The 60948-nt window shown below is 35.2% G+C and overlaps 4 protein-coding genes across 4 annotated transcripts in view; 3 read left to right on the top strand and 1 right to left on the bottom strand.

Moving 5' to 3' along the window:
* Nucleotides 1-20311: 20311 nt before the first annotated feature.
* Nucleotides 20312-27651, top strand: LOC132271266 (WD repeat-containing protein WDS homolog). Its single transcript, XM_059772592.1, has 4 exons — nt 20312-21592; nt 24348-24449; nt 25811-26443; nt 27296-27651. The coding sequence occupies exons 1-4, from the start codon at nt 20912-20914 to the stop codon at nt 27467-27469; spliced, it is 1590 nt and encodes a 529-aa protein (XP_059628575.1). The 5' UTR covers nt 20312-20911; the 3' UTR covers nt 27470-27651.
* Nucleotides 27652-28944: 1293 nt separating this feature from the next.
* On the top strand, nt 28945-33088 carry LOC132271265 (uncharacterized). Its single transcript, XM_059772591.1, has 2 exons — nt 28945-29386; nt 32339-33088. The coding sequence occupies exons 1-2, from the start codon at nt 29021-29023 to the stop codon at nt 32867-32869; spliced, it is 897 nt and encodes a 298-aa protein (XP_059628574.1). The 5' UTR covers nt 28945-29020; the 3' UTR covers nt 32870-33088.
* Nucleotides 33089-40065: 6977 nt separating this feature from the next.
* On the bottom strand, nt 40066-41764 carry LOC132268591 (ammonium transporter 1 member 2-like). Its single transcript, XM_059769420.1, has one exon. The coding sequence runs from the start codon at nt 41723-41725 to the stop codon at nt 40187-40189; it is 1539 nt and encodes a 512-aa protein (XP_059625403.1). The 5' UTR covers nt 41726-41764; the 3' UTR covers nt 40066-40186.
* Nucleotides 41765-60516: 18752 nt separating this feature from the next.
* LOC132271264 (uncharacterized) overlaps nt 60517-60948 on the top strand; it is a 1596-nt gene continuing 1164 nt past the window's right edge. Inside the window, exon 1 of the mRNA XM_059772590.1 lies at nt 60517-60948. This exon is cut by the window's right edge and continues 1164 nt beyond it. Within this exon, the coding sequence (XP_059628573.1) occupies nt 60649-60948 (300 nt within the window). The 5' untranslated portion in view covers nt 60517-60648.

Raw genomic sequence — 60948 nt, 5'->3', positions numbered from 1 at the left:
TTGGGATGCTAGCGCGAAAATGCTCTGCAAGATGAATGATTTGCCTGATGATTTGGCTGATGAGACCAGGAGTGAAGCCATGTTCACGGTTCTCAGAATGTGGATGTTAGAGTGCTTGAGCGATGGTGACCATTCTTCGCTAATGGAGGTCATTTGGAAGAACGATTATGTGTTCACAATGAACAAAAATGACATAGAAAATTTGGCTTATTTTGTCACTCATTAGGATGAAAATTATCTAATGGACTACAATTTTGATGTGAGTTTAATTCCACCATTACGACAATTGTTGGTGGAGCAATTGGAAAATTTGCTTCCTCCTGAGATAAAACGAGTGAAAGAAGGTTAGAAAGTCTGGTTGAGACAACAATTCGAGCTCAGACAAATTCTTGTACCTACCACTGTACCACAACTCGGCAGATCCAATTTCACTGTTGGAGGTATTGGGAAACGTGCAAGTTTTAAAAACTTTTCGAGGGATTTTGATTCATAGATCTTGATTCATCACATAGAGACAAGTTTTGTGCAAAAATAAAAATATGATGTATCATTCAATTAATGGATTGAATACTTACATCAAAGGTCTGAGTAAACCTTTAAAACTTTCCTCTAAAGTGAATGTTCTCACTTATTGTAGATCCCTTAGCAAGATGCCTTCTCCTTGGATCTCTATCTTCTTGGTAATTATTTTGCCTTTAGAAATCACTCATAAGCCTCCATGAATTACCTTGGAAAACTAGGCTTGTGGGAGCCTCTATTAGATGAGACCATAAACCCTAATTTTCTAGAGAGAGAAAATTTATTCCTTTTTCCTTCTCATAAAAATCACCCACTAAAATATACATAGACCATGTATATTTATAGGCAACATAAAAATAAAGAAAAGGAAATAACAAATCTTTCTCCATCTCTAATTCATATGTCTCAAATCTAATATGATTCCAATATCAAGTTGGGCTATGAGTGAGAATCCATTGGGCCTATTATTTTATTGGCTACAATGAATTAATAATTGGCCCGGTCCATGGACCCAATTCAATTAATTCATAAATTAATTTCTACTCCACTAAAAGAAATTAATTGAACTCCAATTAAATAATAAATAACCTCTAAGTCAATATTGCACTTTGACCTCTCTATGCATAATTAGTTATCAGATAAATATAGCCATCAATCCGACTACTTAATTAATATATTTATTTTGGTACCTTTGATTATTTCTGACTCGATCACAATAAAACATTTGTTTGACAAAAATAATAATTTAAATAAATAAATATATAATAAATCATTTTGTCTAAAAACACACGAAGGCCTTCGAATTTACTTTGTGATCAACCATAATCAATACAAAATAAATACAAGTAGCAATGATGCAAATATTGAAAATATAACCCTCTAACTATTAATTACATAACTACCCGAAGTGTCGGTCTAAGGATCCCGAAGAATCCGCCGAACAAATCAAAGTAATTATTAATTAATAAAAGAGTCTATACTTTTCTCATGCTTAAGAGTCAAATGCCATGACGGTGATAGGGAGTAATTGCATACGACGGCTCTCGCAATATATCTCAACCTAACGCGGATCCAGTTCAAGTCTTAATTAATTATGAGTCCATCCATAATTACCGACTATGAACAATTTATAATTACTATTTATATATCATGCATTGATTGCCATCACATACATATACATAAATATTTCTTGTAATTACATGGACACTATCAATTTCATAGTGAATCGAAATATAATACATTGAATTCACCAATTGTATAAAACATAAATATTTCAGAAACGTCAGGAACATATGTCAATTAATCCAAACAGGAATTTGTTATGCCAGGGCATATAAATCCCAACAGCTCCCACTTGCCCTCATAGCCAATTCAAATTGCACCTAATTCCAATGTTATCCAGATGATGACCAAAATTATTGATCAATGACACCTTTGATAATGGATCAACAAAGTTGTGTTCCAATGCAATGTTCTAGCTACAAGTACATTTTCTTGCCGAATAATATCATGTAGAACATGATACTTCCTATCAGTGTATTTTGTTCATCTATGGAACCTTGGGTCATTGGTTTGGACTACTTCTGCACTATTGTCGCAATATAGCTCGATAGGCAGGCTAGTATGCTCCACAACCTCTAAATCAGTGAGATCAAATCAATAGGCTTATATTGCCACCTTTAAGGCTGCAATATATTCCACCTGCAGGTTTGAGTCAACAGTTGAAATCTGCTTGACAATCTACCAACTGATTTCCCTTCCATTAAGTGAACATACACTAAGTCATGAACCTCATAGTATCTACTTCTGATTAAAAATCAGAACTAGTATACCTGACTAGGACCATATCATCATATCCATAAATGAGTATGATATCATTGATTCTCCTTAGGTACTTAATGATATTTTTCACAATAGACCAGTTGTCAAGTCCAGTATTGGACTGATCTCTACTGACTATCCCTACTATGTAGCGGATGTCCTGTTTGGTATAGACCATGGCATATATGAGATTCTCATATGCCGAAACATATTGTTCCAGTCTCATTTGTTCAATCTCCTCTGCTAGTCTTGAAAAACTACTTACTAGAGAGAGCGATCCATATCAATAAAGCAAGAACTCATTCTTTGAGTTATGCATACCAAACCTGGTCAAAACTTTATCAATGTAGGATTATTAAGATAAGCCTATTTTCCTTTTAACCTGATCTTGCAAAAGCTTGATCCTAGGAATATAGCTTACATCTTGAAAATCCTTCATTTAAAAGTAATTGAACAACTACCTTTTAATTGATGACAAAACTTCCACGTCATTATAAATGAGTAGGATGTCATCAATATATAGAATTAAGAAAAATAATGACATTCCCTTGTACACTCATGATTTATTCACTAAGAAATCTTCTGGTATCTTTTTGTAGATTAACTTGCCTTCCATAGGAATCACCCTACTAGAAAGTTCTACAAGATCCCAGAATTTATTAGAATACATAGATTCCAACTCTGATTTCATAGTAACTCACCAAAACGATCTGTATCCACATCGGTTCACGCTTCCGTGTAGCTTACTGGGTCCAACTCATGTTTAACAGGGATGTCCATAATGGTCTCACCTAAAAACATGATTCTGTCGAATTGGATGATAATCCTCCCACTACATCAATGTACCGATGCAAGAATCTGTGTAGTAGATGATGCTAACGCATCAATAGGGAATTCATATATTATTCTCAATCTCTATAATAAGTGTGTTCACATGTGGTACATCTGGTACTCATACCAAATTCTCTAACATTATGCTACTAGGTATGTGATTCATAATATGATTCTCCTATAGATAAACAGTGAGTGAAAACAATCAACTTTTATCTTTGAGATTATAAAATAATCCATCCTAGTGACATTTAGAGTAGCTATCAAATCTAGCATGCCTATGATCTGATTCCAACTTACTTGTCCATATCAAACGCACATGTGCAAGACTACCCCATATGTGCATATGATTCAAACTAATATTTAGTCAAAAACACAGCTCAACGGTATCCTTGAGACAGACTAAGATGGAATGCAGTTCATAATGCGCATCGATGTCATTAACACTAAACTCTTAAATGAAAGAGATAACGTGGCATTCCTGATCATAGATCTAACCATGTTAAGTGGAATTCTGTTATTCCTATTTGACACCTAAATTAATTTAGCGTCAATTGCGGAAAACTGGTACACAACACCCTCATTGACCATATAGTCTTTGCACTATCCCAAGAAATACTCAAATACTCGATCAGATCGAAGTGTCTTGATAAGTTTACTTAATCTGTGCTCCACATCAGTCTTGACCCTCTCGGAATATACCAAAAGTATAAGACTTGTGTCGCAACAGGTAAATTTATCCAAAACGTGAGTAATCTTGATTGGATGTTCATAAGACTACACGTGTACGTGTGTACCGACTCCAATTGTTCTTTATGTCTATTTCATTTGGCTGATTAAGCCCTTAGAGTTATCTATCCTTCAAAACAAGATTCACAAGTTTGGTTTAGGCTCCTCTGCCTCACTAGGTAATAAACCTTCTTTAACCAATCTTTAAATCTCATTTTGATTGATTACAACCCAAAAATAGACACCAAAAATACAATGAGTCAGGAATAACAAATTTTCTCTTAACATTCAATCTAGAAGATGCAACATTAGTTTCTACATCCTGCAAATCTTAAGAGCTTGTGATTATAGTATATTAACCATTTTTCAATGCACCAGAAGCAATCGCATATCTATTCAATTTTATAAAACCAGTTTTACAAAATAACGATCTAGTTTTTATAAGCCAAAAATGAAATAAGAATGAGATTGCGTTTCACTTCTGTGCATAAAGATAGTTCTCTAATACTAATATCCTCATACTCTCTAATTTCAGATGTAATACTCCCACTGACTTAACTACAACCTTGGCATCAGATCAAAAGATAAATATATATCCATATCATCAAGGCTTCTGGATTCCTGAAATCCTTACAATAAATTGCAAACATGTTTAGTGGCTCCAGAATCTATCCATCAGGAATCAATAGATACAACCACATAACATGGCTCAATGATTAAATATATATTTTCCTATGCCACGTCATTGCTTAGACAGTTTGTCCTTTAGTGTCTTAGTTAACGGTAAAAGAAACAGTTTCATTCGCCCTCAACATACACTGCCTTATTCCCTTTAACCTTTTAGATACCTATGTTTTGTGCTAGCCTAGTCCTATTATCATCCTTCTTCTTTGCTTTGCCCGTCCACTTGGGCCTAGAAGAAGATGGTATAGACTAGGTTAGATTGATAGGAACGCCCATACTCTTGATTATCCCTTCATCTGTTACCAATTCTATAAGAATATCAGCGAGTGTGAACTCAAACTAATTCCTTATTTAGTTCACTATAACAGAATCGAACGAGTTTGGTAACAAGACAATAATCATGTCAACTTGAAACTTACCACCCAAGTCAGCCCTATTGATCTCCAGCTAATTTTAAATAATAAACAATCATTTTCCAAAATTTGATTTCAAACTGGAGTTCATGAGGTTATCTTGATGGTATTTAAATTTGACACAGTACTTAGGCATATGCTCTATCTAATCTCACCAAAATATCTCATTGACATTTAATATGATGCTTGAAGAAAATAAAATAATACAAATGTTAGCTTTGGAGTATATTCGAGTTAAACTCTAGAATATTGCACCAAGTCATATCATTTGTCTTATCTAATTTATTAAAAGCATTAATGTCAAATTTGGTATCTCAAAGTAAAAGAGATAGGTATAGGAGTAATAAACACATTTTGTACCCTTACGTTGTGAATAAAATATCTAAGTTCATTTTCCAGTCATTATAAATAAGGTCCAATATCATAGAATATGTAAGCAAGCAGATAAACTGGATTAGACATAATTAATCTGAATATAAATGCATTCATACAATATGCAAGGTGAACTATTAATAATGTCATGCATATTTAAAATTAAAATGAGCTTGTTAACCACATAATACAATAAATCTCAATCGAACAAGAGATCATTATCATTATTGGTGAACAATCCCTTTTAATTAATGCGGGTCCCTCAACTCTGTAGCATGATAAATCAACTAATCAATATGTCAATAACTTATCCTGTTGGAGGAGTTCATTATTACTATTATTGAGATTCATTTGCTATTAAGCGAGCACTTCCATTAAAATAATAATATGTGGGTCCCTTAACCACTGCATGAAAAATCGAATAACCAATACGCCAATAACTTATTCGGTTGGCGAAGTTCATTATTGCTATTGGCGGTCAAATCCCATCACTTCCATATCTCTTAAGACAATGCCTTGTCTATCATATGAAATGATTCCCGATTTAATTTAGCCTTTCTAAAATCACCTAGTATAGACCACTTCGTTGGGAAGCTAACACTATTGATTTTAGATTGAGTGTATAACGTTATTAAAACTCTAACGAAAAATTAAACATTAAATATGTTGTCATTATAATCTAGACTCTTTAAATCATGCGTAGGGCCTTATTTTTAAAGATCTAATTACAATGAACATTTAATATTTGTATTTTCATGAGACAACCATTCTTGTAATATTAAGACTCTTCAAATCATGCGTGGGGCCTTATTTTTGAAGATCTAATTACAATGGTGTTAATAACGAAGGCCATGGGGCAATGTATAAAAATCCCCGCTCCCACTCAATTTTTAATCATTCATAATTAGGGTTTTCATTTTATTCATTTACATGATATAATGCATGCAAAACGTCTTGATTTTAATCCAATTAAATTTAGAAAATATTTGGACTTTAAACGATTCACTAATATTTAATTTGAAGCACACTTTAAAAATAATTTACAAAAAAAATAATTTTGCGTTTCCCAATAAGTGCCCTCAAATTAATTAGTAATCAAATCCAATTAATTTTCATAACTTAATTAATATAAATCAAGCCATTTAAATAAATATCATGGATCCAATGCATGAATAATAATTAATTAACAATTATATATTTCATGCATTTCATACATCGCATAAATAAACAAATAACAGATAAAGCAAATAAAATGGCCAATGGAATCAGCTTTTAACATTTAACCACTCTAAGTATTGCGCGAGGATCATCCATCGGCTTGCAAACACTCACATAAGGCTGGTACGCACCGGGAGAAGCAAAACACCGCTTGGAACGCGCCTGGAGGGCCCCACACGCGCTTACACGCGCCTGGGGCATGCTGCAGGTGAAGGCACGCGCCCCCACAAGCCCACGCGCGTGGGACGCGCCTCCACGCGCCTGCACGCGCGTGGAGGCCATACCACCTTGGCTGGCGCGTGCAATGCACGCGCCAGCATATGTCTCCTCCTGACGCGTGTTCCTTACGCGCCAGGCTCACCCCACCTGCACCACATCTGATCCCAGCCTTCTCCGACGCTTCTTCTCGCCGCCGGCGATATTCCGGCCACCGGAAAAACGCCGAAAAATTTCAGAAAAATCAGAAAAATTCCCAGAAAATTAGATTAAGCCTCAAAAAATTCCAGAAAAATTCCAAAAAATTCGGAAAAATTCCAGAAAATTACTGAAGCATAATTTAACCCTTTTGGACCTTCTTGAAGCTTCATAGCATCCTTTGACGAAGATTACATGGCTTTAAAAATATTTACAATTTGAAATACAATGGAAAAAAAAATTAAATTACATCATTGAACTTTCAAACGGCTAAATCAAAGCCTTAATTACATTCATCCAAAGATAAAATTACATCAATTTAATCTATAAGCTTCATCCATGGCCCAACCATACATCATCATTCATTCACAATCATTCATACATCATTATGTATCAATATATATCAACATATTAAATCATACATCAACATACATCAATAAAAATATATATGAATATAATTTTGGATCCATGAATGATGATTTTCATAAAATCATGATCTCTAGTAATGAATCAAACCATGCTCTGATACCACTATTGGGAAACGTGCAAGTTTTAAAAACTTTTCGAGGGATTTTGATTCATAGATCTTGATTCATCACATAGAGACAAGTTTTGTGCAAAAATAAAAATATGATGTATCATTCAATTAATGGATTGAATACTTACATCAAAGGTCTGAGTAAACCTTTAAAACTTTCCTCTAAAGTGAATGTTCTCACTTATTGTAGATCCCTTAGCAAGATGCCTTCTCCTTGGATCTCTATCTTCTTGGTAATTATTTTGCCTTTAGAAATCACTCATAAGCCTCCATGAATTACCTTGGAAAACTAGGCTTGTGGGAGCCTCTATTAGATGAGACCATAAACCCTAATTTTCTAGAGAGAGAAAATTTATTCCTTTTTCCTTCTCATAAAAATCACCCACTAAAATATACATAGACCATGTATATTTATAGGCAACATAAAAATAAAGAAAAGGAAATAACAAATCTTTCTCCATCTCTAATTCATATGTCTCAAATCTAATATGATTCCAATATCAAGTTGGGCTATGAGTGAGAATCCATTGGGCCTATTATTTTATTGGCTACAATGAATTAATAATTGGCCCGGTCCATGGACCCAATTCAATTAATTCATAAATTAATTTCTACTCCACTAAAAGAAATTAATTGAACTCCAATTAAATAATAAATAACCTCTAAGTCAATATTGCACTTTGACCTCTCTATGCATAATTAGTTATCAGATAAATATAGCCATCAATCCGACTACTTAATTAATATATTTATTTTGGTACCTTTGATTATTTCTGACTCGATCACAATAAAACATTTGTTTGACAAAAATAATAATTTAAATAAATAAATATATAATAAATCATTTTGTCTAAAAACACACGAAGGCCTTCGAATTTACTTTGTGATCAACCATAATCAATACAAAATAAATACAAGTAGCAATGATGCAAATATTGAAAATATAACCCTCTAACTATTAATTACATAACTACCCGAAGTGTCGGTCTAAGGATCCCGAAGAATCCGCCGAACAAATCAAAGTAATTATTAATTAATAAAAGAGTCTATACTTTTCTCATGCTTAAGAGTCAAATGCCATGACGGTGATAGGGAGTAATTGCATACGACGGCTCTCGCAATATATCTCAACCTAACGCGGATCCAGTTCAAGTCTTAATTAATTATGAGTCCATCCATAATTACCGACTATGAACAATTTATAATTACTATTTATATATCATGCATTGATTGCCATCACATACATATACATAAATATTTCTTGTAATTACATGGACACTATCAATTTCATAGTGAATCGAAATATAATACATTGAATTCACCAATTGTATAAAACATAAATATTTCAGAAACGTCAGGAACATATGTCAATTAATCCAAACAGGAATTTGCTATGCCAGGGCATATAAATCCCAACAGGAGGACCATTGCTGCTGCAGAGATCAGTTCCCTACTGAGACAGTGCAGGTAGATTTCTTGTCTCATTGTACTTTATAAATGTGCATAACTTCTAGTTGAATTTTTTGGGCCTTACAGTCATAGATAATGTTTATCTTCGTCACAGACAATGTGTGTATTTTTGCTATAAATTGGGTGTATGCTATAATTTGTATGTTGTATAACTGATTGTGTTAATATGTTATTTATGTTTTCAGTGTCTGTACTCTTTACACAGTATGGCTGAATATGTATATATATGGTGTAGTATGTTCTCTATGAATTTGTGATCAAATTTGTCTTCGAAAAATGGATTTGAAACTTCAAATATGCGATTGTGACAGCTTTTATTCCTTTTTTTGGAGAAAACAAATTGGAAAAGAGAAGCAGAGAGCAAAGTAACTCTCTGTCCTTGATTGTATATCCACACTATTTCCAAAGCATTAGAAGTCAAAAGAAAAAAATATATATATATATACATAGTTTTTTGAGAGATTTTCTCCTACCCAGGGACTGTTTTAAGTGAGCTGAACAGAGATGGATATGATACATATAGGTGCAGAATAGGTACTTACACCATGCTTCCAAGTTATCTGTTTATGCTTCATTTGCTGCGAAAGCGCCTAAAAGCTTAATATATGTTCGTGTGTGTCTTTCGACTTGGATTGTTATAAACTTCCTTTTTTGTAAGCTTAGTCTGTATTCTTTGCAATCAAATAGGAATCATATATGGTTCCATAGCGTCATTATTTGGAGTTGTCTTCTTCAGTGTCATTTTGCTTGTTATTTGCTATTCATCTGAGCAAACGTAAGGAAATAATGACGATGACATAATAAATAAAATAAAAAATAAAGAGGAAGAAGAAGAAGATTAAAAATCATTGCAGTTCTTTTTAAAATTTATTTAGGAGTCTCAGTCAGAATGTGAGTATGGCTTAAATTTTAAGAATCACATGATAGCTTACAATTCATAACTATTTCTAAGTTGTACTGAATAAAATCTACATAAGAATGTTCTGGAACTTCCCTTTGTTTTGGATCATTGAAGACTTGTTATGTATCAGCATAGAGAACCGACTTTTTCTCCTTCAATTGGATATATACTTTTTACTCCTAACAGGTTTCTACTGGCACACTAAGAGGAGGATTAGTGTATATGTTGAACATTTAGAAAAAAATCTAGAATTCAAACACATGACTGGCATGTTTTGTACTCGGACATTTGCTAACATTTCTTTTAGCATGGAAAAAGAAATTATAGTAAATAAAAATTAAATATTTATGTAAGTTCTGATCATATTGAAGAAAAAAATAAAGAAAATGTAGAAAGGTTTTCCTTAAGATGTGGGTAACAGAGGAGGAGAGAAATCATCAATACATAACTACAAACATGTACAAAAGATGCATGCACATATATGCGATGTTCTTTTTATAAATTAATCTATATGGCATGGGTGATTGTGATTGTATATTTTATAAGTTCTGAATTTCATGTAGTCGTAGATTATTAGAATCACAAATTAAAAAACCCTGTTTGTATCTTCCCTTTAATTCGCCACAAGCTTTATTTAATTAATTTTTTGCTTTTATTTACACAAAAGGAGTAAGGAATCATGAATAATTTGATATGATTTTCCTATTTTGCATCTGTTGTGAAGAACAGTGAGGCATCTGATATTTTTCATCTCTCTTTATTCTGGAGTAATATTTTTTTGATAGATCTGTAAAATCTTTAATTTAAAACTTACATTTGATGCTCAATTGAACATATTTGTGCATGGATATTAGTACTTTATGATCACATTTATATGGCAGGAGAGAATTTTGAATTTTGTTTTTAATAAAACTTTATGGTATTGGTAAACCTTAGTCATTGTATGCCCCATTCAATTGCCAAAGCATGGTTGGCCTTTAAAATTATCATTAAACTAACATGTCAACAGCTGAAGGACAATTTTTATAGTCCCATATGCCTGCAAACATGTAATCCTTTGGGTGACACTTTCTTACAAGTCTATCTACTGAACTCCACTAACTCTTGCTATTGTGGTTTTCTTCCCTTTTATTCCTAGTATTATTGTTTTGGCCCAAGTTTGTTCTATTATTTTTCATCTTTGTATCTTTTGTTTACTGGGAGACTTTTGTCCTAAATCTTCGGTTTTAGGCGTCCAATGTGCTACTTAGCACTGAAATTCTTAGGGGATTTTACACAGCAATACGCAAATTTGTTATCTGGTTAACATAAGCTAAATATACAAAAAGTAATGTTTTTTTATGTGCATGACAGAATTGAAACATAATGTTCCAGTGCAAGTCACTTCTTTTTTCTATAAATCGATTGTGATGTGCTGCTGCTTGTGCTCATAAATGTTCTGCTCAATGCTACAGGTTTTACAAGGGCACAACAATGAAGTGTGGTTTGTGAAGTTGTCAAATAATGGGAAGTACTTAGCCTCATCATCAAAAGACCGCAGAGCTATGATATGGAAGGTACTATAGATTTCTCGTCTTTTATAAGTTGTATAAAGGTTCTTGTATTCATCTTTTTTATTTATTTTATTTTATTTTATTTTTTGTTTTTCTATAAAGGGATTATGGGGGTTGGGATGAAGCGTAACTCATCTATACTGTAATTAACTCAGCTGAAATGTTGTTTGCTGAAATGCTGATGTATGTTCTAGTTTTTTGTTTTTATCATTCTTTTTGTTTTCTAATCCACTGGAGTTTTTCCTACGGAGGTGTGTATTCAAAAGTTCACTTCTATCTTGTGTTTCCTAGTCAGTAAGTTATTTCTGGTAATGGTTGTGGTGCATGTCCTTGTCAGACACTCAGACCTATAATGTAATGCCAAGGTGTTTCCTCTACATATGCAACTCCCAATATAAAAGAATCATGCTGGCAATTACACACACTGTTAAACTTGTTTAGAACAATTATATTCTGTCATTGCAAACTACCCAATTTTGTAAACTGAATACAGAAATAAAAAACCGGCCTGGGGTAGGGGGTGAAGTCTTTTAACCGTAGTCCTGTAGCGTTTGTCTCCATATTTTGTTTTTAGTTAATCCTGTGATCGTGACAATTTAGATATGAGATGAAGCTCCTATTGTTTTTGTGATCTGATCTAGCAATATCTAGTAATTTATTTATTTATTTATCATTAGTCTCCCCGAGGATATTAATATAAAAGTTATACATATTCTTCTGCCTTGTTACTCTCTTGGTTTTGATGAAATAGATAAGGGTGTAGTGACTTTTTAAAATGATCTTGAATATAGCTCTCACCTAAATAGGCTTTTGTTATTCAACATGCTACCATCAATATAGTTTCACAAAGCCAAACATGTGTTTAGAGAGCAGGCTCATGATTTTACCCTCACTGGGTCGACAACGTAAGAAATTGTCTATCAGAAAACAAAATTTATCTACTTTAGGGCTTATAGAATGAAAAGAAAATAATGATGGATTGGAAAAGCATTTTCCCCCCCTTGATTTAGCATAAGCATAATGATGGAGATTTGAATGTAGCATGAGCATAATGATTCCAGTTTTTCTTTAGCAAAGGCTAGTAAGATATACTAAAATCTGTAACTAGAATGTAGCTTTAACTTTTGGATTGTCACGAGCTCTTCTATAATTTGTTATGCATTGTATTTCCTTCATGCGGGAGCTTTCACTTTTATTTGTTTGTTTGTTTCTTAATCATTGAGCTTCTGCAGAACCCACAGTCCAAAAATAATTATGAGATTTAGATCCCTTACTGATTAGTTAATCCCTTGACTATTCAAATTTAAGATTCTAATACTTTGTTTTTTTTGTTTTTTTGTTTTTTTTTTTGTGTGTCACTATTGCGGCATTTAATTGAAGATCATCTGGAATTGATGCACATTCTTAAAGGTCACGAAAAACCTGTCTCCTTTGTGTCGTGGTGCCCGAGTGACAGTATGTTACTCACATTCATGTGGACAGGGTCTCAGGAAGAAGCTATCAGGTTATGGAATGTTGATACAGGATTCTGCATGTGTATATTCAACAAATTTGGCCCCAGTTTGAGCTGGTGTGCTTGGTTACCTGATGAGGAAGGGATATTCTATGGAAATTCCAGGCCAAGAAGTACATTTTCATGCTCAAATTCGATGATAATAGGATTAAGTCATTCTCAGGGGGAAGGAGTCACATGATTCGCGATTTTGCTTTGACGCCAAATGGGAGTCATCATTTCTTCTGTGAAAGATATTCTAATAAGGAACCGGAAAAATGAGAAGCCGCTGGAAGTTTTGGCTGGCCAGGACTGTGAACTGTGTGAGCTGGAACCCAAAAATGCCTGAAATGTTAGCATCAGCTAGTGATGATCTTACAGTCCGCATATGGGGTCCTAAGAAGCAAAAGAGAGAGAGTTCATGAGGTGTTTGGTATGAACAATGCAAATTTTGATAACACTGTTGTTGTATTTTAAAATCCGAAAGATCCCAACTCATAAGATATCAATTGTTTTTATTTATTTATTTATTTTTTAAAAAAAAAAAATGAGTATATGCATTTGTATGACATCTCAAAATGTGATTTTTTTTTTCTTTTTCTTTTAGGTTACTCGAGGTCTATTTAGAGAGGAGTATCATTAATCAGTGTGAAACATATACATGATGACTTGTGAACAAATCAATATAATAAATAGAAGACTGATTTGTATGAAGGCTAAGTGTGGGAGAGGGTGATCGAAATTAATTCACATGGGATAGAGTTATTGAAAATAATTTTTAAAAGTTAAATATTATAGGAGATATGGCTCGTAATAGAAATAAATAAAAAAGAAAATTCATGAGTTTGAGGACAAAAATTAGGTAAAAATTGATTGGAGAACACGGACCATGATTTCAGGTTATCTCAGAACCTTTTGAATTTGCTGATTTATCTTGATTTGGGCAACCTCCTTCTATGTAAGGAATCTTGAAACTCGAGGGCACCAGATTCTAAGAGAGGAGTCTAAATCAAATATGTTTTATACACAACTTTTGTTTCCTCTAAATCAAATAAAAGCTTATGTTTTATTTTTTCCCTTTAATTTTTAATTTTTAATTTTTTAATTTTAATTTTTTTGGGTTACTTTCACTTTCCAACAATGTTTTCTTTGATACCAAACCATAACTCTTTATTTTAAATTGTATCAAAAATGAGGGAAATGGTGAAAGAAACCAAATCACATGTCAAACCAATCCAATTCATACAACATAAACCCAAAGTATAATGCCCACGTAAACTCGAATCCATCTGATCACCCCCTGATAGTAGGAGGAATTTATATTATTATTCACATATCCCCTTGCTTCACTTCCTTTTCCCCCTCACTAGACCATATATCCTCCCCACTCAAACCCTAGAATTCCGAAACAATCCTTTGTATATAATAGCTCAAGCTATCTTGGATATAGCACAAAAATTTGTTGGAAAAAAAAAAAAAAAAAATCTTATAAATATATAAATTGATTTGAAAAACAGATTAACAAACTCATCATGATCCAATTCTAATGTAATCATATTTTGAATTTTTGAGTTTTAATTTTAATAAATTTAATTATTCAATTAACAAACTCTAATGCTATGTTTGGTTGGAGGGGTGGATGAGAATAGGGATGGATGAGGCTTTTCGTGTTTGGTTGGAGGGAAGGGAAGAGAGAGAGAGAGGAAGTAAGGAGAGATGAAGCATCACTCATTTCTTTATGTTTTTTTATTCATTTTGGGGGAAGGGAGGAGAGAGAAAATGAATAACTACCTACCATATGCAATTTCCAGTTTTAACCTTAGAGAAAATGAATAACTACCTACAATATGAATAACTATCTACTTTTTATTATTTTATACAGTTAAGATATATTGGTAAAAAAATATAAAAAATCTCTTTCCATTCCTTCCAACCAAACAAAAAAAAGTATTACCGCATTCATCCTTTCTACTATCCATTCCATTCAACCAAACAAAAAATGGAGTAGACACCTTCCGTTCCCTAGGCATTCCTCATCCATCCATCCCCCTATTGCTTCCATCCATTTTTCCATCCCTCCAACCAAGCGAAGCATAAGTGACTTTTTTGAATATAAATTTATTCAAAAAAATTAGTCTTCAAAATGTTTGGAGAAAGGTTGGAGATTTTGTTATATAGAATGTTTTCAATAAAAAGGATCTTTTGTACTGTGGGTTTTTCAACCACACCGCATTTGCTTTGCGCATTTACGATCACCCTTAAAGTTTTTCACTCACCCTCTATTGTAGATTCTTTCTTACATCCTTAAAATTCTCACTCACTCTCTATTGAAGATTCTTACTCACATTCTTAGAGTGTTAGGTGCAAATTATTCACCTATTTATATGCATTTCCCTCCTCCTACTCCATGGTTATGATGCATTATAATCCATGATTCACATTTATCGTATAGAACTTTCTACTTAAACAACATCTAGAATCTTTACACTCTACAAATATATTCACAAGCTTCTCACATTGTAGAATCTTTCCAACTCTCTCAACACTCCATAATTTTCACAAAAATCTAGAAAACGTTACAATTTCACTTTCCCCATACCTATGTAGAGTCCTCCTTAATGCTCACGGCTCACGTGTTGAGGTTGCGCGACTTCCCATCAAATAGGTGGGGGCGTTATCAATAACCTTGGAATTCCGGCTTCTTTTCGAACGAGTTGCAAAATACAAAAAATTTGAAAACAACAACAAATAAAATACCTCCACCAAAACGAGTTGCAAATTTGGTTCCAATGTTTCTTGGTCAGGAGTGGTCTTCTTCAGCATCACTTTGTTAAGTTTCATGGTTAGGAGTGATCTTAAAATGTCACTTTGTTTATAATTCACAAATTATGTTATAAGGTCTTAATCAATCACTAATTGACACACAAACAAAAATAAAATAAAATCGACACAAAATTGATACATTTATTTACGTGTAATTATTCCTGGACCAATGTGAATGAATTCATGTCTAGGGAACTTTTTGTGTTTACAAATTTAAGACAATTTTTTTTTTTCGAATGGCTCAAATTTAAGACAGTTGCCCGAGCAAAGATTCAAAACTCAATTTTTGTGGTGATTAATCAATTACCCAAAATCTTGTTTACACTCTAATAAAGCACATTGCATAAACAATCAGACATTCAATCGAAATGAAATAACGTAAGGTACTAAAGAGAAAAAATCAAATCAGAAACATGCTAAAATTCATGAGAAATACTTATAATAAATAAATAAATAAAAAGAAGAAGAAATAAATAAATAAACAAACACACACACAAGCTAATAATCCACAATTAAAAAAAAAAAAAAGAAAAAAAGAGGTCAACTCTATGTTTCAAATCTTTACCCCTCAAAACAAATTTGTTTTGCACAATTCAATTTTTTTTTTTTTTTTTAAACTTTTAGTGATTGTCGGTGATAAAGAAAAATAAACCTAACTTACCTTGACCTAATAACAGAGATAACTAAATGTTCACCAGTCGCCAAACCTTTTCGACTTTCAAACGATGATATTTCCATTGGATAAGAATGATAATATTTCATTATCAATGATAATGAAATATGAAGGGTAAAGATAACCTCGGCACAATTTGAGGAAGTCAAAAGGGTAAATCATATCCCCAATAAATCTGGCAACAAACGGATCTCCTCTGATCTTGCACAAGCGGGTCTCCTCTGATCCCACAAATGAACTGAGGGAGAGCGACTATAAGAAGGAGATCCTACCAGTCAATAAAGGGACGACAAAAAATGATTATTAAATCCCTGCATTTCTTTTAGACCTCTGATGACTGACTTGATCGTTGGAGAGCTCTTGGCAGGCACCACACCGGTGCCATCAAGATTCATCGATCTTCTACTTTCTTCTTTGCAGGAAAACGGTGTCGTATCGGACAGCGTGGATTTCTCCCCCAACAGTTGGCGCCGTCTGTGAGAAACAATGATTCCCTTAAATCAATTACTCGGTTGGGTATATGTATTTGCGGTTCGGTATGGTAACTGGAACAGAAATATCGTTGCGAGGATCCAGTCAAAGAGAAGGGTCGAGTGAACACCCAAACGTCCCGAATGACCAAGAATGGCTTGCAGCGTTAGAACTACAGGTCCAAACTTTGAATCAGGGTATGGACCAAAATCCAACAAAATGCAGAGATCCTACAACATCTTGTCCCAGCAGAACCTCCACCTCAACAAGAATTGTCCAAACCATATCCTTCCAATCTGAATGATGGGGGACAACATGAGGAGGACCGAGAAAAAGATCCTCCTCACAAGTTCGAGGCAGAACAAAGTCAAGTTGGAAACCGACACGGAGAACCTTCTTCCTCGCCTCCACGGAATCCCCAGCCTCAAACAGGCACAACCATCTGTGTTAAGAAAATGACAGAGAAAATTACCTATTTCAACCTACAAATCGAGGATCTCAAGGCGAAAATGGAAGATATAATGCAGGCTATGAAAGGAAAGGGTCCTGCCGCCATAGATGACCTGGTGCAGAAGACCAACTTGTCGTTCAGCTATGCCGTTATGAAATGTCCACTACCTAGCAAGTTCAGGATGCCCTCGTTCGAAAGCTTCGATGGAAAAATAAACCTAACCTACCTTGACCTAACGACAGAAGCAACTAAGTGTTGACCAGTCACCAAACCTCTTCGACTTTCGAATGATGATATTTCTATTGGATAACAATAATAATATTTCATTATCAAAGATAATGAAATATGACGTGGTTCAACAAGTTAAGGATAACCTTGGCACAATTTGAGGAAATCAAAGGGATAAATCATGTCTCTGACAAATCTAGCAACAAACGGATCTCCTCTGATCTTGCACAAGCGGATCTCCTCTGATCCCGCAAATGAACTGAAGGAGAACGACTATAAGAATGAGATCGTACCAGTCAATAAAGGGGATAAAAAACGATTATTAAATCCCTACCTTTCTTTTAGGCCTTCAGTGACTGATTTGATCGTTGGAGAGCTCTTGGCAGACACCACACTGGTGCCGTCAAGATTCATCGATCTTCTACTCTCTTCTTTCCAAGAAAACGGTGTCGTATTGGACCGCGTGAATTTCTCCCCCAACAGTTGGTATTGTTCTTCCATGATAATATATAGTGATAAAGTCGTAATCCACTTGATTTGATTTACGGAGTATTTGAATATAGACTCATTGTTACACGACACTACATGTTAACACGACTTGAATGTTTTAGCTCATCAATTTTTTTCTTTCTTCTTTTTCAATGCATGTCAGCATGTATTTAGTGTTTACCATTTATAAAAAAATAAAACACATATCTTTGAATTTCTTATGAACTTGTATTTTTTTTATTTAATCCACTTATAATCTTATAATATAGGAGTACACTTGTCACCACCACTTCATCTAATTAATGCCACTTATAGTGTAGGAGTATCTTCAATGCCACTTTTTATCTATTTCATTTTTGGGAAAGAAAAAAAAAAAAATCTATTTCATTAATTATTTATGCACATTGCTCTAAATACCCTCTCTCGCAGTCTCTCCATTGACATCAACATGTTGTAAATGGTAACCGTAACATTTTGGCGTTTGCCTATTTATTCACAAACTTAAGTTATTACCCATTTATATTCATTTTACATTCCATCCAGATCTGATGTGGGAGAAGTACCATTTGTAACATTCTCTCCCCACCCGAACTCGAAACGTCCTCATTGTTATTGGATCATCCAACCTACCCAGGTGACTCACCCGGGCGCCTCCGTGTTGGACACTTGACGTGATATTGGATTAAGAATTGGATCTGAATTTGATACCAACTGTAACGGGTAGGCGCTTACCCATTTGCCCAAAAGCTTAAGGTATTGGATAGTATTGTATACTCACTCATTTATACTCATTTCACTTCCTATCTGAATCCGATGTGAGAGAAGTACCCTTTATAACAATAACCATATAGCAAGATATTTATGTTATTATTATTATTATTAATAATATGTGTGATTTGTACAAATCAACAGTAGAATTGCAATTTCTCAAGTTTCATCATTTGGTGTCAATCAGTATGACATTACCATCCTTATTCGGAAGGTTCATTTAAGTTTTTATTTTTTATTTTTTATTTTTTTGTTTTTTTTTTTTTTTTTCTTCAATATTAAGTTGTGCTAAGCAATATAACGACTTTGCAAGCACAATCCTTTGATCTTGTGGGTCCCACAGAGAGGGTCACTGATTCAAAAATTTTAATTATGCAGTCGCGATTATACTTAACATTCCTCTCTAGGATTTATCGTGGTGACAGTTACATTTATCTTAATGTGGATTCGAAGTTGGGAAATTGGTGGACGGGCTTCGAAAATAACGCATTAATCGGTCATTGGCCGGCAGAGCTTTTCACGCATTTGGCGACCATGGTGGAGTGGGGACTGGGTAGGTGAGGTGGCGAATTCAAGGGTCAATGGTGAGCACACCTCCACCCAAATGGGCTCTGGCCAATTTGCCGAAGACAGGTTTGGGAAGGCGAGCTACTTTCGGAACATAGAGGTTGTGGACTCGAATAACAGACTCACCTCGGCCCAAGACATATCAACAACTACCCTTGCAGAGAACACCAATTGTTACAACATCAAGGCCTCCTACAACAAGGAATGGGGCACACATTTTTACTATGGTGGGCCTTGGAACAGCCCACAGTTATGCTATTTATGGCTTCATTATATATTTGATTTTTTTCCATGTATTAAAAAAGCAAAAAAACAAAAATTAATATAAAATTTTCCTTTTCTTTTTCTTTATTTTTTATTTTTATTTTTAAGTATACTGTTTTTCTGAAATTTATTGTGATGTTGAAAAATTCGAGAAAATGGAAGGAATTTGAAGTGTTTTTTTTTTTTTATTAATTTTTTAAATTCTTTTTCACAAATTTAAGTTTATTTCAAACAGAAAATGAAATCCCATTTTAATTTTTAATTTAATTATTTTTCTAATTCCAAATCGAATAAGAATTTGGTTAAAGCAATACAATCGAGAATTGATTTATTTGGGTTCTTAAGCTCTTGAAACGATTCATTTTTATAATGGTTGGCGTGGGAACAATTGACAGGCCCAACAATCTCTCTCATTTGATTCTCCCGCCAAAATTTAGAATTTAATGAAAATATAAAAAATATATTTATACATACTCCGTATATATATAAAATAAAATAATATTATAACATTTCCTTCCCATTTTCCCTATTTTCTCTAGAGAGGGTTTGTTGCTCTGGTCGATGCTTCAAATTCAGCAACAGCTTTCTGTTTAAACCGCTTATACTCACACACACAACACACACAACACACACACATATTTGTTTGTATATATATATGGGTTTGTTGAACATTACATGCTCAATGATTCGAACGTCCTATTCCGTTTATATTTTGAGAACCTTCTCTGCAAACCCTAATTTTTTTGTGCTTTATTTCAGCTTCTTCTTCATTCACTTCCTGCCATTTTTCTGCAACTATTTACTATCCAAGAATCCAATTTCAGGGTTTCCTTCTTTCTCACTTTCTTTCTCTGCAACTACTTTCAGGGTTTCCTTCATTTTCTACTTCTTCTTCTTCTTCTTCTTCTTCTTCTTTTTGTTTTTTGTTTGTTTTTCTTTCTCGCTCTTTTTCTCTCACAGCCTTTGATACCCTTTTCTTACTCTGCAAATACTTTCAAGGTTTTCTTCTTCTTCTTCTTTTTGCTTTTTGTTTTCTTGTTTCTTTTTTTCTCTCACAGCTTTTTGAGACCATTTTCTTACAAGGGTTTTAACGATTTCTTGGTTCTTTGCCTTGATTAGCTCAATTCCGTAAAAATCATTGGTTTATCTTTTCTGGGTCTTGGAAAATCTCTCTGAATCACTGGTTTGACGAATTTCAATCTATCAAGAAATCCAAGAACACATGGAGGATGATCAAAGAATGTTGTTGGGTCCCAAAGGCCTAATTAAGCGACCTGAACTTGTAAGAGTGATGATACAAGCTCTCCATTGTTTAGGCTACAGTAGAACTGCAAGCAAATTCGAATCAGAGTCTGGTATTTCATTAGAAATCCCGAAAGATCCCGAATCTTTGGCGTTCGATTCTCTGAAATCACACATTCTTAACGGGAATTGGGAAGCTAGTGCCAAAATGCTCTGGAAGGCGAATGATTTGACTGATGAGGCAAGGAGTAAAGCTATGTTCTTGGTCCTCAGATCGTGGATGATAGAGTGCGTGAGCGAAGGTGACCTTTCTTCACTAACGGAGATCGTTCACCTTCAGAAGAACGATTATCAATTCACAATGAGCAAAAGTGACATGGAAAATCTGGATTATTTTGTCACTCGTTTCGAAGATTATGATATGATGGACTACAGTGTCGATGTGATTTCTATTCCACTATGTCGGAAAGAGTTGGTGGAGTACTTGAAATATGTGCTTCCTCCTGAGATAAAAATGACTGAAAGAAGGTTAGAAAGTCTGGTTGAGACGACAATTCGAGCTCAGATAAATTCTTGTAGCTACCACAACTCGGCAGATCCAATTTCGCTGTTGGAGGACCATTGCTGCTGTAGAGATCAGTTTCCTACCGAGACAGTGCAGGTAGATTTCTTTTCTCATTGTACTTTATAAGTGTGCATGGCTTCTAATTGAATTTTTTGGGCCTTACAGTCATAGTTAGTGTATCTCTGTCACACACAATGTGTGTATTTTTGCTATAATTTGTTTGTTGTATAACTGCTTGTGTTAATCTGTTATTTATGTTTACAGTGTCTTTACTCTTTACACAGTATGGCTGAATAGATTTAGATATGTTTATACATGTCATGTAGTATGGGTTCTCTATGAATTTGTGATCAAACTTGTCTTACAAAATTGGATTTGAAACTTCAAATACAAGACTTTGACAGGTTTTGTTACCTTTTCTTGGAGAAAATAAACTGGAAAAGAGTTCAAAGAGCAGAGGAACTCTCTGTTCTTGATTGTATATCCACAATCTTTCCAAAGCATTGCAAGTCAACATATACACTGTACTCTAGAAGAAATATATTATGTACATAGTTTTTCGAGAGATTTTCTCCTATTCTAATGCCTAGGGACTGTTTTACGTGAGCTGAAAAGCGATGAAGAATATGGTACATATACCATGTTCCCAAATTATCTATTTATGCTCCATTTGCTGCAAATGTGTCTAAAAGTTTAATAGATGTTTGCACGTGTCTCTCTGTGTGTTCTTACACTGGTTCGATTTGGATTGTTAAGAACTTTCTGTTTTGTAAGCTTAATTTCTATATTTTTTGCAATCAAACAGGAACCGTATATGGTTCTGAAGTTTCATCGTTAGGAGTTGTCTTCTTCAGTGTCATTATGTATGTGATTTGCTATTCTTGCTATTCATTTGAGCAAACATAGGAAAATAACAAGGCAAAAAAAGAGAAGGAAAAAAAAAAAAAAAGATTAACCACCATTCCAGTTCTTTTTAAAATATATTTCATCTTTTTCTATTCTTGCTATTCATTTGAGCAAACATAGGAAAATAACTAGGCAAAAAAAAAAAAAAAAAATGATATACTATCATTCCAGTTCTTTTTAAAATTTATTTCATCTTTTTTTTATTTATTATTTTTTTAGGAGTTGTAGTGAGAATGTAAGTACACTTGCCACATCAAAAGAAATCTTTATGCCCCATGTATTGTAAAAGCTCCTATTTTTTTAGATAAGCCTTTCTCTTATATTAGCACACTCAGTACTCTTAGTGGAGTTAAAAGAAACATTTATTCCCCATCAGGAAACTTGCATAGTTGCATGTTATGGCTTAAATTTTAGGAATTTTTTTTTGTCACTATGCAGTTTGCTCACATAAAGAATCACATGATAGCTTACAATTCCTAAATATTTGTAAGTTGCACTGAATAAAATCTACCCAAGTATGTTCTAGAACTTCCCTTTGTTTTTGATCATTGAAGACTTGTTTACATATCAGCAATGTAGAGAAACAAGTTTTTCTCCTTCAATAGGATATCTAGTTTTTACTCCTAACAGGTTTTTTCTGGCACACTAAGAAGCATGGACACTGGTAAGGAGGATTAGTGTATATGTTGAACATTTAGAAAAATTCTTGAATTCAAACACACGACTGACAAGTTTGGTATTTGGACATTTGTTAATATTTCTTTTAGCATAAAAAAAGAAATTATAGTAAATAAAAATTAAATTAAAGATTTATGAAAAATTTATATAAGTTCTGACCATATTGAATAAAAAAAGAAAAGAAAATATAGAAAGGTTTTCCTTAAGATGTGGGTAACAGAGAAGGAGAGAAATCATCAATACATATCTACAAACATAACAAAAGATGCATGCACATATATGTGGTGTTCTTTTTATAAATTAATCTATATGGCAAGGGTGTTTGTGATTGTATATTTTATAAGTTTTTGAATTTCATGTAGTCATAGATTATTAGAATCGCGAATTGCAAACCCTGTTTGTCCCTTCCCTTTAATTGCCCATAAGTTTTATTTGATTATTTATATATTTTTTATTTTTCCCTTTATTTCCGCAATAGGAGTAAGCAATCATGAATAATTTGATATGATTTTTCTATTTTGCATCTGTTGTGAAGAACAGCGGAGGCATCTGATATTTTTCATCTCTCTTTATTCTGAAGTAATTTTTTCCAGTAGATCTGTAAAATCTTTAATTTAAAACTTACATTTGATGCTCAATTGAACATATTTGTGCATGGATATTACTAATTTATGATTACATTTATATGGCAGGAGAGAATTTTGAATTTTGTTTTTAATAAAACTTTATGTTATTGTTAAACCTTAGTCATTGTATACCCCATTCAACTGCCAAAGCATGGTTAGCCTTCAAAATTACCATTAAATTAACATGTCAACAGCTGAAGGACCATTTTTATAGTCCCATATGCCTGCAAACATGTAATCCTTTGGGTGACACTTTCTTACAAGTCTATCTACTGAACTCCACTAACTCGAGATATTGTGGTTTTTCTTCCCTTTTATTCCTAGTATTATTGTTTTGGCTCAATTTTATTCTATTATTTTTCATCTTTGTATCTTTTGTTTACTGGGAGACTTTTGTCCTAAATCTTCGGTTTTAGGTGTCCAATGTGCTACTCAGCACTGAAATTCTTAGGGGATTTTACATAGCTATACGCAAATTTGTTATCTGATTAACATAAGCTAAATATACAAAAAGTAATGTTTTTTTTATCTGCATGACAGAATTGAAACATAATGTTCCAGTGCAAATCACTTCTTTTTTCTATAAATTGATTGTGATGTGCTGCTGCTTGTGCTCATTAATGTGCTGCTCAATGCGACAGGTTTTACAAGGGCACAGCGATGAAGTGTGGTTTGTGAAGTTCTCAAATAATGGGAAGTACTTAGCCTCATCATCAAAAGACTGCAGAGCTATGATATGGAAGGTACTGTAGATTTCTCGTCTTTTATAAGTTGTATAAAGGTTCTTGTATTCATTTTTTTTTTTTTTTTTTTTTTTTTTTTTTTTTTATAAAGGGATTATGGGGGTTGGAATGAAGCACAACTCATCTATACTGTAATTCACTCAGCTGAAATGTTGTTTGCTGATGTATGTTCTAGTTTTCTGTTTTTATCATTCCTTTTGTTTTGTAATCCACTGGAGTTTTTTTATTCTAGTTCCAATATGCTTGATGTGTATTCTATCTCGTGTTTCATAGTCAGTTACTTATTTCTGGTAATGGTTGTGGTTCATGTCCTTGTCAGACACAGACCAATAATGTAATGCCAAGGTGTTACCTCTACACATGCAACTCCCAATATAAAAGAATCATGCTGGCAATTACACACATTGTTAAACTTGTTTTGAACAATTATATTCTGCCATTACAAACTACTCAATTTTGTAAACTGAACACAGAACGAAAAAGAAGGCCTTGGGTGGGAGTGAATTTTTTTTTCAATAGTCCCTTAGCTAGAGTGTCCTTGTTTTGTTTTTAGTTAATCCTGTAATTGTGACAATTTAGCTATGGGATGAAGCTCCTATTCTTTTTGTGATCTGATCTAGAAATATCTAGTTATTTATTTGTTTATTTATCATTAGTCTCCCAGAGGATATTAATATAAAAGTTATACATATTCTTCTGCCTTGTTACTCTCTCAGTTTTGATGAAATGGTAAGTGTGTAGCAGCTTTTTAAAATGATCTTGAATAATGCTCTCACCTAAATAGGATTTTGTTATTCAACACACTACCATCAATATAGTTTCACAAAACAAACATGTGTCTAGAGATCAGGCTCATGATTTTAGCCTCACTGGGTCAACGTAAGAAATTGTCTATCAGAAAACCAAACTTGTCTACTTTAGAGCTTATAGAACGAAAAGAAAATAGCATCCTCTTATTCACCAAAATGCTGAAGTGGAAAAGCATTTTTTCCCCCTTGATTTAGCATAAGCGTAATGATTCCAGTCTTCCTTTAGCAAAGATGGAGACTTGTATTTTATCTGGCTTGCTGGCCAAAGGCTAGTAAGATATACTAAAATCTACAAACTGGAATGTAGCTTTAAATTTTGGATTGTCATGAGCTCTTCCATAATTGTTGTGCATTGTATATCCTTCATGCGGGAGCTTTCACTTTTTTTTTGTTCGTTGGTTTCTTAATCATTGAGCTTCTGCAGAACCCACAGTCCAAAAATAATTCTGAGATTTAGATCCCTTACTGATTACTTAATCCCTTGACTATTCAAATTTAAGTTTCTAAAACCTTTTTTATATTTTTTTTATGTTTGTGTGGTTATTGTGGCAGGTAATTGAAGATCATCTGGAATTGATGCACACTCTTAAAGGCCACGAAAAACCTGTCTCCTTCGTGTCGTGGAGCCCCAGTGACAGTATGTTACTCACGTGTGGACAGGAAGAAGTTATCAGGTTATGGAATGTTGATACAGGATGCTGCTTGCGTATATTCAACGAATTTGGCTTGACTTTGAGCTCGTGTGCTTGGTTACCTGATGAGAAAGGGATATTCTATGGAAATATCAGGCCAAGAAAGTACATTTTCATGCACAAATTCGATGATAATAGGATCAAGTCATTTTCAGGGGGAAGGAAACACATGATTCGTGATTTTGCTTTGACACCAAATGGGAAGTATCTTATCATCGTTTCTTCTGATAATGATATTCTAATAAGGAATCTTGAAACTCGTGGGCACAGTTTTCTAATAGAGGAGTCTGCAATTGTTTCGATTTCCATTTCTGAAGATAGCGAGTTTCTGATAATGAATCTTAATAACCAAGAGATCCACATACGTGATCTCAATGGGATAATGACCGAGCCATTTAACTATAGAGGGCATAAGCTAGCAGGATTTGTAATCCATTCCTGCTTTGGTGGCTATGAATCGATGTTTATTGCCAGTGGTAGTGAGGACTCTCAGGTACCTTTAGCCTCTGAAACTTTAGATTGTCGTGGCATTATTTTGCATTGATCTTGTAAAAATTGAGTGGAATGATTCATCATGTTAATCTTTGTTGATTCAATTTGCGAGAAATTTGGAAAAAATAAAAATAAAATAAACACACACACACACACACACACAAGAGCCTATGGCTTTGTTGGGAAAATAATTCATGTTTAACTTCTAGGAAAATGAAACTAGTGGTGTTATTAATTTATGTCAGAGAATGCCAAAATACATCTATCCTTAGTGACCATTAGACACCGGGTGATTGCTTCCTTCATTTGCAAATTGTTGCCCCGGGAATTCTGACTCATGAAATTACACTAGAAGGTCTGTTCTGTTTACCAAGTTGGCATGCATCACATACTTTATCTTTTAGTTTTAGGCAGGACTCTGATCTTCTTTCATTGCTCTACACTTCCAAAGCTATATCATTTTCTTATGTTTTAGGGTTAGGACTTCTCAGTTCTAAATTGCAGAATGTATTTCTCTTTTGCCTATCTCTATCCCGGGATTGCCTTTTTTCTCTTTTTGTGCTGTTCGTGGATATGATATCTTAATTCATTTTTCATATGGAATAAATGAATTCTAGCGTCGTATCTATAGGCCTTCAACATGTACTGACTGGCTTTCGAGTCTGTTTTATGGACATAATTATATGAAATGAGATATTTTGCTATAAATTGAGTGTGTGGATTACTTTGGCACATATATCCACTATATTTGCAGAAAATTTCAGCTTTCACTTGTTCTCAAGTTGTGACTTAAGCATTCTGCCAACACTTGTTGTTGAGTTGAAAGTTAAGCTCGGTTGTTTACTGGTAGCAGGTGTACATCTGGAAACGGAGAAATGAGAAGCCGTTGGAAGTTTTGGCTGGCCATTTAGGGACTGTGAACTGTGTGAGCTGGAACCCGAAAATGCCTGAAATGTTGGCATCAGCAAGTGATGATTGTACCGTCCGCATATGGGGTCCTAAGAAGCCGAAGAGAGGAGGTTCATGAGATGTTTGGTATGAACGATGCAAATTTTGATAACACTGTTGCTGTATCTTGTCACATTCTTTATTCTTTCATTCTTCAGCTTTCTCTGTAATTAGACTCCAATTCCTTTTGACAAATCCTCTGTAATAAAGTAGTATTCTTGTAGCTCGACCTCTTGGAGATCGAGAATTCAAATCCATTTAATGAAGGAATTTTTTCGGTAATTGCCTTGTATATGTGGGACAGAGGATTGCATGTGTCCACTGATGGTTTATGAGATACTCCACAAGCCCGACAGCACCATCATATGAATAACTAGACATATCTTGTCAAATTGTTGGTTTGCAAGTTTAAGACAGTTGCTCTAGCTGAGATTATGAACATTGGGTACAGATTCAGATCCCACTTTGGGTATATATATATATATATATTATATTTTATTATTTTTTGACGTATCCATGTAGTACCTGTGTTCTATTTTTTTGAAATTTGTCATATTGTGTTGTATCTGTATGTCGTATGATCGTATCCATGCTTCCTAAGAATTTACTAAAAAATCTTAATTTTAAAATATATATATAAATAAATAATAAAAAAAGGAAAGTATGGACACATACATTTTTATTGAAATTTCAATTAAATTTTAATAAGATGTATATATTTGTAAGATTAACACGGTATTTTGATCACACATGTATCTTCACATTCTTGATTTTCTTTCGTCAGGTTTCTCTATAATTAGAATCCAATTCCTTCTGACAAATCCTATGTCATAAAGTGGTATTATAAATTTCTAATAATTAGCTCTTGAAACTCCAATGTGAATGTATATCTTGTGAAATTGTTTTTATAACAAATATAATAAAAATGATTTTTAACTTTTTCTTTTTCAATTTCATAAATCAAGCCACCTATTCTCATTTATAACTTGCCCGTAAATTTTTATTTTCTAAATCAAATAAAAATCTTTTTTTATAATTTATTATTTCTATTACTTTCACTTTCCAACAATATTTTCTTCCTAATCTCAACTCTTTCTTTAGTATCATAAATAAGGGAAAAAGTTGGTATCAAAAATAAGGGAAATGGTGGAAGGAACCAAATCTTAGATCAAATCAATTCAATTCATAGACATAATGTTTCAATGAGTCATTTGTTCCATGGTAGATTCGGATCAAAAATTAATTGAGTATAAATTGGTGGGAATGCAGGATTACTCAACAACTTAAACTTTTGGATAAATGGGCAAGCGCTCAATTGTTACGGTTGGTATCAAAATCAGGTTCAGTTCTTAATCTGGTACCATACCAAGCGCCCTTCTCGAAAGGCATCCGAGTGAGCCACTCAGGGTAGGCAGGGACGTCAGATCCAAATAAAAAAGTAATTGGACATAAATGGATGGATATGCAACACTATCCAACAACTTAAGTTGTTGGGTAAATGGGCAAACCTCCCACCCATTATACATAAACCATAAAGCGTAAAGCTCATATAAGCTCGAATCCATCCGATCACCGCCCCTCATAGAGAAATATGCTGTAATCGTCTGTCTCCACAATCTCCGCCCCTCCAATGGGGAATATTCACCTGCTTCACTTCCCTTGCTCACTCACTGGACCATCTCCATCACTCATAAACCCTAACAGGCCTCCCTCTCCAAACCCTAGTTTTCCTAAACGGTTCCGGTGTCACTCCACCGGTCGCGGTCGTAGTCCCAGCTGGGACTCGAACGCCGAGAAAACAATCCATGCTGAACGCTTTAGATTCAATCTTGAGAACGAGTCTCTCACTGATGACGACGGAGATGAGGACGGCGAGTTTGGTTTCAGAAGCACCGGGAAGCAGAGGGTCTGGTGGTCCGATGATTCGTTGGACATCGACGATGAAGAACAGTTTGGATTTGGGGAAGACTCTATCAGCATCAATTGGATAATTAAGGTACGAGACCGTCTCTATTTGGTTTTTGAATGATTAATAATATTTATAAATGGTGGTATTAGTTTTTATCTTGACATTGTTTTTGGTTGATGAGAAAATGGAGGAAAAGGGGAATAATGTAACAAATTTGAAACTTTGTATATGAAATTGATTACTTTCAGAGTATTGTAAAATTGTTTTTATTTCTTCGTGGAAGCTTTTATCCTCAAATTTGATAACAATTTGAAAAATTCCTAATCAAGATTTAACCATTTAATTCCACATGATAGTATGGTATAGGGAAAATGGTGTGTTTTTTGTGAGTATATAGCTTGTGTTTAAGGTAGCACTCTTTATAAAGAGTTCAATATCATCATGTTACACTTTTATGGTCCTATGTTTGGTCAAATCTACCCCACGGTCAGGGACGGACCTAGAAAAGTATGTGAGAGGGGGGCAGCAAATTAATGGGTAGAATAGCAAAAAGAAAATTTTAGTGGGGGCAATTTCCCCCGCTGAGCTCACAATAAGTCCGTGCCTGCCCACGGTCACAAACTTTATGTTATTCAATGTTCATTGCTCCTGCAAGAGTGAGAATTTTGGCATTGGTGTGGTAACGGCCAATGTGCTTCAATGGTTTAAGTCAGTGAAAATGGAAACTTGAATTAGTTTGAATTGCAAAGAGTTATTATCGCACGTGTTGCCTATTGGTACCATCATTCGTATATGTAGGGCGACCCATCCATCCTGTCAATTAGGATTATGTACATTAGTACATAGGCAGAAGCCAGATATGGTTGGCCTTATCCTGCTAAGTTGCGACATTAAGTTGGAGTTGGAAACTACATGTGTAATAAGTTATTTCTTGATTCGGTTACTTAAAATGAAAGTATGCGAAAAAAACCTTTACTTATCTCACGGAGGAGTTTCCATTTTGATTGAATTGCTTATTAATGAAGTTGATCCCAATCAGGGTCAACATAATCCTGAAAAGGAGGACAAGAATCTCAAATGTTCTGGCACCCTTACAGCATTGACAACTGCTGGCTCCATGCAAACATACCAACCTGATTTCCAAGACCAGCTAAGACATTTTCGACTGTTGAGGGGATGTTTATTGTTTCCTTAACATTGCTCCCCTGTACGTTATACATTGTGGACCTAATACCTGCATCTTCATTTGTTTCATCAGTGTCTTAGTCTTCATTTCCCTTCTGTTATAAGAGAGACTAAAAGCCCTTGTTCTCTTTTATTTAAACTTTTCTTTGATTGCATTTCTGCTTCCTTTTCTAGAGCTTTTCTGTTCGTCTTTGCTTTCATCCTTCTAGTATAGAAATGATTTCCCAAAGTTTGAGTGAAAAAGCTAGTGACCTAGGAGGTTAGAGATGGGCTTAGAGCCACTTAAACTGTTCAAACTTTGATATTTGAGGCCATCAATTGGCAATGAATAATGATGGTGACCCAGTATGCTTAATCAGTGACAGAGGAGCCATGAACCTTAAAATTATCAAAGATGAGCCCACCTTCAAACACACAATCAAGTATGATGATATGCAGACTATTTGAAGACTTGGGGGAAGAGATCAGGTTACAGGATACTGTGTGGGCTTGATTTTGGGGTTGCTGAATGCTGAGAACTGACGTTTGTCTCGGCTTGAAAAGGAGTTCCGAGCATTTCGCTCAAAATGCTATTATTTATTTTTTTATTTTTCATTTTTTATTTTTTGTGTGTAACCGTGTAACAGTGCATCTGACCTCATCATCAGGAGTGTGTCCTTATATTGTATTTTATGTGTGCTTTGCAACGTGTTATGTGACACTCTGAATTGTTAGAAATCCATTCTCCAAACAAGCCTATGAGGAAAACTGTTTATATCTATATTATATGTACTCTAATAATATTATTGTGCACACATGCACTCACTGAGATTTCTGTGACCTAACTGAAAAATATAACTGCAGTTGAGTTGATACATGCTACGATAGAATATGAGGGCCTGCTTGGTTCAGTTTTCTGAAACCAGCTTTTCAGAGAACTATAAAGACATTTCTGTGAAAACCGGCCTTTTAATAACTAAGTTTTCATAAAACTGCAACCAAACAAGTTTTTGTAGATCTGAAAACAGAAAACTGAACCAAGAATCCTCACGTCCCACTAAAACAAAACAGAGGAAAAGAGAAAAAGGCCTCTGTAAATTCATTGCACCTGGAACAAAAGAACCAAGTGTTAATTATTACAACAAAATATGTTTCTAGAATATCACAATGCCATGAATTTTAGAGGGGCTTTTGGAAAACCTTACACATGGTATATCTATTCACATTTATTTGATTCTAGTTATGGAAGACGGCGTGTATGATAAACTTTGAGTAAAGCTACGACTGAGGATTGTATAACTACAAAATATAATGAATAAGTTAACCACAATGAAGTTATATTTATGGAATTCACCTTATAACTAAGTATTGTAAATCGATGGTCAATTTCACCTAGTAACAGTGCATAATTGTACACGATATCGTTTTCAGCTGTAAATTATTCTATGTTACACATAGTTAAACAATATAAACACATTCTTCTTTAGTTTATGTTTGCAGAAGATAATATGATATTTAACTTCACCAGTCAACTTGTATCATTATAGCGAAAGTACTAATATCTGAAATTCCAAAAAAAAAAGTATTAATATCTGGAAATCAGTTAGCATTACACCATATGAAAAAAGGTTTAAAGGCTTGTAGTGAAAAAATCTAGAGCAGACTATAAGTGTCACAAACTGACTAGAATTGCAGAACTCGCTAATCTGATAGTTAGTTATTTGTAGTTAGAAATGCATTATTTTGCATTACATAATTTCTTTTCAACCAAGTCGGTTCCAACCTACTCAGTTGTTTTACCACTGCTCTTTCGCAATTCTTGCTGCATTGTGTCTCATTATAAATTTCTGATGTACTGTAGATATGTTAGTGCAGCTATTCAGAGCCTTTGGTTGGATGGTTCCAGCTATCATCATATCATTGTTGGTAGGAACAGGACCAAATGCTTTCTTCATGGCATTAGCACTTCCCCTGGCTCAGTCAGCACTTTCTCTAGCAGCTGATACGTTATGGAATAGGTCAAGCGAGGGCCGAAAAGCAAAACCCAGGACCAAGAAGAAGCCCTTTGCTAGAGCCTCAAGCAACGTCGGCATGGGCAAGGAAAAAGAAGAAAACACCGGGACTAGCAAGGGAAGAGGGAGTTCTCAGTCCTGGGCAGCTGCAAATGATGTTACAGTTAAAAAGGGTGACAAAAGCACACCGAGTTTTGGGGGATGGGATGAGCTAGACATACGAAGCCGGACTAGTGAAGTGCCTAAAAGGGCACCACCTCAAAGAGCAAACTCGCCAAGACAACAGAAGAAAGGTAAATTGAGTAGGAGACTGCGAAGTAGAGACACACCAATGCTGCTGAGATTACTGATTGCCATCTTCCCATTCTTGGGATCCTGGACCAAATTATTCTAGTAAAACTAATCGTTAAATTATGGTGGTGTTCTCGGACCACATCAATGCTAATATTTTTACTTGTTTTTCATCCATGATTATTAGCATATTACATTGTAGGATGATTTGTTACAACAGTTGTCTATGAATTTCTTATGACCTGAAGCCTTGTAAATCATTCCTTATATAATGTACATTTTTTGTATCTCACAATAATTTGGTTGATGTGAAATTGGTACACTATGATGGTATGCAAAATTTAGTAGGTTACAAAGTTTGAAGATCACAACTCACAAGTCCTCTTCTGGCCTCTCAGGCTTAGGAGTTCGCTTGTGTAATCAACCCTTAAGTCAGGCGTTTTGGAGGTTGTCAGTAATTGTCCATGATATGTGAGACGTGTGGATTGCATATGTTCGGTGAGACACCACATTATTGACAATATATATATATATATATATATATATATATATATATATATATATATATATATATATAATAAAATAAAATTTATATATATATAATAAAATAAAATTTAAAATGCCATTCGTTATGCTTCATCCATGTTGAGGCATGGTTGTATTATGAAGGACCATATTTGAGATATTAGAGGTCATCACTATAGAATATGTTCATGCTAAATGCATGGCAAAGGAATGTTATGGCCTTATTTGGGTGATTCTCATCGCATAATAACGGAAAATTGAAAAACATATTCATTCAAAAGAATAGTTTGTGCATATATATATGCACACTCTAATTAGATTATTCAAAATGAAGTTTTCTTTAAAAATTGCTAGGGGCTATGGCATAGTGTACTGGAAAAAAAATTAAAAACCGTAGGTGACAAGTGTGACAATTCCGATTTACGTTAAATAATAGTCATTTATATAAAATAATATTAAATGTTAAATTTTTATTCCGAGAATTTCCCACATCCAAATATATTATGATACTTTTTTCACATTATTAAATAAGAACTTATTCAATTTCAAAAATTACAGACATTTGAGAAGAGACAAAAGATATGAAAGTGTGATTGCTACTCAAGCATTTTTTTAAATCCTTTGAATCAAATTGCTTGTTGATTTCTTGACTTTCCGGAATCAATACTTCCCAAAAAATCTAAATTCTCTGCCTAAAATGATGTTATCCATGTCCACCACTTGATATGATATAAAATTTGGGGGATTCATGTTGATAGATGACCAACTTTTTAATGCCACTAAGTAATTTTATCTTATGTCACCATACTTGTCTTTTCGAAATCTTCAAATCTGTATTGGAGTAGTTGTAAATTTTAATGCAATCACTTTAAGAATTTACAAATTTTGTAATATAAAATATGTATTTTGTGATATTTTTTTCATTAGAAGTGAATTATATTCACGAATGGTGCTCAAATAACAATTTTTGTGTTCTCCGCAACTAGTGAAGTTGACCACTATAATAATAAATTTTTTCAAATAGATGAAATTTAACTATTATAATAAAAAATATTTCTATTAATAGTTCTGGAATTCACCGATCAAGAGAATAGCGAAACATTGTTACAGAAGAAGAGAGATGCTAAAATAAATATACTCTATTCATTAAATGGGATTAGATAGTCAGAATGTCCAAAACATTTTTTTAAGAAAAAATGGGGGTCCAAAGCTTAACTTCCTACTCTCTTTTTATTTATTGTTATTAGAACTTATACTTTCCATTTTGAACTATAGTATTGATACCATTAAGGTACAATCCTACTCTAAAAGATTGATAATAGCAAATATGTCATTTTCAAATTGTTTTCTCCAAGTTATTTATTTAAGATGCTTTTATTTCAATTTGTTTGGATTATAAGTTCCTCATTATTTAGATTAATAAAAATAGGAAAAAGCTCTCGGGTAGGGTGACCATTAAGTTGCAACGTTATAAAGGGCTAGTGTGTCAATCTAACCATTACATGACGAGAGGGTATTGTCCACTCAGTTGGCACAACAACTGATTGTTCATAGCACTCTCTACCTGTTTCCTCTTATTCTCAGAGTTAGTCAAGTTCTGTCACTTCAAAGAACACAGGCAACAACTCAAAGAAAAGGAAGGGTAATATTGGTGGGCTGCACTTGAATGTCTTCCCTTACAAGGGGCTAGGACATCTGAGGGGTAAGCACAAAGCAACTTCTCAATGACTTTTGCTACGTGGAACATTAGAGGCTTAAATAGCCTCCCTAAGCAGCTAGAGCTACATAATATTATATCCACCTGTAAGCTTGATTTGTTGGCTATCTTAGAAACTAGAGTTGCTCTTGAAAACATGGGATGAATTCATAGATTTATAGCCCCTAGATGGCTGGCTATGCATAATTATGATTACTCCATACTTGGGAAGATATGGATATTGTGGAACCCAGATAAGCTAAGGCTGGCCCAGATTAATGTATCAAGACAAGTAATTCATTGCTCAGTAATCCTTCCTGACAGCACTAAGTTTTATGCTTTTTTTGTCTATGTTGCCAACACTTACTTGGATAGGAGGGAGTTATCGGAGTGTCCATTAATGAGCATTCCACCTTGTTCCCTGACTTACCATGGATAGTTCATGGAGACTTTAATGTTACTGTTAATTCTACTGAGAAATGGGGGGGTACTCAGAAAAGGACAGTGGCCATGAATTATTTTCAGGATTGTTTGATGCACTCACAACTCGAAGACTTGAGATTTTTAGGAATACAGTTCACTTGGAACAATATGAGCATGGGCATGCGAATATCGCTAAGAAGCTAGATAGAGCCCTAATTAATGAAAAGTGGATCCAAACATTCCCAATATCAGACTGCACGTTTCTCCCGCCAACTATATCGGATCACAGCCCTATCCTAATCAAGGTCGGGGCCACTACAGCACAAAAGAAGATCCCATTCAGGTACTTTAACTCCTGGTCCTCTAATCCCCAATTCCTACCTACTGTGGAACAAGTGTGGGCCATTCCAATAAGGGGAGCCACTATGTTTCAAGTGCTGCAGAGGCTTAAAGGCCTTAAAGGACTCCTAAGGCAGAGTTGTAGGGTAGAGATTTCCCAAACAACTGCAGTGGTTGTTCAGTCAAGGCAGAGACTTTCGTTATGCCAACAGCTCCTTGATTCAAACCCTAGGGATAAGTGCCTAAAGACTGAGGAGAAAAGGCTTATGAAACAGTACACTAAACTTGTTCTTGCTGAAGAAAAATTCATTAAGCAAAAAGCAAGAGTCAAGTGGTTGAAGGAGGGTGACTACAATATTGCATTTTTCTTCAAGCTCTACAACCCTAAGATCAACAGAAAGAAGATTACGTGCATTACCACAGCAAATGGAGAGTCCATTGTAAATGATAGTCTGATTAGAGCTGAGGTTCTTGCCCATTTTCATGGTCTGCTAGGGAGTTCTCCCCCTCACTTCCCGGGGAGACAGGCTCTCCAACCTTTTATTTCGGGCCAGGTACCTAGTAGCTTGCTCCCTATGTTATGTGTAATCCCAACTGATATTAATATTCAATTATGTTTCCTCTCTCTTAACAATGAAAATTCCCTGGGGCTAGACGGATTCAACACCTATTTCTATCAAACGGCGTGGCCAGTGATTGGGAATGATGTGATTAAGGCCATTCGAACCTTCTTTGTTAATGGCAGGCTTCTTAAGGAGGTAAATAACTCATATATTGCCTTAGTCCCAAAAACTCCTAACCCCACAACACTAAATGACTTCAGACCAATCTCTTGTTGCAACACACTTTATAAATGTATTGCCAAACTGCTGGCAAACAAGCTTAAACAAGTGCTACCTTCCATCACTGACTCCTCCCAAAATGCTTTTGTCAAAGGCTGAAATATTGGGGACAGTGTGCTACTGGCTCAAGAGCTTCTATATGGTTATCATAGGCACGTATCTCCTCCCAGATGTGCTTTAAAAGTGGACCTCATGAAAGTGTTTGATTCTGTTGGCTAGGACTTCATTTTGGAAATCCTATCCCTCTTGGGTTTTCCCCAACCATTTATCCACTGGATTCGGGAATGCATTATTTCCCCCTTTTTTACTATTTCCCTAAATGGGGAGCTCCCTTGACATTTTAAGGGGGTTAAAGGCCTAAGGCAGGGGGACCCCATTTCCCCTCTCCTATTTGTGGTGGCTATGCAGGTGTTCTCCTCTACTACTAAGAAATTTATTGTTGAAAATCAAGCCTTCAAATTCCACTCAAGGTGCAAGAAACTGACTATCTCTCACCTCATCTTTGCTGACGACCTCCTACTATTCTCACATGGGGACATAGCCTCCATCTCTACACTCAAGCGTGCTATCGACCACTTCTCCTTCCTTTCGGGATTGAAGATCAACTGCTCCAAAAGCCAGTTTTTTGTTTCTGGAATTAGTTCCCCTCTTGTTGAAGAGATTAGAGATCTGTTGGGGTTTGACCAGGGTTCGCTACCTTTCAAATACCTAGGGGTACCCTTAATTTCTACTCGGCTTAGGGCTACTGATTATCGAGGATTGGTGGAGAACATCACTAGAAGAATTTGTCACTAGTTTTCTAACTTCCTATCTTATGCGGGCAGAATACAACTCATTTAGTCAGTGCTTTATAGCATGATCAACTACTGGTCTAGCATTTTTGTACTTCCCAAATCAGTCTTAGCTGAGGTCAACAAGCTGCTAAAGAATTTCTTATGGACTGGAACAGAATTTAAGCACTCTGGAGCAAAAGTCGCATGGAATAAAGTCTGCCAACCTAAGGAGTATAGGGGTCTTGGATTTAAAAATTTGGAAGTTGCAAACTATGCGACATCTCTAAAACACATTTGGACTCTCATCTCTAATAGAAGAGACAACATCTGAGCACAGTGAGTAAGAATTCAACTGATTAGGGATAGATGCTTTTGGACTATTGGCATCTCGCAGAATTGCTCGCTCAAGCAATTGGAAGAGAGTTCTATAGCTTAAGGGAACTGCGAGGAACCTAATTAGATTTAGGGTTGGCAGTGGAGATCTTACCTACTTTTGGGAAGATAATTGGCTACCGGGTGAACCTATCACCTTCAGAATCCTTGATCAAGTCAGACTCAACTCGCCAATTTTACCTGGGCAGAGACTCTCCTCTCTTGCTTCAGATGGAGCATGGTCCTTTCCAGCCACATTAATTGAGCACATCCCTGAGCTTAGTAACATTTGCTCGCCGACCACTTCATCGGTTTCAGTTGGGTGGATCCCCTCACCCTTGGGCTCATTTTCTCCGAGTCACATTGTTGGCTGGCTTGAGACAAACCACCCACCAAAGCACTGGCATACTCTTCTTTGGAACCCATTTTCGGTGCCAATATGTAATTTTTTGTTATGGCTTGCTGTGCAAAACCGACTCCCCACACTTGATAGAAGTAGCATGCGAGATGTGCCTGGCCAAAACTCTGTCTGTTCTGCAATCTAATGAATGAATCGCATGATCACCTGTTTTTTGCATGCACCTTCATAGGCCCTTATGGATCTTCCTGCAATACAAGTGTAATTTCCTCTCTCCGGCATCAACATGGATCGGCTTCGTAGAGTGGGCTTCAGAGCGTTGGGCGAGCAGAAGTCTGAGAAACTCGGTGAACAAGCTTATGCTCTCAACTACCATCAGTAGGATCTGGATGGAGAGAATTAACAATGTTCAAAAACCAAAGCTGCAATCAATCAGTGCTCCTCAATCAAATTACAGATATGATAAAGCAAAAACTTCTTTCGAAGCAGGTACGAGACTTACCATCGGCAAGACGAATTGTGCTTGAATGGAATCTTCCAGCCTCCTTCATTCGCTCGCCGGCGGAACCACTTGATGGATCGAGTTAGGGCGCTGCTCTCCTTGATTCGCCCTAATTTCCTTTGCACCGGAATGACATCGGCTTAGACATGAGTAGTCTACAAACCCTAGACTAGGAATGTGTTTGCTTGGAGATGGGCTGGGCCCTACAGTGTTATTCTTGTTTTGCTTGTTGGTCTTTTTGCTTACTGGGCCGTCTACACTTCGTGGGTTGTATCCTTGTTAAAGCTCGGCCTTGCTCTACTGTATTACCTCATTTATATATAAATTCATCTTTACCTTTCGGAAAAAAATAAAAATAAAAATAAAAAATAAAATTTGACATTCTTATAATAATCTATATTTAAATTATTCTTTTAAAAATAAATAAATCTCACTAAAGTATGTATTCAACATAGCACCTGGTATTTCCTCTCTCTCCCCCACTGTTACATTTTGAATTTCTTCTATCACTTACACCCTGATCTCGTAACACCAAATTTCTCAATTTTTAATTTTTATTGTTCATCAACATCCAAACTCTGTTATGCAAAAGCCCACTGGATTGAAAAAGGAACAAGAAACTGACAGGATAAGAATTATTTGCAAGTTGCAAATTTTTCTACACAGGTTAGTTTATAGAATTTAGTTTATAATAGAAAGGGTAAGGAAGATAAAGAATAGGTCAATTATGTTAACACATCCAAAATAATCAGACAAATTCAACTTAAACAGAGGACTCAACCAAAAACAACCGAACCTGAATTTTACTAATTAAATTTTATAAATATTTGCAAGTTGCAAATTGCAACACTCGCTACACACACTGAGCTTTGCAGACTCTCACATCCTTCACCTATTTATAGGTACTGGCCCAAAGTTGGGATGGATGACAACCAACCACTAATTTTCTACCAAAATATCTAATATAACTCTAAACCACTCACTAACATTCTAAAATTTTCGATCTCTACACAAGTGTGGAAGCTTTTTCTTAATGCAAAACTCTCCATTAATCATATTTTGATAGGGAAAAAGGTCTCCATAAATCCATCAATTAGAAAGTGGTTACCTTCGTGCACTGCGCAACAGACATAAGAAAGTGTAGAGCTTTGAAGAGTTTGAGTTCAGATTATATATTGGGTATAGAGACAACATACATATGTATTTTGGGTTGTAGACTTGTTAGTGAATGATATTTGTCCTTTTCAAGTCATTTTATAAAACATCTATTTTAAAATAATGTAAAAAAAAAAAAAAAAAATGTTTGTTTTGTGCGTGATATGCACTTATGGTGTTTTCTGCACTCTGCCTTATTTATTTAAATATGCATATTATAAAAAAATAACATTTATTTTGTTTTGACCTTACAATAATATCTAAATTTTCAGAAAATAAAAATAAAAAAAAAAAAAAAAGAAAAGAAAAGGAAAAATACCAACACAACCTCTGTTAATCATGCACCATTAATTAGAGAACTAACCATCATCTAATTGGCGCGTGAAGACGATTAAAAACTATATTTCCTTTAAAATACTGTAAAATACAAGATTCTCACACAGAGGATGGTAAATTCATGTCTGAGTCTGGGCTTGTGTTTGTGGGCTCCACTTTTTTCAACGCCAGCCCTGGCAAATGGTAATGTTCCTCTCCATCATGGTATATGTATGCAAACCCCCCATGAATCGTCTGATCCATTCCCGCCATCTCAGCATCCCTGGATATCCTCAACAGCTTCAATTTGTTAAGCACAAAAAACAGTGGGCCCATAGTGGCCGTGACCCACCCAATTATCACAATAATCTGGATGATCTGAGCCGCCAGAAGCTTCCCTCCACCACCCATCAGCAACCCATAAGGCCGCCCCGGCCTTCCCGGATACACCTCGTTGACGTACCGCTCCGTCGCGAACAACCCGGTGAAGAGTATACCCCACGCGCCGCACCCACCGTGTAGTTGCGCAGCCTCGAGCGGGTCATCGTATTTTAACTTCTCTGCAACCTTGTTCCACCCGATCAAAACCCAAGCAGCCACAAAGCCACACACAATAGCTGCCCACGGTTCTACCACTGAACACCCGGAGGTGATCGCAGCAAAACCCCCCAATAGTCCGTTACATACGTCAATCACGTTCCAATGGCCAGAGATAATCCGTTTGCCAAACAAAGTAGTAAGTGCTGCTGTGCACCCCGCCAATGTAGTCGTGACAGCTGTCCTTCCGATGGCACTCCATTGGCCGTAATAATTGTGCCCAGTAGGACCGTCTCCATAGGATCTCAAGATGGTCAAGAATGAACCGGGGTTGAACCCGTACCAACCGAACCAGAGCAGAAAAGAACCCAAAACCACAAGTGAAGCGCTGTGACCGCGTAGTACAACGGACCGGCCGGCTTGGTCGAACCGGCCTACTCTTGGTCCTTCAATGAAGGCTCCCCAGAGGCCGGCTATGCCACCGACCATGTGGACGACGCCTGAACCGGCGAAGTCGATGACACCGGAGCCGAAGAGGAGGTCGTTGTTGGATCGGGTCGCGCTGGCCCACCCGTCACCGGACCAGAACCAGTGTGAAACCACAGGGTAGACAAATCCGGTGAGGAACGAAGAGTAAATGAGGTAAGCCACGAACTGGGTTCGCTCAGCTATGGAGCCGGAGGTGATGCCGGCGGCTGCGATGGCGAAAGCCCATTGGAAGAGGAAGAAGCTGTAGTCGAAAGACGGCGAGGGGACGTCTTTCAGGCCGAAGAAGTGGCGGCCGATGAAGGGGTTGGAGGGGGAGCCGAAAGCGAAGGCGAAGCCGAAGAGGTAGTAGGAGAGGGCGCCGGCGGCTGCGTCGAGGACGTTGGTGAGCATGATGTTCATGGTGTTCTTGGCGCGGACGGAGCCGGCGCAGAGCATGGCGAAGCCGAGCTGCATGGCGAAGACGAGGTAGGAGGAGAAGAGGAGGTAGGTGTTGTCGACTGCGTAGGTGGTGTCGGAGAGCCTGGCAGAGACGGTGTCAAAGCGGGAGCAGATGTAGGCTGCCGCAGCGGAGGCATTGGTGGCGCCGCCTAAGAGGGGAACGAGGTCGGAGGGTGAGCAGGTGAGGGAGGCCATGATATAGAAGTATATCAGTGGAGAGAGAGAGAGGGAGAGAATGTGTGTGTGTTTTGGAAGGTAAAACTATTTCTTGCGTTTACAAGACGGAGAGTGAGGAGCTTATATATATATTGTGAGACAAAACTTGACCCACTTTATTTTATTTTCTAATTAATTATTGGGAAATTTAGACAATGAGGCTGTGATGTATGTAATTACCATTTAAGTTATAATTTTCAAATAACACTGATATGGCGATTGCGTAAAAAAAAAAAATAATAATAATAATAAATTTAAAAAGTAGGATATTAACATTCATTGACAACTTGTTAAAGACTTGTCAATTAAAATATTCAATATTCAAAATATGTTCAACAATGATCTAAAATAATACTCTACTCATTTCAAATTAAGTGTCCTCTCAAAATAACTGTCCCATTTAACAAGTTAATGTATTAATTTTTTTTTTAATATTATCAATTTAATCTTTTTATATTGAATCAATAAAAAATAAATTATTACATTACTATGAACTTGTTAGAGATAAATTTAATAATTCATTAACTATTAATATATTAAAAAATAATAATAATTTTCTTAAATCGCTAGATTTTTGCTTATTTAGAGAATGAGGGAATAATATTTAAATTTAAATAATGGACTAGAGTTACCGTCATTCTAGTGGGTACTTGTGTATATTAGTAGTATGGATGCCTCAGTCCAATGGAAGTGTAAATTTTGTGTGGTGCTTTTATACCCTAGTTTTGGTTTTTTTGCAATTTTTGTAGCAACCGTCTGTTCTCCGTAAAGGTTTTGCATTTGCTAGTACCATTCTTAGACTCTTGTATCAATGCTCGTCTGAGTGTTACCATAATTTTCAATGTTCTTTTTCGTACCACACTACAAAAACTAAACTCTCGCCAAATTACAAGAGAGTATACAATTTGAAACTACAACACGCAAGAGAAAATAGATTGTCAGACCCGAGCTGAAGCAAAATTCCGGTTACAACTTAAAACTTCATATAGAAAGGGATTTCAATGTCATTTTGTTGTGCTGAGTATGTGTTGGACAATAAACGAAACTGTTACAACATTAATCAAGACCGCAAATGAATTAAACTGTTTATAAACAATTCTGAATTAACTCAATTAAAAATTGGCTCAAATTTGACTTTTAAATTGGTTTGATAAATCTCATTTCTCGTTGAGAGAACAACGAATGATCTCGTTACAAATAATAGATGACGCAAGTCGAAATGATTTTTTCTTCATTGGCCCTTGGATTGATGCACATGGTGATGCAATTTTAATATATAGAAAACTATATATATATATATATATATATATATATATATATATATGCCATGTATAACTTTAACTGAGAATGGAAGGTTGAATAATGTAACCTACAATTAATTAATCATTATAGGGTTCGGAATCAAGAGTATCAAGAGGTAGAGGATGACCTCTCAAAGAAGGGGCAGTCACTCGAATTAATAAATTAATCAACAGATTCATTAATTCATGTTTGGATTCAAACCATATGATAGCAACATTAAGAAAGTCAGACACATTATCTGAATTATTGTAACAACTGTTCCTTACCATAAAACAAGTTTTTGTGCCTCATCAGATGGTGACAACATATTATTTATCACGCAAAGTCACTGGGGGTGGTCCTTTCACAAGTTGATGAATCTCCGTAATATAATATGTGTATATATATACAAGTAGAAAGTCCAAATAATTAATTAATAATATTGTGCAGCCCAAGTCGCCACAACTTGCATATGTGTCATTGTTTTTGTGTTCATTTTAATTAAATATAACAACAATAATTAGTAGGTGAACTAATACCAATTTTAATTGTTCGTGTATGACGTACTTATCTCCGCATGATCTAAATGTTTTTCGGATCTTAAGACATTACCAAAAGTGAAGTAATGGTGTTTCACACAAGAGACAAAACTCTTCTTCAAAAAAATGAAGATGAGAATAATAATAATAATAATGATACGTTGATCCTAAAAATTTTATCCACAACACACGATGGTGCTGTTTCATAAAATTGAAAATTAACTATTTAAAATTTTAAAAGTTAAATTTTAAGTATTGTAGTTTTTAAGTGGTAATTAAAAAATAAATATTTTTTATATATTTTTAAAAAATTTAGCGTTCAGCATTCAATATCACTTAAAATTGTACTCCATTTAAGTAGTGCTTAGTATTTTCAGTGATATTCAAATTGTATTATCAAACACACTTTATTTTAATAAGCGCTTAATCCGTTCAGAATTAAGCGCTAAATTGAATTATCAAACAGCACGTTGATCTTTTTACCCAAATGAACATATATAAATGAAATAAAATAAAGTCTTATAGAATTAGGATTTTATCAATTTTTTTAATTTATTTGTATATAATTTAAAGTGGTGTGTGTTTGTACCACAACATCAGCCACTTACCAACGAGATAAAATTGGCCGATTACTTAAAATGTGGTTGAGAACCATAAAATTAATCGACAATAGGTGAAAAATTTAAAACATTACTACTTTACTTATCTTTTTCATTTCATGTCCGTCTTTTTATTTCTTAATATAGTCTTACACTTTCAATTTATATTGTAGCACAGTAATTTTTAACAATATATTACTTTAATTTTCATCCAGCACCTGTATTTCAATTTCTAGATTAATGAAATTTCAGTCTTCTTCTAGTCCATCTATGTTGACATCATAATTATCGGCCACTTTTAGTAAAAAGTTATCTTGGCCGATTCTAATGAAAGGGTGATATGCAAATAAGGATGCAATCATGAAACGAAACGATGCATGGCGTCATTTGAGGAAGCCATTTGGTAAAAGTAACTACCTAGAGATATGTGTTAGCTAAAGAGATAAGTAGTTACTTGCAATTGGAAGGTTATGATTGTTGAATGAGACGCATGGTAGTTGGAAGGATGTGGCTTTCAAGTGGAACACGTGGAGAAGTAAGTGGTTACTAGCAGTTAGAAAGTACGTGGTAGCCGGAATGAGTAATTATTTTTGGTCACTGGCTATAAATAGAAGACTGGATAGAATGAATGTTGTCTTCACACAGATCAAATAACTCCTATTTTCATTTATTCATCATTTCAATTCATGTAATTTATGTTTTCATACTGTAATCTTTAATTTCAACACTTTAATTTCCCGCACATGTATTTAAACTCCTTTGATTTCTAACACTTTCTAACACTTGTACTTTAATTCCTAGTTTAATGAATTTTAAACATTCAATTTTGTTGAATATTGTGGCTCAAACATCACCCATTACATCAGCAAGTGCATCACCTATGACATCATCAACTTGGCCTCCAAGAATTGTGATCAGCAAGCCAGCCTATGCTTAGTCACCAAGTTCAACAATGTTGTGTGATGAAATTTTGGCTATAAACAGCCTTACTCCTATGGTGTTTTAGCATCCTAAAAATTGACTGTGAATTTGCTCATAAAAGCAAAGCAAAGTGTGTGCGAGTTTTGGGTGTAAGCCACTTAGTTTTGTATCTCTTTATTTCTATAGTGAAATATTGATCTGTCTTCTCCCCGTGGACGTAGGTATAGATGAATCACATAAATCCTTGTCTCGTTTGTGTGTACACTGTTTTATTTTTCTTGTCATTTATTTTTCCTCTTGTTCTCATAAACTCCTACTCGATCCTTATTTCAAAACAAACTAGTATAAGAGCTCGGTTCATGTATTGTGTACAGATATTGTTCATACATACAGTACTGTTCACAGATATTATACGGGTACTGTTCACAAATGCGGTACTATTCAACGAGGACTTTTTTTTTTTTTTTAGATGTCGACCAGGTACAAGATTGAGAAATTTGATAGCAAGATTAGCTTCAGTCTTTGATGCATTAAGATGAAGACCCTGCTGACTCAGTAAGGTCTAAAGAAGGTGTTGTTCGGGAAGGATAAGTTGCCAGAAACTATGTCCAATTAGGGGTGGCAAAAATTCCCAACCCGGTGGGGAACCGCCTCGCCCCCGTCCTATTTAAAGCGGGTTTGGAGAACCGTTTACTTAAATGGGGTGGGGATGGGGGTTAAAAAAACCGACTGGTTGTGGGGCAGGGACGGGGGACTAAGATCCCCGCCCCATACCCGCCCCGTTTAATATATTAAATTACTAATTTACCCTGCTATGTTAATATATTTACCAAATTAACCTTCACTATATATATATATATATTTGAAACCACTTCAGTTTCAAACTCTACACTTCATTGCGACAGCCGTGTCTCTCTCTGAGCTCTCTCTTAAACCCAGAATACATCCACTATTTCATTTTGGGGAAGAGGTCAGACCAGATCAGATCCGGATGAGTCGTTGAAGAGTATGGTTAGGGACGAGGTCTGGAGGTTGTTGGGTGAGTTCGCCGTCGTCGAGCCAGGAATTGTGATGTCCAAACTTCTTGGTTGGTTTGACTGTGAATCTGGAGGTTGTTGGGTGAGTTTGGGAAGCGGTGAGTTGGTAGGTGAGTCGGGATCGGATCGTGTCAGACCAGAGTTGAGTTTTTTTTCTCTCTCTCTAAAACTGTATGGTGAGGCTGTGATGATTATGTATTTGAATAAATCAGAGGCTAGATCGTATATTGGCGAGGCAAAGCAGAGGGTCTGTGAAAGATTGTTTCTTTCTTTCACTGGGTAACTATTGTTGCAGCCATTGCGGTGTGGCACAATGTCTGATCAAAAGGCGAATCTGAGCCACCCCAACTCTATTACCTTCTATATATGTTTTTTATTTTTTTTGTTTTTTTTATGAGTTTAAATCTGATGTAAAAAAAAAAAAAAAAAAAAAAAATTCAAAGAGAAAATCTGAATTTGGTTTTTGCATTGTTTGAGTATTCTGTATCAACTTGAGTAAATTTGGTTGGATTGTAGTATGATTAGTAAATTAATCATGCTTTGAACAACTTGTATGATTTATATTTTCAAGATTCTTGTTGCATAAATATTCAAAATTAATTTTTAAACTCCAATTGTTCCCTAATCTATTTTTCCAGTATTCCATAAACTTATGGAACATACCAAATTATCGAGAGAGCCCTACAATGCAATTATCAAGGGTGAGTTGGTGGGTGAGTCGGCAAGGCGGCGAGTTGGTGGCTGAAATGATATGCCGATATGGGTTTTGAACTTTTGATTCTTGCAGATAATAGATAAACTGAAATATATGAGTTTTGACCTTCTGATTCTTGTAGATTTTGTAGTTTGCAGTTACAGAGAGAGAGAGAGGGCACGTTCAGAGTTGAGAACGAGAATAGAGATGGAGGCGACTGGGGAGGCTAACATGAGTTGCCCTAAAAATATAATCGGTTATGGGACGGGGGATGGGGCGGGGGCGGGGCAAGTGGGGCGGGGGCGAAGCCGGTTATGTCCAATGAAGACAAGAATGAGGTCAACGAAAAGGTGTGCAATGCGATTCTCCTGAATCTAGCTGATGAGGTGCTGCGTGAAGTTATTGATGAAGACACGGCGGTAAAGTTGTGGTTGAAATTGGAGAGTTTGTACGTGACGAAGTCTCTCACCAACAGACTTTACCTGAAACAGAAACTCTACACCTTTTGTATGAAGGAAGGTATGTCTCTTAAGGAACATGTTGATAATTTCAATTCTATTATTATGGATTTAAAAAATACTGATATTAAAATTGATGAAGAAGATCAAACCCTTATTTTGTTGTGTTCTTTGCCTCCTTCCTATGAGCATTTTGTTACCACATTGCTCTATGGAAAAGATACCATTAGTATTGAGGATGTTAAATCCTCACTGAACTCTCAAGAGTTGAGAAAAAAAGATGTCTGGAAATAATGGAGATGAACAGGCTGAGGGTCTAGTTGTGAGGGGAAGAAGTGAGAAAAAGGGTTTTGGTAGTAAGGGCAAATCGAAATCTAAATCTAGGTCTTATGAAGATACTAAATGTTTTTACTGTCACCAAAAAGGGCACATTAAGTAGAATTTTCCAAATTTGAAAAATAAGAAAAAAGATAAAAATGATAAAAATGAGTCTAAGGATAAATCCACTAATAATTCTTCTGATGTTGCTGGGGTTGCTGAGGAAAGTTCTTCAGATGTCGAAATGTTTTTTCAGTTTCTGTCAGTGATTGTCATTCCAGTAGTGAATGGGTTCTTGATTCTGGTTATTCCTATCATATGTGTCCCAATAGGGACTGGTTTTCTACTTACCGTTCTGTTGATGGTAGTTCTGTCTTAATGGGGGACGAAAATCCCTGTAAGATTGTTGGAATAGGCACAATCCAAATTAAGATGCATGATGGTATTGTTAGAACTTTAACTGATGTTCAACATGTTCCAGATTTGAAAAAGAATTTGATTTATCTTGGTACTCTTGACTCTAATGGTTACAAGTTTTCAGCTGAAGGTGGAGTTTTGAGGGTTTCTAAAGGTGCTCTTATTATACTTAAGGGAAACAGAGAAAAGGCATTTATTTTTTGCAGGGCAATACTGTGACAGGCGTTGTTTCAGTATCTTCTTCAGTTGATCAAGATTCAGAAACTACCCATATATGGCATATGGGTTTAGGGCATATGAGTGAAAGGACAAAATTGAGCAAACGAGGTTTGCTAGGTGGATAGAAGACGAGAAAGTTGGATTTTCGTGAGCATTGTGTCTTTGGCAAGCAGAAAAGACTCAAGTTCAGTACAGCTGTTCACAGGAACAAGGGCACTGTTGATTACATTCATTCAGATCTTTGGGGTCCTTCCAGAGTTCTCTCTCTTGGTGGTTCTCAATATATGTTGACTTTCATTAATGACTTCTCCAGGAAAGTCTGGATTTATATCTTGAAATAAAAACATGAAATGTTCCTTAAGTTAAACAGTGGAAGGCCATGATTGAAAAGCAGACCAAAAAGAAGATCAAGCGTCTTAGAACAGATAACGGTTTAGAATTTTGCTCCGGAGAGTTTGACGAGTTCTGCAGTAATGAAGGCATTATCAAACACCATACAATTCGAAAGACTCCACAACATAATGGTATAACAGAACGCATGAATAGAATTCTCTTGAAAAAAGCTTGTTGTATGCTTTTCAATGTTGGGTTGTCTAAGGGATTTTAGGCTTAAGCAGTTAACACAGCTTACTATCTGGTGAACAGGTCACCATCGACTGCTATTGAGTGCAAAACACCTGAAGAGTTATGGTATGGTACTCCTACTGATTATTCTAATTTAAGAGTTTTTGGATGTCCTGCTTATGCTCATGTTAATGAAGGAAAACTTGAGCCTAGAGCTAAGAAATGTATTTTTATTGGCTATGCATCCGGGGTGAAGGGATACAAGTTGTGGTGTCCTGATCCTAAGTCACCTAAGTTTATTACCAGCAAAGATGTTACTTTTGATGAGTTTGTTTTACTTCATCTAAGAAATGAGTCTTTTGTTACGGGTGAATCTCAGGGTGTTAAACAATAGGTGGAGCATGACTTTGAAGCTCCAGAGAAACAAGTTAACATTCCAGTTCAGCCCAATGTTGAAGAAGTACAGGATGATCAAGTACCAAATGAGCAACAGTACAATATTGCTATAGGGAGACAGAAAAGGTAGATTAAACCTCCTGAGAGGTATGCTTATGCAGATTTAGTTGCTTATGATTTGTCTATGGTAGAAAATATTGAAGATAAAAAGTCTTTCACCTACTAAGAAGCTGTTATAAGAAATGAATCTGCTAAGTATACTGTTGCTATAACTGAGGAGATCGAATCTCTTCACAAGGATTAAACATGGGAGTTGGTGAAACCTCCTAAAGGCCAGAAGATTGTTGGTCATAAATGGGTCTTCAAGAAAAAAGAAGGAACTCCAGGTGTTAAAGATGCAAGGTACAAAGCACGTTTGGTGGCAAAGGGTTATTGTCAAAGAGAAGGTGTGGATTTCAATGAAGCATTCTCACCAGTTGTGAAACACACCTCTATCCACGTGTTACTTGCCATAGTTGTTCTATTGGACTTAGAGCTTGAGCAACTTGATGTCAAAACAGCTTTTCTACATGGTGAGCTTAAAGAAGAAATTTATATGCATCAGCTAGAAGGGTTCGTTGTTCAGGGAAAGGAAGACCATGTTTGTTTGTTAAAGAAATCCTTATATGGATTGAAGCAATCTCCAAGGCAATGGTACAAAATGTTCGACACTTTTATGGTTGGACATGGCTATTTAAGAAGTAGCTATGACAGTTGTGTCTACTATCGAAAGCTCTCAAATGGTTCTTTTATATACTTGTTATATTTTAACGACATGCTTATTGCTGTAAAAGACATGTCAGAAATCAATAAGTTAAAATCTTAGTTGAATACTGAATTTGAGATGAAAGATCTCGGTGCAGAGAAGAAGATTTTGGGCATGGAAATTTAGAGGGATCACCAAGCTGGTAGGTTGAGTTTGTCACAAAAGAGTTATATTGAGAAAGTGCTTGAGCGGTTCAACATGCAAAATTCCAAGCCTGTGAGCACACCACTTGCTGCTCATTTTCGTCTTTCTGCAACTTTATCACCGCAGTCCGAAGAAGAGAAGGAACACATATCACATGTTTCTTTTACTAGTGCAGTTGGTAGCTTGATGTATGCAATGGTTTGCACTCGCCCTGATATTTCACATTCAGTCAGTGTAGTTAGTAGATATATGGATTGAGATATCCCCGGATCTCCGGATGCGGGTTGACCAGGCCCACGCCCGATTACCCGAGGATATCAAACCGATTAACAATAATCGAACACAGAATACAATTAAAACCAAAAGAGATAAATAAAATTTGCTGAAATGAAAACTAAAATGACAATCCAATAATTAAAACCTTAGAATAAATATTTCCATTGATAAATAAAGCTATTATGTTACAACTGATCCTCTACGAATACAAATCATTCTCCAAATTATACAACTCGGGAATCCACTTAGTGAACCCCTAAAATATCCCACTGAACTCAAATGACTAGAAATAAAACCAAAGCCTAAAACATGAAACAAAATCCTACGGCATCGGTGAAGTGAATGACTGTATCTGCTCAGCACTATCCAGCTCTAAGACTGGAACTAACGAACACCTGTAAAAATAAAAGTGGGTCAGGCCCACATGCAAATTCTTCTTTAACTGCAATCCAAACAGTGACCCGATACGCAGATACACCCTAGATATCTCAACAATAGCTATCTAGTCCATACACACACACACACACACACACACATATATATATATATCCACACTAAGGGACATTCACTGGACTACCATAGGGGTCTCAACCTGAATAGAAGGCAACATGCGAAAACGCACCCAAAGGTGGGCATGAGTACCTAGACCTAACAGGGCACACCTCAACCTACTATAGCCAGCTACGCATCCACTACATATATGCACCCTAACCAACGAGTCTGAGACTCAAGCTCATCTCGTGGTACCATAAAAATATATTTAAATTCCATTCATATCCATCCATAGGAAATCCAATAAATCGTTCAGCTTATTCAACTGCACAGACTTATATAAGAGATCTAATAAGTCGTTCAGCTTATTCAACCGCATAGACTTAAATATAAGGAGAATTATGTTTTTATAATTCGTACCTTTATTCCAAAATAGGTACGACTGAGTATTTTGAATTAGTCTGTCCCTAGTATGCCACCGTCCCATACCGGTGCATACAATCCACAAAATCCATATAATTGATAGAACAGGTAAAGCTATTCACCAATTAAAATTCATAAGGTAGGAATTAGCGTTTTGAGCTAAACCATACCTAGTATGTTACCGTCCCATACCGGTGCATACAATCCTCCATATCCATGTAAATTACAACATATAAATAATAAGCAAGTAATTAACAGTCCAAAACCAAATATCCATATCATTGCAGAAAAATGTTTAAAGCTTCAGCAATTTAAATCCAAGCATTTAACCACATAGTTGCATGAAACGATTTAATAATTCAACAACTAATATCCAGAGCATGCATAGATCAAATCTAATATATCAATGACTCTATCATGCATGTAAAATAAATTCTATAATCATATTATAGTCCAATAAATTGCTAAATTAATTTAAGCAATTTAGTTATTTCCATCCGGTAACAGCGTACTAAGTTTTATACTTGTATTATGTTTTATATTTTAGCACAGCCATACACTATGCCACAAGTCTAATTTGTTAATTAAAAGACTCCACCGTGCATCTAAAACTTAATTTAGAATCATGTTATAGCATCTTAAATTGTCAAATTAAAACTAGACCATTAATTTCCTTCCAGTCGTTAACCGTACGCATAGTTGTTAAATAGCACACTGTTAATTCCATTAACACAAAGGGGGTATTTTATGCAATTCAAGACCCTGATTACATGTTAAAATAATTAATGAAAACCCCATTAAAGTTTTAAAACTGTTCAAGAACCCCAATTGCCCAAACAGTAGCTAAAAAGGTTACAGTACGCATCAAATTGTATCAAATTGGGAAGAGCCTGCTCTTGGCAAAGTAGAGCAGGCTTAAATCAGCCTAGAGCCACCTTTTTTAGAGGTAGAGCCTGCTCTACTTCCTCTAAAGCATGCTTTACTCATGGGGGAGCCGGCTCCTCCATCCATGGAGCCGACTCTCTCCCCCTGTGAGAGTTTCAGTCCATTCCTGCTTCGCTTCAGCCCGTCTGCTCCGTCTCCGGACCATTCCTATCACTCTGTTGGTTTTTAAAACTGATCGTAGGAGTTTAATTAACACCCAGTAGCATCCCATTGATTCATTTACAACAATAGAAATCAATTACAGGAATTAAATTTGCTACTAAACTTTACATGCTTTAAGAACCAAACTGAAACTAATTTGCAGCAAAAGTTCCATTCCAACCCCTCTGTTCCTCTTCACCACTGAACCTAAGGATCTTATATCACCCTAGTAACATCCCCATGGTTTGTTTACAGTAGTTGAAAGCAAGTACAGTAACTAAAATTATAACAAAATTTACATGCCTTAAGGAATAAAACTGAAAACAAACTTGCACAAATTGTAACAAATTTGATTTCAACACAAACAGATCATCAATAAAGCATATATTAAACATGTAACTTCCAGTTATTGATTGATTAAACCCTAGAGACTATCTAGGTGCACAGAACACGAGCCAAAGAGAAGGAGAAAGAAAAGAACTTGCCTACAATTTTGATCTCAAAACTTTGTCGCCGTCTTCCTAATTTCCGGCAACCACTGACCAGCTTCAAGCCTCTTATGGTTTTGGTTTAATCCACCATAACTCTCCCTTAGCCCTCTCTGTTCTCCTTCTAAGTCTTGTTCTGTTTTCTCTCGCTCAGTTCTCTCACAAGTCTCTGTTATCTCTGTATCTTTGCTACGTGAGAGGGTTTTTCCAACCATTGATACAGATTATAACTATGTATATATAGGCACAAATATAACCTAAGTTCAATAGGAATATAAGACGGAAAACCCTATATTAAACCCTAGCCGGCCCACAGAACCTAAGTCATATACATATTAAATACCTATATGACGTCTCAAAGAAAACCCTAATTGAAAAACATATTTCAATCCTTAGTTAACTTATTTACATAATTAACCTATTCAAATTAAACAATTAACAAATAATTCAATTTAACAAAACAATTAATCAAATAGTTCAATGTACTAACAATAATTAAACAAATAACAAAATTAAATTCACTTAAATCAAATAAGTCACATAATGCCAATAATTCAAGCAACAAAACAATTTAAACACTTAAAATACAACAAACTAATTAATCAAAATTTCAAGACTATCCTTTTTAAAATTAGGGGTATTACATGGATAATCTAGGAAAAGAGCATTGGCTAGCCGTGAAGTGGATTCTTTGGTATTTGAAAGGTACTACAGATATTGGCTTAGTTTATCAAAAGAGCAGTTATGATTTTGGCAGTGTTGTTGGTTTTGTGGACTCCGACTACGTTAGTGATTTAGACAGAAGAAAATCTCTGACAGGATACGTCTTTATTCTCTCAAGTTGTGTAGTTAGTTGGAAAATAACTTTGCAATCTACAGTTGCTCTCTTTACTACAGAAGCAGAATATATGGCGGCCGCTGAAGCAGTAAAGGAAGCGATTTGGTTAGTGTTTTGGGTTTGCAGCAGAGCTCAACTGTTATTTATTGTGACAGTCAGAGTGCGATATATTTGACCAAAAATCAAATGTATCACGAGAAAACGAAACACATTGATGTCAAATATCATTTTATTCGGGATGTCATATCAGAAGGAATTACTATATTGAAGAAAATTGGCACAGCTAAAAATCCGGCGGATATGATGACAAAGTCCATTCCGGTTCTCAAGTTCAAGCATTGCTTGGACTTGGTTGGTATTCTTAAATGTTGAAATTGTCTTTAGGGGCTTAGTGGAGAATACAGTTTATTTTGCAGAGATACAGTGGCTCATTTGAATTTTTTGCCAAGGTGGATATTTGTTGAATATTATGGCTCAAACATCACCCATTACATCAGCAAGTGCATCACCTATGACATCATCAACTTGGCCTCCAAGAATTGTGATCAGCAAGCCAGCCTATGCTTGGTCACCAAGTTCAGCAATGTTATGTGATGATATTTTGGCTATAAATTACCTTGTTCCCATGGTGTTTTAGCATCCCAAAAATTGAGTGTGAATTTGCTCATAAAAGCAAAGCAAAGTGTGTGAGAGTTTTGGGTGTAATTGGGTTTTGGGTGTGAGCCACTTAGCCTTCTATCTCTTTATTTCTATAGTGAAATATTGATCTGTCTTCTTCCCGTGGACGTAGGCATAGCCAAACCACATAAATCTTTGTCTCGTTTGTGTGTGCACTATTTTATTTTTCTTATCATTTATTTTTCCTCTTGTTCTCATAAACTCCTACTCGATCCTTATTTCATAACAAGTTTAGTTAATTTCATTCTCCCAACTGCACTTTTACCAATCATTTATATTATTTTCTATCCCATCTCTCCATTTCCGAAGTTCTTTTCCACAAACGCAAAAAGAATTTTTTGAGAATGGTAATTCCAAGCTTTCCATACTTGCCTGAACTTCAAGTCTCTCATGGCCAGATTTAGAATATAGTTTGGTGTTATTCTATTTCTATTGAATTCTCAGCGAATCCTAGCATGCCCACACGTACCTTACACTACAACAGAAATATTTTTATTTGTGGCCAAACACTCTGAAGTCAACCTTTCAAAACCTTTATCGCTTTCTTGAGTTAAATCATTCTTCCATCATTTTCACAATTTTGAATTCCTTGTGATGGTAGCAAAAGAGAAACCTTTAAATGGTGGCCATTCCAGACCCTTCCATTATTGCCTGAAACTAATTTGACCACAACAATATCTTGAATATTGATTGGCCTTTCTTGAATTCGGCAAGGATTCTGGCACGTCCACACATTAACCAAAATATTTTGTAGTGAAATAGGATTATAGTATAAATTGGACCCATAGTAAATATCTTTTTTGTCGGGGTACCCAACACGTAGGGCTGCAAATGAACCTAGTTGTTGTTCACAAACAGCTCGGGATCGGCTTATTTAAAGCTCGGCTCGAGCTCGTTCATTTAGTAAACGAGCCAAGCTTGAGCAATGAAGAGCTTGGCTCGCCAAGCTCGTGAACAAGCTCATTTAGTTAATAGGGCCTATATTTCAAATTTGTTACTAAAATTTAGCCCAAACACTTAGAGAGTTTTTAGAGGTCCATATAGTATTTTGGTTTTATAAAATTAAATTATATCCATTCCTGAAGCCCACAAGCTAATAAACCCACTAACCTGTACAATTTATCACAACCGTTGGATTACACATGTTATAACCAATTAACTATAACAATATAAAAGAAACCCTAAGTTCTTAACTCTTGTTGGAGACGACAGCCGTAGGAGACCTTTCAATCCATCCATCTCAATTTCATGTTGGCAGCTACATGTACTTCATTAATGACTGAAGCGAAAATCTTACTCCAATAACAACTACTACAAGGTTATTACTATCTCCCTCTCTCAACCGTGTTCTTTATCTTGGCAACCATTTTTTTTCTTCTTCTTTTGATAGAGTTATGAGAGGATGAAAAATACTATTGGGCTAAAGTGCTTCGGGAGAATTAGATAAAATAAAAGGGTTTTACCCGATGATTGAGAAACTGATTCCATCCTCTGTAATGCGATCGAATGGCTGAGGGATTTGCGGAGATGCAGAAGATTGAGAGGCTAATTTCTGCAACGTGAGCTTGAGCCAAACTGAGCCTGAGCTTGTTCAAATATTGGCGAGCCGAGCCCAAGCTTGGCTAAGCTGAGCTCCCCCGAGTCTGAGCTGAGCCTGAGTAAGTCAAAGCTCGGCTCGGCCCGGTTCATTTACAGCCTTACCAACACGTACAATTTATAATAGGTATGTTTCATCTTATCAAATCACTTTAAAAAAATGTATTATTGTTATTATTATTATTTATATATTATATATTGTTTTGAATCAGGTTATGACGTAAGCGAAAGCGATAAATATTCACAATGAACGAGGGTTACCTTGAATCCACAAGGGAAAAAGAGAATTAACAGAGAATTCTAATAATATATTGATAAATAAATGAGTAATCTGCTCTTCAGTGCATGTACTTATAAATAAGAGACCTTAACAGTATAAAAAAAATCCTAAAAACGTAAGGAAACTTGTAGTGCAAGGAAAATTTTCAAAAATAAACTTGCTTTGGAAATTCTGTAAAAATAAGAAAAGAAACCTAAGTACTAAAAACTGCTAAATACCAAAAAGTAAAGCAATTCGAATCCGTTTAGTATTCTAACGAAAATTCTAAAATATTCAAAATTGGGAAAACGTAATTCCTCAACCCTAAAGATTGAATTCGGCCAAAAGGATTTGCGAGTTAGGCCTTTTCTGGTCAAACTAGGCCCTTTCTCGGTTAAAAACGAATTCGTCTAAATCATCCAAAAAAAAACTAAGTCAGCCTGCCCATTTGACCTTTTAACGGTCCAAACAGGTTCTAAAATCTCCAACAATCTGTTGTGCATCTAGTTACTTACACACATTTGTTGAATTGAACTTCTCCCTTCCTTTTGAGAAGAGAGGCTATACATTTGTATGAGGCCCTTTGATATAAAGTGAACTAATATTTCATAGTGTAGTTATTATACTTTTTCTTTTCAATTTTATTTTACAAATAAAACGGATACTCACTTTGCTCCTACAACAAATTGAATTCTTAATTGGCGCTAACCATCAAATTGCACTTGGTATAGACATTATTATATCTAGGAATACACTTTTTGATCTATTTTGGCATGGTTTGACGAGCCCTTTCCTAGAATATGAACACTTGACGATGTATGCGAGAGAAGCTCTTGTGTGAAAAGGGTTATTATTGTTTACTCTCAAGTACATGATTCAATGGACCAGATTTGAATTCGAATTTGATCTGAATTCGAGCCAATAAATAAGATATGTATTGAAACATGTAATATGATCAGTTGATGATAATTCGAATTTAATAATTTGTCAGCTAAACAAACCGGATATTGATTATGGTCGTTCTAATCCGATATAATATAATATATAATATAGTATAAATATATAGTATAATGCTATAATATCTAATATTTAAATATTATTAAAATATTTAAATCATTTTTTTGTTCATCTTTTTCCCTCTCTTTATTTTGTCACTCTTTATTGTATTTTTCTTTAATAAAAAGTCAAATACTCTTCTATTATTTTTTGTTTATATTTATTTATTTATTTATTTTGATAAGTTTGTTTATATTTAATGGCTTCTCTCTTTTTTTCCTAATCATTGTTTGCTAATCTCTCTTGATATTAAATTTTTTTAAACAAAAAATTACGTTTTTCTGGATTGAGTTATCGAATCGCATATCCGATTAATAACAAAATTTGATATGAATTTAATCATAATAAATTATCGATTTATCGGATTGGATCAGGCCTGATCCGTTTGAATTCGATCCATTTAGATACCTACTTTTAAGTCTCAATGAGTCAATAAAAGGAGGTGATTTAAATTTATCAAGTATTAACATCATAAATTATTAATTATAAAATAATAATAATAATATATGTATAGTAAATATTTCTGGAGACAACATCAATTTTAGTTTATTCTTAAAGAAGTGTAAGAATACAACATCACTTTAATTAAATTACTCTGCAGTCATAGGCAAGTTACTTTATGAATTTATTTGATTTAAAATTTGGTCAAAAGATGTGAGGATACGACTAGGGATGGCAAAATCCCCATACCCGGCGGGTCCCCGCCCCACCCCGCCCTGTTTATGGCGGGTTTGGGGACCCATTTATGTAAATGAGGAGGAAATGGGGATTGTATTTGAAACCTCGGCGGGGGATGGGGCGAGGGCGGGGGGATGGTAACCCCACCCCGTCCCGCCCCGTTTATAGTGCATTTTTACAAAATTGCCCTTACATGTTATAAAATATTAGTAAATTACATAACTATATATATAATATATTCACTTCTGAAAGTGAAACCCTAGATCTATTCCCTCGCAGAATAGAGAAAAAAATATAGTCGTTGTGTATCAAACATCTGATCATGCTTTAAATTGTTATAATTGTGCTGAACCTTTATTAAATTATTAGATTGAAAAATATTATGGTTGTGTTGATTTTGTTAAAGGTGAATTAGAATTTAAAAAATATTACGCGGGCGGGGTGAGGCGGGAATGGGGGCTAATGTGGCGGGGCGAAGCGGGGATGGGGGAGGGGGTTGAAAATTAAACGGGTATTGGGGCGGGGATTGGGGTAAAATATTTGATCGAGGATGGGGATGGGGAATGAGATCCCCACCCCACCCCGCCCCATTGCCATCCCTAGATACGACGGGGTGTTCTCATTTTGTATATAACTATGTAACCATTTCGATAATAAATGACACCGCTGTCACTCTCCTATCTTAATATCATATTTATTGATTCGATAAATGAATTTTATTTTATTTTATTACAAGTCATCTCTCTTATAATATTTAAAAAAAAAAATTATGTAAGCTTATTATGAACACAACTTTGAAGCTTTTGCTAAATAATTGAAACACAATCATCAAAATAGCCATGCACATGTTTAAATTTCTTGTGAGTTGAGCCCAAGCCCAAGAAAAAAGTTAAAGCCCAAGTTTTAAGTTCATACCCCGTATTTATCTTTCTAAGTAGATGCAAATTGAACGTGTATTAATCTGAACCCAACTGAAGTTCTAACCCCATTTTTGAATAGGTGTATGGTAGCATGGATACGAATATGGAATACAAATGGACATGATATGAATACGACAAATTTTAAAAAAAAAATAAATAAATATAATACAAGATATGTTAAAAAGTAATATTATAATATATATTATTATATATATAAATATGTTTTTGCCATTTTATCCAAATAATATTGAATAAAATTACTAATTTGAAGTTTAGAGTTAGATGCTTGTTATTTTTATTTTATATTTTATACTTCGTATTATTTTTTTCATTAACCCATAATATATTTTAAATTGCATTGAATTTCATTCTTTCAAAAAATAATAGTAATTATATGTCGTATTATGAAAGTATTCAAAATATGTTCATGTCGTAATCCATTTGTGTCCTATCACAAAATAAAATATTTAACTTTTAGGAAGCGCTGTCCAATTTTGGCCACGATACCCTAGTAGAAGTATCGTAAGGTGTAAAGTGTAGAAAGCTTAAACCTTTGAGTTTAATTATTTAAAGTGAAAATTTTCAAATCTAACCACAATTTGAGGTGAATTTGGTATAATTAGGTATGGAATAAGTGAGATAATAAAAATCCAAGTTTCAATATCATTATTAGACTATTAGTAGTACTGGAATTATTACGACATTAGCAGCCTAAAACCACTAGGGTGGATTCGAGTTAGGCTTGTCACCTCAGACGGGGAATTGGATCAATTTGAAGATTTTATACTTCAAACTGAGTTGAATGATCCTTCAATCCACTCAACCTATTAAAAGATAATGAGATGATACATCTTTAAGGAAGAAGAAATTATATTATTTTTTTTCTTTTTGTTTGATTGAATGGAGGAAAAAATAATGAGATGATATCTTATTTTGTTTGTTATGAGAGAAGACCAGAAAGAGTATTAATTGTAAGGAATTTTTTTTTAATTTAAAAACGTTTAGTTTAGTCTTGCCCTTTTTTTTTTTTTAGAATGCAAATTTATGAAAGAGTAAGAATGACCCATTCATCATATATATATATTTTTCTTTCTTTGCCTCCTCTAATTTGTTTGCTTCTTTCTATCTTCATTCCACCCCCTTCATTCGTCCAAATTTAGTTGAAAATTTAAATTCATCATAAAGGTTTGTTGCTTTTTGTTGAATTTTTGAAAACAAAACACAGAAAATATGTTTGATAATTTAAAAAAAAAAAAAAATCACTCTTTTAATTTAATTTATTATTAGAGTATTATTGAAAAATAATAAAATAGTAAAACGTCATGCGAAAAAAAAGGAGGAGAAAATAAATTTTTCTTATTTCCATCTACCATTCATTTTTCCTCAATTTTCTTTATTTTCCTTACCTATCCTAAAAACCTAACACAATTGACTTTTCCTTTGTTTCTTTTCCTCCTTTGGTTCTTTATTTAAATAAATTTTTAGAATTGTACTTAGCACTAATTATTTATTTATTTTTATCAAAGCAAGTAGTCTCATTAAAAAGAGGCAACAATCAAATATCCAAAAAAAAAAAAAAAAAAAAAAAAACAAAGGAAAATTTCACACTCGCGCTCTCACCCAAACAGAAGCTAATAAACTAAACAGCTAATAAACTACAAGGACGAAACCCTAGCACACACCATCGTACCCCCACACCATCGTAGAATCACTCCCCAAAATGAAGAAGAAGAAAGAGAAGGTCGCGTCACAGGAAAACACCTTCTCCGCCGTCGACGCAGCCACCACCACCACTGACCCGAAGTCCCTTATTCACGACCACGCTCTCTTCTTCGACAAGCTGATCGAACTCATCCCGGCCAAGTTCTACCTCTCGAACGACGAAGACTCCAAGCCTTGGTTCCAAGGCCTCTCCAAAGCCGCCAAAGCCTCCGCCAAGCAACAAACCAAAGACAACATCAAGAAAGCCCGCCGCCACCGCCTCGACCCTGAAAAGCCCCAATCTTCAACCCTAGACTTG

The sequence above is a fragment of the Cornus florida genome, unplaced genomic scaffold (genome assembly GCF_030987335.1).
Source record: "Cornus florida cultivar Cherokee Brave unplaced genomic scaffold, ASM3098733v1 CherokeeBrave_3.0.0_Hap2_Chr08, whole genome shotgun sequence".
NCBI lineage: Eukaryota > Viridiplantae > Streptophyta > Magnoliopsida > Cornales > Cornaceae > Cornus > Cornus florida.
This window is presented reverse-complemented; position numbering and strand designations above follow the sequence as displayed.

Coding starts and splice junctions, on each gene's coding strand:
- LOC132271266 (XM_059772592.1), top strand. CDS start 20,912: ATGGAGGATGATCAAAGAATGTTGTTGGGTCCCAAAGGCCTAATTAAG. Junction 21,593..24,347: donor TTCCTACCGAGACAGTGCAG/GTAGATTTCTTT, acceptor TCAATGCGACAG/GTTTTACAAGGGCACAGCGA. Junction 26,444..27,295: donor GTGGTAGTGAGGACTCTCAG/GTACCTTTAGCC, acceptor TACTGGTAGCAG/GTGTACATCTGGAAACGGAG.
- LOC132271265 (XM_059772591.1), top strand. CDS start 29,021: ATGGGGAATATTCACCTGCTTCACTTCCCTTGCTCACTCACTGGACCA. Junction 29,387..32,338: donor GCATCAATTGGATAATTAAG/GTACGAGACCGT, acceptor ATGTTAGTGCAG/CTATTCAGAGCCTTTGGTTG.
- LOC132268591 (XM_059769420.1), bottom strand. CDS start 41,725: ATGGCCTCCCTCACCTGCTCACCCTCCGACCTCGTTCCCCTCTTAGGC.